The sequence below is a fragment of the Medicago sativa genome, chromosome 2 (assembly GCF_051527215.1).
Source record: "Medicago sativa cultivar Bolivia chromosome 2, Bolivia_mono, whole genome shotgun sequence".
In the NCBI taxonomy this organism is placed as follows: Eukaryota; Viridiplantae; Streptophyta; class Magnoliopsida; order Fabales; family Fabaceae; genus Medicago; species Medicago sativa.
The window spans coordinates 54,078,088-54,149,553 of record NC_140750.1 but is presented as its reverse complement, the minus strand read 5'-3'; the positions used below and the strand labels follow the sequence as shown (position 1 = coordinate 54,149,553).

At 33.7% G+C, this 71,466-nt stretch overlaps 7 protein-coding genes, 1 long non-coding RNA gene and 1 pseudogene across 10 annotated transcripts in view; 5 read left to right on the top strand and 4 right to left on the bottom strand.

Moving 5' to 3' along the window:
- Positions 1–1,345, bottom strand: part of LOC146948934 (ATP-dependent zinc metalloprotease) — a 7,748-nt gene extending 6,403 nt beyond the window's left edge. For both annotated transcript variants that reach the window (XM_085745076.1, XM_085745075.1), the window contains exon 1: positions 902–1,345. In XM_085745076.1, the coding sequence (XP_085601202.1) occupies positions 902–1,328 (427 nt within the window). In that variant the 5' untranslated portion in view covers positions 1,329–1,345. The remainder of the gene's footprint in view (positions 1–901) is intronic.
- Positions 1,346–4,193: 2,848 nt separating this feature from the next.
- On the top strand, positions 4,194–8,301 carry LOC146948933 (phosphoglycerate kinase 3, cytosolic-like). Its single transcript, XM_085745074.1, has 6 exons — positions 4,194–4,662; positions 5,898–5,975; positions 6,085–6,345; positions 6,899–7,216; positions 7,326–7,484; positions 7,882–8,301. The coding sequence occupies exons 1-6, from the start codon at positions 4,249–4,251 to the stop codon at positions 8,089–8,091; spliced, it is 1,440 nt and encodes a 479-aa protein (XP_085601200.1). The 5' UTR covers positions 4,194–4,248; the 3' UTR covers positions 8,092–8,301.
- A 9,775-nt stretch (positions 8,302–18,076) lies between these two features.
- LOC146948931 (phosphoglycerate kinase, cytosolic-like) lies at positions 18,077–21,839 on the top strand. The gene is made up of 7 exons (XM_085745072.1): positions 18,077–18,121; positions 18,203–18,424; positions 19,345–19,422; positions 19,535–19,795; positions 20,051–20,368; positions 20,836–20,994; positions 21,456–21,839. Exons 2-7 carry the CDS (start codon positions 18,230–18,232, stop codon positions 21,648–21,650), a joined length of 1,206 nt encoding a protein of 401 aa, XP_085601198.1. The 5' UTR covers positions 18,077–18,121; positions 18,203–18,229; the 3' UTR covers positions 21,651–21,839.
- On the bottom strand, positions 20,925–21,357 carry LOC146948932 (uncharacterized). Its single transcript, XR_015027082.1, has 2 exons — positions 21,229–21,357; positions 20,925–21,145 (listed from the first exon to the last, which is right to left on the bottom strand). It is a non-coding gene; the product is annotated as an uncharacterized LOC146948932 (long non-coding RNA).
- Positions 21,840–23,406: 1,567 nt separating the features above from the next.
- On the top strand, positions 23,407–26,362 carry LOC146948930 (phosphoglycerate kinase, cytosolic). The gene is made up of 6 exons (XM_085745073.1): positions 23,407–23,637; positions 24,131–24,208; positions 24,321–24,581; positions 24,845–25,162; positions 25,430–25,588; positions 25,892–26,362. The coding sequence occupies exons 1-6, from the start codon at positions 23,443–23,445 to the stop codon at positions 26,084–26,086; spliced, it is 1,206 nt and encodes a 401-aa protein (XP_085601199.1). The 5' UTR covers positions 23,407–23,442; the 3' UTR covers positions 26,087–26,362.
- Positions 26,363–32,422: 6,060 nt separating this feature from the next.
- Positions 32,423–34,352, bottom strand: LOC146948929 (uncharacterized). The gene is made up of 2 exons (XM_085748454.1): positions 33,233–34,352; positions 32,423–32,912 (listed from the first exon to the last, which is right to left on the bottom strand). Exons 1-2 carry the CDS (start codon positions 34,350–34,352, stop codon positions 32,878–32,880), a joined length of 1,155 nt encoding a protein of 384 aa, XP_085604580.1. The 3' UTR covers positions 32,423–32,877.
- Positions 34,353–34,936: 584 nt separating this feature from the next.
- On the top strand, positions 34,937–36,732 carry LOC146948928 (glutathione S-transferase T2-like; annotated as a pseudogene).
- A 5,794-nt stretch (positions 36,733–42,526) lies between these two features.
- Positions 42,527–46,201, top strand: LOC146948927 (uncharacterized). Of its 2 annotated transcripts, XM_085741479.1 has the most exons (8): positions 42,527–42,637; positions 43,459–43,613; positions 44,233–44,501; positions 44,800–44,883; positions 45,155–45,238; positions 45,385–45,477; positions 45,630–45,797; positions 45,876–46,201. In XM_085741479.1, the coding sequence occupies exons 2-8, from the start codon at positions 43,472–43,474 to the stop codon at positions 46,017–46,019; spliced, it is 984 nt and encodes a 327-aa protein (XP_085597605.1). In that variant the 5' UTR covers positions 42,527–42,637; positions 43,459–43,471; the 3' UTR covers positions 46,020–46,201. The 2 variants fall into 2 exon arrangements, with proteins under 2 accessions (XP_085597605.1, XP_085597606.1); XM_085741480.1 differs by lacking the exon at positions 45,155–45,238.
- Positions 46,202–61,877: 15,676 nt separating this feature from the next.
- LOC146948926 (F-box only protein 8-like) lies at positions 61,878–63,360 on the bottom strand. The gene has a single exon (XM_085745070.1). The coding sequence runs from the start codon at positions 63,304–63,306 to the stop codon at positions 62,116–62,118; it is 1,191 nt and encodes a 396-aa protein (XP_085601196.1). The 5' UTR covers positions 63,307–63,360; the 3' UTR covers positions 61,878–62,115.
- Between the last annotated feature and the right edge of the window lie 8,106 nt (positions 63,361–71,466).

Genomic DNA, 71,466 nt, shown 5'->3' with positions numbered 1-71,466 from the left:
ATCAAATAGTGGCCATAGTGGCACAATAGCTCTATAAAGTAGTCGAATTTTAACAAACCACTATTGTTGTGTGAAAAGTAATTTAGAGCAAATTGCTGTCAAATACTAGCGCTGTAGTTTAGCAAAATTTGAACAAACTACTATTTTCTGCGATCCGTGATAGAAAACACTAGTGTCTCTAATTTTATTTTATTTTTGGAAACCCGGTCTCGAGTCTAAGGACCGACTTATCCGAAGACCAATCTTATTGTTTACTAGCTGGGCCCAATTGAAGCCTAAGCCAAGCCCTCTATGGACAGAACCAACACAAGAATTGCTACCACCAGGAGGATTTGAATTTGAGGCCTAGGGTGTGTTTGTCAAGACATATTTTTGAGCTTATAGCTTATGTCTTATAAGCTCATTTGAGCAAAAAAGACCTGTTCGATAACGGTCACATTCTCACGAGCTTATAGCTTATTTTTACTAGCTTATAGCGTTCTTTTATAAGCTAATTCAAGTAGCTTATGGCTTAAAACTCATAGCTTATCATTATTTATCTCAATCTTACCCATGTTATCTTAATTGAAAAAAAAAATTAAATATTAATTAAATATATCTTTATGTCATTTCATATTTATAAGCTAGTTAAACCACTAATTTTACTAAACACTGCAAATTCAATCAGTTATAAGCTAGCTTATGAGTTATCCGTTGTAAGTTCATCTGATATAAGTTAACTTATCAGTTATCTGCTATTTTTCACCAAACGAGCACACTCCAATGTCACAAGCCTACACAACCAGGCCAACCCCTAGATTACTAGTGTCTATTCAAAACAACTCACATGATAAAAAAAAAAAAAAATTGAACAAACTCTACTTTCTGCTATGAAGATAAACAAGAAAAATTGAAAACTCACCAATATTTCTGCATTTACCAAAATTAGGCAAAAAGCCCCTATCCTTAAGAAACTTATAAGCATTCGCAACAAGTTTCATATTATCCGCATTCATACACGTATCAAGAACTTCCCAATCCCTCTGCGGACCAAACATCTCCAACTCACGGAATCGAGACCGAGTCAACTCGGCCACCGGAGAAACTCCGTCCGTAAACGGTTCTGCAGTCACGCGTTGTTCGGTTTCGAGGGATTTTAGGAAACTGAGAGCTCCGGCGAGGTCTTTGCGTTTTACTGCTTCTTCGTAATCGCGCCATTCTTTGAAGGCGGTGAGTGGTCGGAGACGGAGAGGTTTGCGTGTCACCGGAGGGAAAGTGCGGGAAAATTGAGGGGAGGTGAGAAAATGAGGGAAAATTTGGAGGTGAGAGGGAGAGGAGGACATGGTCATCGAAAGACATTAAAAACGAAGAATAATAAAAATTTAAATTGATTTAATATGATGTTTTTATGATCTATTTTGTTTTCAAAACAGAGAAGATGAAAAATGATTTTGACCAAAATATTAGTTTTTTTTAATATATTGACCAAAATATTTGTTGATTTTTTTTGTCCTAAACTGCATAGACAAAAGTTTTATTTGCCTTATGGACGAAAATAAGTGATAAACTCTTCTTAAAATTTAACTACACATGTTGCATGTTTAAAGTTGAATTTGAATTCAGAACATTGATTAAGTTAGAAGATATTTGTGTCGTCTTATTTAAGCGTTTTTAAGTTGTTGTTTTTTATGTAAAGAACAAAATATTCGTTGTTTTGGTAAAGTAATTCTAAAGCACTTGAATGATCTCACATTCTATTGAATGTGAATACAAAATATTTGCATGTAATGTAAGTCACTCCAACATTTCAATAATTTATTGTCTGATTGGCACATTATCGGTTAGTTCCACCACTTATTTGATAGACTCTCTTCTATTGATACTTCTGTTGGTAAATGGGGAAGCTTAAAATTCTCTAGGATAGGGCTTCCTAGAATTCCTGACACATCGGTTGAGAATCTTTTAGTTCCTCATCAGATTGTTTGTTACTCATTCCCATTGTAGTTATTATCCCGTGTTTTCAGATTCTCATTTTGACGGTGCAATTCATACACAAGGCTTGATTTGCGCTGATAGCCTCATTATAGGGACTCCGATATTGCAGGGTAACATTATCATTAGTGAAGGTAACAATACAATTATGAAAACAAGTTAAATAACTTAATAAACGTAAATTAAATAGAAAAGTAGGTACACAAAGAACAAAATCAACTGGGAAGGAAATGATGATTTGGATAGGGCATATCCCTTGTGATCGGATTTGGAAACCATTGAAATAAGTTATAAAAAATAGACGCAGAGAGACAAGAGAAAAGCCCTTTTATTACTAGTAGCATGATCAAACACACCAAAATCAAGAACCTAAGGATTAAGAAAAGACTATTGAGAAAATCTTTGTAGCTTATTTGAGAGCCCTGATGAGGAGGTGTGGTCTACAAAGTGTTTGAAGGATCAACCTAAGTCATATTTGCTGGTCATGAAGGTGTATCATACAACTTACAAGATCGATAATAATGTGCCTAAGTCCATTACAATGTTCACATTAGTTGAATGCCCCTCCTAGATAACAATTCTAATTATTTCAAGGAAGTGCAAGGACAACAATATCACCTGTTATAGGGGGTAACGTACGGCTTAGTTGAATATTTTGTTGTCGTCTGAATAACGATAACTAGAGTAACATCCATATCTAGAACAATAACAAACCCCAAAAATTTAATCACGAGGGGCATAATAGTCCTAAGGTCAACCAACCATAAAGGGGAAAAAACATGAAGAATATGTTGCGTTGATCACACTCCTTTTGTTGTTCAACCGGATCATTTGCACTGAAAAGCGTGTGGCTCTAATACCATATTGAAAAAGAAAGTAAAAGAGTATGAAAGATATATATGTTGAAATCATTTGTAAGACAAATATCAGTAATTTTTTTTATATATATATAATAGATCAATTCGAACCGAACTGGTTCTTAAACTGGTAAACTGTTTCGTTTTAAAAAAAACAGAACATGACCATCTCCAAATCATCTGATATGAGAAAGCTAAGATTCAAAATTGAAAATGTAGAATTGGAGAAATCAAACACATATCAATTGAAACTACAAGGATACAAATATGAAGAAGATGAAGTCTGGGTCTGCATTGGGAGCTTGTGGTTAGAGAAATTGAAACTGCAAATATTCAATCCTTTCACAATGGTGATTCATCTATTGTTGTTCTTCACAATTGGATGTCATTCAATAGAATTTCAAATATTGAGATTGGCATCGTTACGACGGAAGAGGCGATGGTGGAAACTCGATGTGGTTGTAGAAGATGAAAACAATGACGATCGAAGGAACAAAATACGTTTTTTGAATGATGAAGCAATTCAGTGGAGATTGTGATCGAGAACGAGACTAGTTTTGGTTCAATAGCAGAACTAGTTTTTGAATGATGAAGCAATTCGGTGAAGCAAAACTGGTTAAATTTGGGTTCCAGTTCAGTTTTGATTTTTTCAAAAAAGTTCGGTTCATAATTTTTACACAACAGTTCAGTTCATAACCTTGACATAACAATAGTTCAGTTCAGTTTGGTTTAACAGTTCAGTTTAGTTTTTGGTTTTTTTTCCCACCCCTCCCTAAGATTGATATTTTACTTCTTCATTCAAAATCTCTAATTACTTATCTCATAGTTAAAATCAATTAAGCTACCAAAGGTAAATAACATGTAATCCGATATAAGAAAGTACATGTAACAAAAAGATACTCCATCCGTTTCAAAATGAGTGTCGTTTTAGGTTGTTACACATATATTAAGAAATGCAATAATGTTGTCTATAGTTGACACTTTTACTAAAATAGCCCCGTTCACTATTGGTGCATTTCTCATCATTATAAATTAGGTACTTTGGAAGTAATGCGCATAGTAATAATTAAGAGGTACTATTGGAAAAAAGTAATTAATAGTGCATTGGAAACTGAAAATGACATTTATTTTGAAACAAATCTTTTTGGCTAAAACGATATTCATTTTGAATCGGAGGGAGTAAATAACATGAGATGGATGTGAAATGGAACATATATATGAGGAAAAAAAGCAAGGAAGATCTAGAACCTCATCTCAACGATAAGAGACATCCAAAATCCCCAAACCACACCCAATCGTTCTTCCTTTGCTCCTCACGTCCACATCTTTCTTCTATATTCCCCCCCACCTTCATTTCATTCATTCAGTTCACTCTCACTCAAAAAAAATCTCACACAAACACACACACTCTCTCTCTACAATGGCTTCAGCTACAGCCCCCACAACCATCTCACTCCTCCCCACCACTAAATCCTCTTCCCCATCCACCACCCCATCCCCCTCCCGCATCCAACTCTCCTCATTCCTCGGCGCCCGCCCACTCCGCCGACTTGGGTTCGCTGCAGCTGACCCTTTGTTGGCAGTGCAGGTGGCGTCGAAGGTGAGGACAGTAAGCGGGAGAGGAGTAAGAGGAGTGGTGTCGATGGCGAAGAAAAGTGTGGGAGATTTAAGTGGTGCCGAATTGAAGGGAAAGAAGGTTTTTGTTAGAGCTGACTTGAATGTTCCTCTTGATGATAATCAGAATATTACTGATGATACTAGGATCCGTGCTGCTATTCCAACTATTAAATATCTAATTCAAAATGGTGCTAAAGTCATTCTTTCTAGCCATTTGGTATATATATCTCATTTCTCTCATATTTAATGATCTTTTATTCATATTTTAGTTATATAATGTGGAGAATTTGTATGATGTATGTATGAGTAAGAAAATTGAGTTTAATTTGTATGCACTGACGGTATTTGATTCAAGTGTCCTCCTTGGATGTCTTTGTAAAACTATTTTACACTGTTTGTTTACAAATTAAATTTAAGAAAATTAATGTTTCATATTTTGAACCATCTATGATTTGTTATGTTTGTGCATTTTTGTGTTAATATTACTTATTTTACTCTATAAGGTGAGTTGTTTGCTTTAGAGGTGTTGAATATGAGTAACTCGCGTATGGATCAAAATCCCTTCAATTTTTGATTCGTATGCGAGATACTCAGATTCAACATCTCTTCTTTTATCTTCCCTATATGTTAATGGAAATCAGAATGTTAGTTGAAATTGAAATGTAGTAAAAATTAGATATTTTAAGGTTGTTGAATAAAAATTGTTTTGAATTTGAGTTACGGACTGAAAATTTGAAGAAAAGTAGAATAGGTGAGTTTAGTAGATCTTAACATATCTCTCTTGAATTGAGAAAAAGATGTTGCATAAGATTATGGACGTGATGCGGTATGGAGAAAGAACATACAAAAATAAGATAGAGATAGAACTCAAATTCTTACTCAAAGTATTTGGGTTTTAATTTGAACTGGAAGTAAGTAAAGATGCACCTTAGAGGGTAAAGTTTGAAGTTATCATGATTGATGATTGAAAAGTTATAGTAGTTAATACATGTAAATGCATTTTATTGTAATGTTAAGGGTTGAATTTTAAATTAAGAGATTCCATGTTTCATTATCTAAATGCTTGCTTTGGAGGAGAAAAATCTTTATAACAATGCATGTTGGATGGATTTTTTTTTTATCATTGTCTATAATTATAACTGGTAGATTTTGCTTTTACAGTTACATGATTATGAAGTTTTTTTTCCTTTTGTCATATTTTTTACTGGTGAAGTTAAGACTTCGAGTCTTAAATTTGAAATGCATTTATTTGAATTCTGTATTTTAAAGAAAAAATATTCTTCTCACACTCTGTAATTATATTTTCACTTTTTATTTCTGCTCTGTAATCCATGCCTACTCTTGATGTAAATATTAATGTAATTTGTCATTGCTAAATCTGATTAAATTTGCATAAACGCCGTGGTTTGAACTTGTAAGTTGTATCGTTCTGACTTTTGATGAAATTTCCAGGGAAGGCCAAAGGGTGTCACTCCCAAATACAGCTTGGCACCTCTTGTTCCCAGGCTCTCTGAACTCATTGGAATTGAGGTATGTTTATATAGTTTAATGATTATTGAGGAATGGGTTGAAACATGTTGGATGTTTGAAGAGTAATTAAAATATTGTTGCCCTTTTCTTGCGTTTGGATTATTGACAGGTTATTAAGGCCGAAGACAGTATTGGTCCAGAAGTAGAGAAGTTGGTGGCTTCCCTTCCAGACGGAGGAGTTCTACTTCTCGAAAATGTGAGGTTTTACAAGGAGGAAGAAAAGAATGATCCTGAACATGCAAAAAAGCTCGCCGCACTTGCAGATTTGTATGTGAATGATGCATTCGGTACTGCTCACAGGGCCCATGCATCAACAGAGGGAGTCACTAAATATTTGAAGCCATCTGTTGCCGGTTTTCTTTTGCAAAAGGTTGGTTTATCTCTCCTCTTCTACTAAATAACATCAATGGCTAATCCAAAATTTATGCAAACTATCTAAAATAAGGTTTCTGAACTTCATAACCGCTACTTTCTGTTTTTACTGCTTATCTTATAATAAGTTTGATTACTTGACATGAAGTAAAATTTCATGTCAAATGTGAATCATTCTCCGGGGAAAACTTAGGTCCCATTTACTTTCCGTGTTTCATGTTTTTATCTCTACTTCATCTAATAAACACAAGATAAATATTAGATTCAATATTTTCCTCACTATTTTCTTTTACAATTTATGAAAACATATCAAACATTTTCAGAAGTTTTGAAAATACCAAAACGTGTTTTCATTTGTCTTTGAAAATGCATTCTTTCCAACTTGTCTTCCGTCTTCAGCCTATCACAATTATTTTCCTCAATTAATTAATTATCATGTGAAAATGATAATTGAAAATGTTTTCAGAAGGTAAACAAGGTCTTAGTGTTCAAACTTTTAATTCAATGTATATCTAATAATTACACATCACATGCATATTTTCATGTTTTAGGAACTTGACTACCTTGTTGGGGCAGTATCAAGCCCAAAAAGGCCATTTGCTGCAATTGTGGGTGGTTCCAAGGTCTCATCTAAAATTGGAGTGATTGAGTCACTTCTAGAAAAAGTTGACATCCTTCTTCTCGGTGGAGGAATGATCTTCACATTTTACAAGGCACAAGGTCTTGCAGTTGGTTCATCCCTTGTAGAGGAAGATAAGTTGGATCTTGCTACAACACTAATTGCTAAAGCCAAGGCAAAGGGTGTGTCACTCTTGCTGCCAAGTGATGTGGTGATTGCAGACAAATTCGCCCCTGATGCAAACAGCCAGGTTTGTTTCTAAGCTACTTTAGATTAGCAACGGACATTATGACTATGCATTTTTACTCGTTCAGAATTGTTTGCTGCGAGAATCTAAATTCTGCATTTACCCTTTTCAGACTGTGCCAGCATCTGCTATCCCTGATGGTTGGATGGGATTGGACATTGGTCCTGATTCTATTAAAACATTCAATGAAGCATTGGATACCACCCAAACCATCATATGGAATGGACCAATGGGAGTGTTTGAGTTTGACAAGTTTGCTGTTGGAACAGAGGTATGCAACTATCCAAGAACCATCACATATAGAGTTTGGTTCATATTATATATTTAAAGCATGTTTGCAGTCAAAATATCTCCGCTCCATAGTGATGCATACTCTTATAAATATGTGGTTTGAGTTGCGTAGCATTGACACTTTTGATTGAAGACACGTCCGGACGTCCGGTGTCAGACTGTCCGATGTTTGTGTTTGTGTCACCGCTTGATCGAGTAGGAGTTGGTGTTCCTAAAAGGGACGTACATCTTGCGAATTGTATGCTTATGTGTTTACATAACAAAAGTATTGTTTTGAAATTGGGATGATTCAAATGTCAATCTACCGGTACTACATATTCTATTTTTCTACTTTACACGGCCGGTTACATAATTTACATTTTCTACCCTTTTTTCAGTCTATTGCAAAGAAGTTGGCCGACCTAAGTGGAAAGGGGGTGACAACTATTATTGGAGGAGGAGATTCTGTTGCAGCTGTGGAGAAAGTAGGAGTTGCCGATGTCATGAGCCACATATCCACCGGTGGTGGTGCAAGTTTGGAGCTATTGGAAGGCAAAGAGCTTCCAGGTGTCCTCGCCCTTGATGAAGCCACACCAGTCGCCGTGTAAGACAATTTTCAGCTTGTAATTTTTTCCCACCCTCGGTTTCAGTGTTCTCACAACCTTGTATAAGAGCTTATGTTGTAGTACCCTCCCGAGTTTGCTAGTGTAAATTTTATCATGCTTGACTTATTCTCTTCACACATAAATTGCTTGTAACTGTAAACCTAGGCTGAAAGCCATAAATTCAAATAAATCTTCCATTAGTTGCTGCCATAAGTTTGTTTTTTACATTTATCTTTAGGCTCTGTTTGAATTGACTTATTTGAACTTATTTTATTGGCGTAAGTATTTGTGAGACTGTTTGAGAGAATTTATGAAAACAACTTATGACATCACCATAAGCTGTTTTCAGCTTATTTCCATAAATTCTCCATGTTAGTTTATAAAAACAACTTATAACTTATATGAAAATTATTTGATTTGATTTTATCTTGTTATAGAAATAGCCTATACACAAACATTTATATGAGAAACACTTACGATATAAATTATAAGCACTTAACTAAGTTGTTTATCCAAATATACATTAATCATCTCTTTATATTTGATTATAAATCAAGTTTTAAATTTACTGTGACATTGCATGCTTTGAGCTTGTGGAGAGGTGGGACAGATTGTTTTAAATGACAGGTCACAATTGATTTAATGAGTTCATGTGAATCTTGAACTCTCTAGTCTCTACCACTACTTGTTGGTTGAGGAGTAGCCTTACAATGACAATTGAGAAATCACATTATGTGGAGAAGAAGGCATTGAATGATTGATAAGGAAATGGATCCCACAGGGCTCTAGAAAACCTCAGCTGCATAATCTTTGGTTGGCAAACTAAGCTCTATAGCCCTCTCAATGATCCTATGCCACATGATGATTAGCATTCCTTCTTTTTCCTTATCACAAGAATGGATTTTACGTGATCACGTCACATGATATTTTTATTCTTATTTGTCTTTTGAAATCAGAGGATTTAATTTTTTTTTTATTTTTAAAACTTGATATCCGGCCAAACACCGACTAATCCAAAGGGACCATCTCCACCGTCTACTTGTGGGGGCATAGTTCTGTATGAACTTTGTTAATTGTCACTACAAGCTAGTCAGGTATCTCTATATTTGCACAAATCAATTTCTTAGCAGATTTATATAGTTATTGATATGGGTAGTGCCAGAGAGATGCATTAGACGTATCTACTCAGATGAAATTATGAATGTGAATACTCTTTTTAGAGGGTTTATGAGAAATCTAAAATGAATACATCATAAAAGCCTCAATTGTGGGGTAAAATTATATAATTACGTAGTTTCACAAATTCACACTAAAGCTTTTTTTTCTTTCTTTGGAAGAGTTACAATCTTATGCCGAAAAGTTTGTGTTATGCCATCTATCAAGTTTATGTTTGTTTCCCCGGTTAAATTGACATCACAACGCGTGTTAGATCAAACTTTATTGTTGACGGATCGGGAAGTGCGGGTGAAACCAATTTGCTCAAACTTTGTTCAGATAGTCATGAAAAATTCTTTCATCCAAAACCTTTCTGGAAAAATGAAGACTCTTTTGGCCAGCTTCCTTTCAAACTCAACGAGGATATCAACTCAACAAAGGTTACTCATCTAAAAATGAGTCCGTCAGATTTTACATTTGGCTAGAGAAGAATGCAACCAACTACTCAAACAAGTTCTAGCTTGTGATGGAGATCCTTCTTTGATTTATTATGACCAGTGACATGTTCAAATTATATCTTTTTTCCTAGTTGATCCTGGAGGAGCTACTACTCTGCATTTTATTATGCATTAGTTATATAGTTTTTTTTTTTTTTTTGAAGGATTTATATAGTTTTTCTTGACTAGGCTCTGTTTGGTAAGCTCAAAAAAGAGCTTTTAGCTTTTAGCTTTTAGCTTATAAGCTCGTCTGACAAAAAATAGCTCTGTTTGGTAACGCTTTTTACAACGAGCTTATAGCTTATTTCAGGAGCTTATAAGCTATTTTTCAAAAGCTACTTCAAGTAGCGTTTGAGCTTATAGCTTATAGCTTTTCATGTTTTATTCCATTTATACCCTTACCACTTTAACTAAAACCCATGTTTACCCTTTGTAATAAATAGCTATTTTAAAAAAAGGCTTAAATATTGCATTGGTCCCTGCAAATATGTCCCGGTTGAGTTTTGGTCCTTGTAAAATAAAAATTCAGAAATCAGTCCCAGCAAAATTTTCTGTCTTTTAAAAATACCCCTGGGCCCACTGAAGCTGCATGGTGGCACTCCGATGCTGACGTGGCACATGTTGACTGTGCATAATTGGCCACGTGGCATCTGACGTGGCATATAAATTAATTTAAAAATGTAAAAAATCTGAAAAATTAATTTAAAATCCGAAAAAAAATCTGAAAAATTATAAAAAAATTTCGAAATATCTAAAATAAATTAAAAAATCTTAAAAAATATCCGGAAAAAATCTGAAAATTATAAAAAATTTCCGAAAAATCTGAAAATAAATTTAAAAATCATAAAAAATTTCAGAAAAAATCTGAAAATTATAAAAAATTTCCGAAAAATCTGAAAATAAAAATTTTCGAATATTAAATTTTAAAAAAATATTTAAAAAATTCTGAAAATTGTTTTTAAAATAAATATTTTTTTTGAATATTATATATTCTGAAATTTCTGAATTTTTTTTTTTTAAATTAGAATCCACCAGTGTTGTTTTGATTTTTTTGTATCACCCAATTGGGTTGGCATACACTTTGTGTGGATTAACTGGGTTAGGTTTATGTCCCCCCAATTTTTTTTTGTATTTATTTTTTCCTTTTTTTTAATAATATATATATATATATATATATATGAGCACCTAACATAGACTGGAATCTGCAAGACACTACAACTCTATTGGACTGTCTTCTATTCCTTTTTTATGTCGTTGGACTCTTGGCTTATCAAAAAAAAAAAAATTAGAATTTTCATAAAAGAACAAGAAATTAGATTTTATTTTAAAATTTAAAAAAATAGGAAATTTATCTTCAGATTTTTCTTTCAAAATTTAAAACTATTAATTTATTTTTTAAAAAAATTTAAAATAAATTTTTCAAAATCTGGAAAAAAATTCAGGATTACAAAAATCGAAAAATAAAATATATTTTCCAAATATTAAAAAAAAAGTTTCATTTGTTTTTTTAAATTAAAAATATTTTTCGTTTTGAAATATATTTTTTATGATTTTTAAATTTATTTTCAGATTTTTTCGGAATTTTTTTTATAATTTTCAGATTTTTTCAGAAATTTTTTATGATTTTTAAATTTATTTTTAGATTTATCGAATTTTTTTTATAATTTTCAGATTTTTTACGTAAATTTTTTATGATTTTTAAATTTATTTTCAGATTTTTTAAATTTAAATAAATAATTTTTTTAATTTACGAAAATTAATTTTTGAAAAAATAAAAAATAAATATTTTAATTTTGAATTTGTTTTTATAATTTTCAAACAAAAATTCTAATTTTTTTTAATTTGTAAAAAATAAATTTTTCTATTTTAAATTTTTCGAATTTTTTTTTAGATTTTTCAAATTTTTTTTTATAATTTTCGGATTTTAAATTAATTTTTCATATTTTTTACATTTTTTAATTAATTTATATGCCACGTCAGATGCCACGTGGCAATTATGCACAATCAGCATGTGCCACGTCAGCATCGGAGTGCCACCATGCAGCTTCAGTGGGCCCTGGGACTTTTTTAAAAGACAGAAAATTTTGCAGGGACTGATTTCTGAATTTTTATTTTACAAGGACCAAAACTCAACCGGGCCATATTTGCAGGGACCAATGTAATATTTAAGCCTTAAAAAAAACATGTTATGTACTTATGTTTAATTAAATTTCAGATTTCATTGGCTGATAATAATTTTTTTTTAAAAAAAGGCTGATAATAAAATTACATGCTCACGTTATGTTTTGGTTACAAAATATAGACTTGCTTTTACATAACATTTCCCTTAAAAAAAGGGTTAATTATGTTTCTAGTCCCTATAAAATAGCGACCTTGTAAGTTTAGTCCTTACTTAATTTTAATAGCATTTTTAGTCCCTATAAAAAAAAAATTTACTTATAATTTTAGTCCCTGCTAAAACAAAGTTTGATTAATTATCTTTAAACTCTTAAATTTTTGAACAATTTTTTTGAGACAAGATTAGAACACTATGAAAGGTTCGTTTACTAAAATTTAGAATTTTCAGACATGAAATGAATTAAATATGAATTTTTTAAAACGACAAAAGTTAAAGATAAAAAGTAATAAAATCTGGATATAGAAATCAAATTTTGCGATAATTTTTTGCGGAGGAACTTTTAGTAATGTTCTAAACATGTCTGCAAAAAATTGTTCAAAAATTTAAGAGTTTAAGCATAAATTAAACAAATTTGAATTGAATGGGGACTAATACTCAGGGCAAAAAAACAAAATTAGGGACTAAAAATGCTATTAAAATTAAGTAAGGACTAAACTTACAAGGTCGTTATTTTATAGGGACTAGAAACATAATTAACCCTAAAAAAAATGTTACTTTTTAGTTAAAAAAATTACGCTACGTTTTAAAAAAAAAATTGTTGTCGCAATTAACTTTTTTTTAAGAGGGTCACAAGTAACTTTTGTAATTTTGTTTAATTTTTTTTTTGGAAAGGTTTTGCTTAATTTTTTTTATATAAAGTATAAAAACTAAAATAAAATAAACAGTTATTAAATTTAAAATATTTAAATTATCAAATATCTTAAATATTAATTTATAGTAGTATAAATTTGATATGAATTAATAATGTCCTTTTATGTAATTTTACATTTATCAGCTAGTTCAACCGCTATTTTTACCAAACACTTTAATTAGCTTATCAGCTATAAGCTATCAGCTAAAAGCTATCAGCTAGCTTATAAGCTATCCAATATTTTTACCAAACAGAGCCTAAATTACTAATTTTATTTCTTTGATATAAGGGGAGCCCCTAATATTTTTTTTGGTCCTTATTTCATCTCACTATGCGTAAATTGAATCACAAGGATATGCTTAATCAAAACACTTGCCTTTCCCATTATTGGTTTGGAACTGTTCACTGTTAATTGGATTTTCTCAGAGTTTACAATTATTTTTGTGGTAAAAATAATTTTAATAGGGGATGGCCCAATGAAATTGCTAGGAATGGTAGTTGTTCATAGGTTAATTAAAAATTAGTAAAGGTCCTATAGTAGGTTTGCTCTTTGACATAATCAAATCAGTAACACAATCAAATCCTTAAAACAGAATCAAATCAGTTCCAAATCGGACCAAAACCAACACAAGCTCAAACATACATAACACGTAACATCAAAGTCGTACATCAAAACCGTACATCAAACGGTCGTACAAAAACCGCAAGTTTGCAAGCCAAAGCCGAATAAGGTAGAAAAGGGGAAAAAAATTTCTAGATCTAGGTTGTTTGATTTTGTTTTTGTGAATTTTTTTAATTTTTGCATTTCAAGAATACGTGGTTGTCAAGACGAGTAAATATTTACTAAAGGAGCGATTTTTTTAACAAAAAAATGCAAAAATAATTAGCCCTTAGTATGCTTTGTATTTTAGAATTTGTTTCTCTTTTTCATGTTGGACTGTCCCTGTTTTTTTTTAAGAAGTTGTTCTTATTTGTATTTTCGAATTGTTATTTTTGTTTGGACTTCTTATTTTTTTTGTCAATTGTGTTTTGTTTATATAAGGCTTTAGATTTCTGCGAACTAATCTCTTTATATTTAGAGATATATTTTGACTTAGAGTATGTTTTCTGGGGTTGACAATGTCTTGTGTAAACAATTTTTACTTTTTTTTTTACTTCGTTTTGTCTGCAACTCTAACTCAAACCAGAGTATCGTTAGTGTGGACTGGCTTTTTGTTTGTTTCACGCATTTAATCTGCTCTTTGTAATCAAACTAAAGTGTTGTATGCAGGGTGTTCCCAGCCGTGCGTTGCACAGAATATATTAAAGGTTCATTTTCAAAATGAATGTCAGAGTTATATAGAGCTTTGCATGACAAATAAATAATTTACAAGACACAATTACATCCTTACGCTAAGGGAGAATTTTCTATCAAAAGTGTTGCCTAAAATTAAAAGGACTCTTAAGCCGATCTTTAACTCTATAATACATAAAGTTGGGTAATGGACCCACCACTAACATCATCCTAAAGTCTTTCTTCCTACCAACTACGTGAGTGTATGTTACACGTAAATGCGACCCGTCTTGATGCTGAGTTAAACCCCCAAGGCAAAATACTTCGCTCATTCGTGAAGGTGAAGTCATCATCTTTCACTGTGTATCTCGGCTTCCTTCGAAATCATCATAGTCTAATGGTGTATAGCTCACACACCCACTGAAAGGGTCACCAATTCGAAAATAACAGATATACAATAGCGGAGCAAGATGCATAAACAGAGTAAACATTATACGTGAATTAGAGATCTCATTCTAAGTCACGTACGTAAACAAGTATGAAAATAGTGCTTTTAATAAAACTCATTAAGACTCGATTCCTAATGCAATATTTATATGTCGATGCATATGATTTCAGAATTAATACCGCTCTGCAGAGGGTTGTGGCAACGTCACTGGGGAGATGAGTATCTCACTCATCTATTAGACTCGATGGTCCACATTGGGATAAGGTGGTTCCATTCTGGAATACACACCCCGTGCCACCTCTCTGATGTGCACCTCGTGACTCCTCTCTCGTGGCCACATAACTATGAAATGCATGAGCATACAATTCTCCATATATGCATAAACATTTCTAATCATATGCAATTTCTCAAATATATCATCAACATATGTAACTCATTATTCTCAAGAATACGACTTTGCATATGTAAACATTTACTCGTCTTGACAACCACGTATTCTTGAACACGTAAGCATATACGAAGCAATTATAAAGATAAACATCACGTCGGTTTTGTGGAAAAGTATATAAAAATATGAGTCATTTTTATCTGTCTACAGCTGTGTGGAATTGGTCTGTTCACGTTGTTTTCGACCTTAAATAAAAATTAATCAGTCAAGGCTCCAAACTAACGTGTTGTGTGCAGGATATTCCAGCCGTGCATTGCACGGGTTCGTACACTAGTTTAGCACAAAACCTTTTCTTCATCCATGATTTACTTATACTTGATTGCCACTAGTGAGAGATTACAGACCAAGTTATACATTATTTGGCTTAGATTTAGTTTTGACCTTCTAAGTTTTAATTCCTCGATTTTGCTCATTGTGGCTTAAATTTCAATAGCTCGATTTTAGCCTCTCAAGTTTTTCTTTTGCATTTTTTAGCTTTGGCTGACATTTTGACTGAAAAATGCTGATGTTTTTATTAATGACAAATATTTGTATGTTCGTTGTTATGTTAGTTTTCATTTTTGTTAGGACTTGAACCATTGATTTTTAACTCTTCAACTTCTTTAATCTCTCAGCTAAATGTTTCATCATAAGTCACAACTTAATTCAAACTTTTTTGAAACGTTCAGTATTAGTAATTAATTGTTATATTAGTTTCTTTTCATTCATTTTAGCTTGAACTCGGAACTTCTTACTCCTCTAACTCTTAACTTCTTACTCTCTAACTCTTAACTCAAACTAGTTAATTTACCGAATACAAACTTACATTTGACTTCAATCACACAAATTTAAATAAGTAAATTTCTTGTTGAGCGAGTCGAATAAATAATAAATTGTATTGTAAGTGTCAAAAATTTGCTTTGAATACAATGGGTTGTTGTCATGGTATTTGAAGAACTAATATTTTATGAAGTTTTTTTCACTCCTCTCAAAACCAAAGTGTGTTTATTTGAAAACCTTTGCATCAGGTGGCACACCGGCATGATACATGACATGAGATGGGCCATATCGAAGGGGAAGTAGGCCCCCCTAAAACAAAATAATGTCCATGCCAAGTTGCGTAGAATTAAAGCAGCCAATCATATTACATTAACAATTTCAAACTAAAAGAAGAATAAAATAAATGAAAGAGCAAGATGCTGAATGGAATATTCCTTGGAATTTCTCTAATACTATGTCCTTTTCATTTACGGAATTTCCTTTGTGAAAGTTGAAGACTTATTAATTACACTTGTTTTCTTCACAATTCAACGAATGTTCTATTCCTTCAAAAAAAAAAAAAAACGAATGTTCTAGACCAACAGTTACTATTTTTTACACATATTTTGACAATCATATTGAACAAAATAACTAGATACACATGCTATTTTTGAATGAAAAAAATAGTCTATAATTTTTTTTTTGACAAAAAGTAGATAAGTTAGTTTAATAGGAAAATAGGTATGAAAAATATCGTAATAGGAAAAGATGGGAAATATTATTTTTAGATGTCTCCTTCTCAAACCCTAGCCGTCACCCATTTCTTCTTCTTCTTGTCAGAGGGGTGATTTAGGGTCAATTTTGACCTAAAAATCACCCCTCCAAGTTGTTTTTCCTTTTATCCTAATTGAATAAGTGATTTCACATATTTTCTGTTTTCTTTCGTTTGTTTTTGTGATTTCGTCGTCTCTGGACGACTCTGTTTGTTTTGATTTCCCGTCTTTGTGCGGTGTGTTTTTGATTTCCCGTCTTAGTGCGGTGTTTATTTGATTCAGGTTGAGAGATTAGCTTTGAGGAAGTGCAGATCCGATCAATGACAATGACTTTGGCGTCATCAACGTTGCAGATCCGGAGACATGAGTATTCCGGAGATTTGAATATAGTCATATTAGTCATATTTGTAGGCATAAATACTTTGCCGTTTTATGCTATTAACATGGATGTTGTGAGTTTGTTCACATATTCATCCTCTTTGTTTTTAGCGAAATTGATTTTGTGTTGTATCGATGTACTCTATCAATTTGAATGAATGAATATCGTTTACTTTTGTCAAAAAAAAAATTATTTTTAGATGGTAAGAAACTCACTTTTGAGGTGAATAAATAAAAGATGTTTCCCTGACAAAAAATAAAAAATAAAAGATGTTTCATTGTACCAAAAAAATAAAACAAAAGATTTTTTTTTTCTTTCTATTCATCTAAGAGATGTTGCTGGAAAAATAAGGAATTAGAATTTTAATGTCATTAACTATTCATAGAAGAGATGTTGCTAAAAAATAAGGAATTATATTTTTCAAGTCATCAAGCTTCAATAACAAAAAAAATTAAGCGTTTGAATATTATCTTTCTATTAAAAATATTCTAAGTGTTAGTGTGTATTCTGTCTATTTCTAAAACTAAATAGAAAGTTTAATTGCTATAATTTTATGAGTATATATTGATTCTTTCAGACCTAATATCCTCAACTTGAGTGGTTGTTCGTGAAAGACAAACAACTATTCTTTTAAATTCGACGATCTAGTAAGAGTGTAGCGAATACCTAAGATTTTTAGGTTAGGAAAGTGTGTATTGGGACAAATGTTATGAACTATTGATTATATTGGATTGCATATGATAGAGTTTTAGAATTCAAAACCCTAAATGGAACAATTGTTTCTTTGAACAACTGATCACAAATAGACATATAATCCATTTTGAATGGTCATGAGCTATTTTGCGGCTTTGATTTAATGATTTGTTTCCCAATTTAATTTCAACTTTATAGTATAGTATTTTATCAACAAACTAACATTGAATAATATCAATTATGGTTTTGAGAATGGTGAATTTTAACAATTTTTTTCATTTTACTCTATTTCCTTTGTCTTTTTTTTTTGAAAGACTATTTCCTTTGTCTTTGTAAACTAGAGAAGATATATTTTAACAATTTAGTTCAATACTTGCACCCTTGAGGTTCCACCATATGGTCCATAGATTCCATTCGACTGCGCCCACCGTGTCACCCAAGAAAAAGCGTTTCCTCTCGAACAAGAAAAAACCCAAAAACCCCTCTCACACGTACGCTTCACACGAGTCTCATTTCTCTCTCTATAAATCTTCGAGAACGTTCGTTTCTTCTTTCACTCTCGGTGTTCGAACTTCGATCTCTTCCATCCATCTATCCATCGTAAGTTCCGCCACCAATCTCTTCAATCTTCACTCCCTTCCCCTTCTTCTCTTCTGATCCATCTTTTCTCTCTTTTTGCAGGTTATCGTTTGATTCAGATTCGTGAAAATGGCGACAAAAAGAAGCGTTGGAACATTGAAAGAAGCTGAATTGAAGGGAAAGAGGGTTTTCGTTAGGGTTGATCTAAATGTTCCTTTGGATGATAATTTGAATATCACTGATGATACCAGAATCCGTGCTGCTGTTCCTACTATCAAGTACTTGACTGGTTATGGTGCTAAAGTCATCCTTTCTAGTCATCTGGTATACGATCTATCTATTTGCATCAGTGAATGTGTTTTTTGTTTTTGAGTGTTTTTGATTTTTGATCATGACTCGTGTTAACTTGCTGCAACGATCCACTGAGATTTTAATGTTTATGGTTTTTGTTTTGATTTAACTTAATTCTGTATGTATTTGAATGAGATCTATGAAACATATCAATTTAAAGGTTTATTAGTGGGATTGCCATTTTAGTTTTGTTTTTTTACTTATTTAATATTTGAAGGTTTAGGTGTCCTAATGAAGAGATAAAAAACTAAGGGCCAGTTTGGAATGACTTTGTTTTTGACCTTATGAAAATTAGCTTATGCAAATAAATAAGCTTTTATGTTGTTAATTCATAAGTTCTTACTAACAAAAATACCTTGACATGCTTATAAATAATATATAAAAGTTTATTTATTTGCATAAGCTAAAAAAGCCAATCCAAACAATCCCGAAGGGTGATATTTATTAGTGACTAGTGAGTGGTTGTAGTAACTTGAAGTTTGTTAAATACGAGTATTGCAAGTGGTAGAGTTAACTTGCTGCTACGATCCACTGATATTTGGCATTTGTTGTCCAAAAAGATTAATAATAGTAACCGTGAAAGCAATGTCATGTATGAATTTGTGGATTTTAAGTGATTGATTTTGATCCTGGTTGTGGTGAAATGTTTTTTTTTTTTTTTTTTTTTTGTTTGTTTTACTTTGCTGTGATTTATTAATATAGTATTTGAATGAGATTCGTAAAATACATCAATCTGAAGATATATTATATGGTTATGGGGTTGCCATTTTAGTTTTGTATGTTTTGATTTTCTGATGAAGAGTTTGAGAAACTACGAGTGTTAGAGAAGTGTGATATAGTGACTATTTAGTGATGGTAGTAACTTGAAGTTTTTTCTTGAATCCTGTTTTCAGGGACGTCCAAAGGGTGTAACACCTAAGTACAGTTTGAAGCCTCTTGTGCCAAGGTTGTCTGAACTTCTTGGAACTCAGGTGTGTGTACTAAACTTTTCTGTTCTAGTTTGGCATTACATTCAATCATTCTTATTTGATTGATTCCTTTATGCAATACGTTAATAATCCTGTTGATTATTCCTGGTTATAGGTTAAGATTGCTGATGACTGTATTGGTGAGGAAGTTGAGAAGTTGGTTGCACAAATTCCAGAAGGTGGTGTTTTGCTTCTAGAGAATGTGAGGTTCCACAAGGAAGAAGAGAAAAATGATCCTGAATTCGCAAAGAAGTTGGCTTCCCTTGCTGATCTTTACGTGAATGATGCTTTTGGCACTGCCCATAGAGCTCATGCTTCTACAGAAGGTGTCGCTAAATACTTGAAGCCCTCCGTTGCAGGATTCCTTATGCAGAAGGTATGTAGGGAGTAATTGCAATTTTGTTATATAATTGGTAGTCTTGTTAAATAGCGACTATAGCGGTGTTATAGTTTAGCGGAATTAAAAAAATACTGCTAATGTTCTGGGATATGATATTTCGTACAAAATAATGTCTAATAGCGGCTATGGCAATGTTGTGGCACATAATTTGAATAGACCGCGATCTGCGAATGACGACACTGATATATTTGTTGATTAATGTAGTTGATTGATCTGTTGTAATTGTTCCAGGAGCTTGACTATCTCGTTGGAGCCGTGTCGAACCCCAAGAAACCATTTGCTGCTATTGTTGGTGGTTCAAAGGTGTCTTCCAAGATCGGAGTTATTGAATCGTTGTTGGAGAAAGTTGACATTCTCTTGCTTGGTGGAGGTATGATTTTTACCTTTTACAAGGCTCAGGGTTATGCCGTTGGGTCCTCTCTTGTGGAGGAAGACAAGCTCGATCTTGCAACTACACTTATGGAAAAAGCCAAGGCGAAAGGAGTTTCCCTTTTGCTTCCAACTGATGTGGTCATCGCTGACAAGTTTGCTGCAGATGCTAATGACAAGGTATTATGTTTTTCGTGTGAGTTGGGTTTAGCTTTACAACACTTCCCTTTCATTGTGAGAACTCTCTTGAAACAAAAGTTCAATTGAGGACGGGGGTACAATAATGTGTTTGCAAACCATGTAAAACATATGGGTTGGGAATTTTATGGATGCTCTGCTATGTTGTCAAATTGCGGCTATTGTGGAATGTGTAGTTATCACTATTGTTCCATCCCATGATATGTTATGTAGTACAAAGTGTTGTCCAACAGTGGCTGTTGCAGCACTATAGTCTTATAGTGTTTCAGGGTAGCTGAATTTGATTAAACCTCAATTTTCCACGATCCGCGATTAACAACATTGATGATCTTACAATTTTTCTATTTAGGAAATCCTACTTGCAATGTACCCTAGCTGTACAATCATATTTTCATAGCAGTGTTTAGAATGTTGATACATATACTTAAGCTTTGTTTGTTTGTGCTCAGATTGTGCCAGCATCAAGCATCCCCGACGGATGGATGGGATTGGATATTGGACCTGATTCCATCAAAACCTTCAATGAAGCATTGGACAAGAGTCAGACCATCATATGGAATGGACCAATGGGTGTTTTTGAGTTTGATAAGTTTGCAGCAGGAACAGAGGTATGTATGAGTGATTTGGATTTTTGGACAGTGTTCCTAATAAATAGATCATTCATCATTTCTGGATACTGACTTGCTGAACTGGGTAATATATGAATTGGTCCTTTGACCATTTAAATAATCCTGCAGAAACCATGTTTTTTGGAAACAACTGAAAAGTTGAAAAACCCATAATGAATTGGTGAACCCATGAATTGGTCCTTTGATTTTCTTTTTATTTACACATGCAAACACACATGCGCCGCACCCACCCCCAGCTCCCACCCATACATATATGTAGGGAGTGACTTTGGTAAGAACATCCGGTTATTATGAGATAACTAAGACGAGACTTTAAAGATAAAACCTTGGAACTATTTTTTTTTAATTGATTGGTTCAATTGACATGTACTGCTGTTTAAGTAATTTTTTATTGTTTTGATGTTATAATTGATGATTATTCTCTTTTATTTTCTGCGCAGGCCATTGCCAAGAAATTGGCAGAGGTAAGTGGCAAGGGAGTAACAACCATCATTGGAGGTGGCGACTCTGTAGCTGCTGTTGAGAAGGTTGGACTAGCAGACAAGATGAGTCACATCTCAACTGGTGGAGGTGCCAGCTTAGAGCTTCTTGAGGGGAAGCCACTCCCCGGAGTCCTTGCTCTTGATGATGCTTAAACACTTTGTATTTTGTGCTTTATAATGGTTGGGTTTCAACCAATGTTGGATTGAGGTTACACTAGAGCTGCTCTTGTAGAGGCTTAATATAGGATAGGTTCCAAAATAAAAAAGGTTTTTGCGGCACTCATGATGCTTGATCAATTTTTTCCTAAACAATGTTCATGTTGAAAGGAGTTTGCTTATTTAGTTGCTTTTGCTTTAGTTTTAGTTAATGTGGTATCGTATGCATTTTGATTTAATGTGATCGTAAAGGGTTTTGGTTTGAGAATGGCTATGAATTTTTCAGCTGCAAATTTTCAAAACTGCAACCAAACTGATTCTTTTGCAACCATTTGGCATTGAAGTTCTAAAATCAATGACAGCCAGTTTTTGAGTTGATACAGTTATCAACAACATCAGCGTCTGAGAAAATAGTTACTACTTTTTGCTAACCTGCAATCTTCATCTAGTTCCCAGCGCTTCTGCAATAGCTTCAATAGGATCGGTTTCTGTGCATTTTTGATGAAAACATGGAAATTAAGAAAGTTCCTGTGAGATAGTTAATATTTTCATGGATATTGTCATGTGATGCCCCACAATACTTATTCCTAGGTTAAAACGTAGAAGAATTGAACTTATGTGGGATGTATTGTATGTCACTAAATTTTGTGTTTGGCAAACCACATACTTAAGTTTATATCTTATAAGCTCATTTGAATATATTCACTCTACGTGTCTGTTTGTCCCACTCATTTTATCATCCATACTATGAGTTGGAGATTCTTGATAATGAAAAAGATTGTCATGTGGTAGGAATTGCAGATACTCCTATGCTTTGATATTGAGGTTGCATTTGGCAGTTGCAAACCTTGATCCCTTTCGTTCAACTTAAAAGCATATAATGAATACAGCTTCAAATGTATTCCTATTGATTATAGTCATTGAGATTGGACAGAGGCGAAATTAGAGAATTTTTTACAAGGGGTAAAATATAAAGATTTTTTTTACGCAAAGAAAATTGTCTTTTTAAAATATTATATTAACTTTAAAAGTTAAATATGTTTAATCTTGTAAAACTAGGTTTGGATAAGTCAAATATATTCATAATTGAATTCTACTAATTAGACTAACAATTTCTTTTTCAACCTAGACACATATGCTGTTTGCATTAAACCATCGTCTGTTATGTTTGACTATTGATAATTTTTATTGCTAAAAATGTTCTTTTTATAGTTGTTGTAGAGACCAAAATGTCAAAATAAAACAAATAAGTTTATTAATCAATTAATACTTTTTTAACCTTCTAATTTATGCTAATTTTTTGTAAATAAGTTTTGTTAGAGATAGTTAAAAATATATTATTGGGTAGCTAGTTATTTTTTTTTTTGGTGGTGGCTGGAGTTTGAACCCCGAACCTTTGCATATATTAATTATGCATTGTTCATACCAACTGAGCTAAGCTCACGATGACATTGGGTAGCTAGTTATAATAATATACTTAGTAATTCAATCGAAATAAAACTTTTAGGATAGCCAAAGCTACCCATCATATCAAATGGATTCGCCCTTGTTCAAAATTATATCAAAAGGATTCACATGTGACCTGTCTGATTGGACATGGTCAAAATGCGACTTACATAATTTATCTAGGGTTAAACGTGTTTTTGGTTACTATAAATATATCAATTTTTTGTTTGTGTCCTTTTAAGAATTTTCTTCAACTTTTAGCCGGAGTTTTCCATCTTCCCTCTTAGTCTATCAAGTAAAATTTTTTAACAAAACATTTTACCGCTGATTCATATTCGTGAAAATGGCGACAAAAAGAAGCGTGGGAACATTGAAGGAAGCTGAATTGAAAGGAAAGAGGGTTTTCGTTAGGGTTGATCTAAATGTTCCTTTGGATGATAACTTGAATATCACTGATGATACTAGAATCCGTGCTGCTGTTCCTACTATCAAATACTTGACTGGTTATGGTGCTAAAGTCATCCTTTCCAGTCATCTGGTATAACATCTGTCTTTATCCTATCCGTTTCACCTGTTTTTTGTTTTTGAGTGTTTCCGATTTTGATCATGATTCGTGTTAACTTGCTGCAACGATCAACTGAGATTTTAACTACGAGATAATGATATTTATGGTTTTTGTTTTGATTTAATTTAATTCTGTATTTGAGTGAGATCTATAAAACATATAAATTTAAAGGCTTATTAGTTTAATTGTTATGTGGTTGCTATTTTAGTTTAGTTATTTTTTTTACTTATTTGATTTTTTGAAGGTTTAGATGTACTAATGAAGAGATAAAGAAACTAAGAGCCCGTTTGGATTGACTTATTTTTGACATTATGAAAATTAGCTTATGAATAATATATAAAAGCTTATTTATTTGCATAACCTGTCTTGCATAATCTCAAAAAGCCAATCCAAACCCCTAAGTGTGTTATTAGTGACTATTGAGTGATGGTAGTAACTTGAAGTTTTTTCTTGAATCTGTTTTCAGGGACGTCCAAAGGGTGTAACACCTAAGTACAGTTTGAAGCCTCTTGTACCAAGGTTGTCTGAACTTCTTGGAACTCAGGCGTGTCTACTAAACTTTTCTGTTATAGTTTGACATTACGTTCAATCATTCTTATTTGCTTGTTTCCTTTGTGTAATAAGTTAATAATCCTGTTGATTATTCTTGGTTATAGGTTAAGATTGCTGATGACTGTATTGGTGAGGAAGTTGAGAAGTTGGTTGCACAAATTCCGGAAGGTGGTGTTTTGCTTCTAGAGAATGTGAGGTTCCACAAGGAAGAAGAGAAGAATGAGCCTGAATTTGCAAAGAAGTTGGCTTCCCTTGCTGATCTTTACGTGAATGATGCTTTTGGCACTGCCCATAGAGCTCATGCTTCTACAGAAGGTGTCGCTAAATACTTGAAGCCCTCTGTTGCAGGGTTCCTTATGCAGAAGGTATGTAGGGAGTAATTGTGATTTCGTTATATAATTGGCAGCATTGTTAAATAGCGACTATAGCAGTGTTATAGTTTAGCGGAATTAAATAAATATTGCTAATTGTTCTGGGATATGATATTTCGTACAAAATAATGTCTAATAACGGCTATAGCAATGTTGTGGTACGTAATTTGAACAGACCGCGATTTGCGAATGACGACATTGATATATTTGTTGATTAATGTAGTTGATTGATCTGTTGTAATGTTCAATTGTTCCAGGAGCTTGACTATCTAGTTGGAGCCGTGTCGAACCCCAAGAAACCATTTGCTGCTATTGTTGGTGGCTCAAAGGTGTCTTCCAAGATCGGAGTTATTGAATCCTTGTTGGAGAAAGTTGACATTCTCTTGCTTGGTGGAGGTATGATTTATACCTTTTACAAGGCTCAGGGTTATGCCATTGGGTCCTCTCTTGTGGAGGAAGACAAGCTTGATCTTGCAACTTCACTTATGGAAAAAGCCAAGGCGAAAGGAGTTTCCCTTTTGCTTCCAACTGATGTGGTCATCGCTGATAAGTTTGCTGCCGATGCTAACAACAAGGTATTATGCTTTTCGTGTGAGTTGGGTTTAGCATTACAACAGTTCCCTTTCCTTTTTGAGGACTCTCTTCGTCCGAAAGTTCAAATGAGGATGGGGATACAATACGATCATGTGTTTGCAACCATGTCAAATACACGATTTGGGACTTTCATGTATGCTCTGCAATGTTGTCATATTGCCCTTAAATCGCTATAGTGGAATGTGAAGTAATCACTATTGTTTAGAATGTTGATATATATACTTAAAGCTTTGTTTATTTGTGCTCAGATTGTGCCATCATCAAGTATCCCTGACGGATGGATGGGATTGGATATTGGACCTGATTCCATCAAAACCTTCAATGAAGCATTGGACAAGAGTCAGACCATCATATGGAATGGACCAATGGGCGTTTTTGAGTTCGACAAGTTTGCAGCGGGAACAGAGGTATGTATGATTGATTTTGAAAGTGTTCCTCTTCGTTCGTTAGCATTTTCCATTAATAAATCATTCACCATTATTGAATGTTATGCAAAATTGCTTCATCGTGGCAGTACATTGCATGTCTTTAGAGTTGGATGTAGTTTTGCTGAACTGGGGAATATATGAATTGACCAGTTAAATAAACCTGCAGAAACTGTGTTTTCCAAATCAAGTGTAAAGCTAAAAAACCCATGTAGACTGGTTTTTAGATTCTTTTTTGAAGTTGAACAATCACACTCTTCTGTTTTCAATTTATTTTCTGTGCAGGCCATAGCTAAGAAATTGGCAGAGGTAAGTGGCAAGGGAGTAACAACCATCATTGGTGGTGGCGACTCTGTAGCAGCAGTCGAGAAGGTTGGACTAGCAGACAAGATGAGTCACATCTCAACTGGTGGAGGTGCCAGCTTAGAGCTTCTTGAGGGGAAGCCACTCCCCGGAGTCCTTGCTCTTGATGATGCTTAAACACTTTGTATTTTGTGCTTTATAATGGTTGGGTTTCAACCAATGTTGGATTGAGGTTACACCAGAGCTGCTCTTGTAGAGGCTTAATATATAGGATAGGTTCCAAAATAAAAAAGGTTTTTGCGGCACTCATGATGCTTGATCAATTTTTTCCTGAACAATTTCATTTTGAAAGGAGTTTGCTTATTTAGTTGCCATCCTACTGCTTCTAATTTTAGTTGGTGTGGTTTTGTATGCATTTTGATTTAATGTGATTCTAAAGGGTTGGTTTAAGAATGGCTATGAATTTTTAAGCTGCAAATTTTCAATACAGCAACCAAACTGGTTCTTTTGCAATCATTTGACATTGAGATTGCTTCCAAGTTTGCCAATATTTCGGGGAACAAGTTTGGTACAAATCAACATGATTGGGTTTGCATACCATCCTACGTCCAAAAACTATAGTTTTTTTATTTTTTATTTTTACAAGTGAAACACAATTGCATTAAGAAACTAGCAATTACAGCAGAATAGTTAGACTGAGTTGTACCAAGTCCCGACCCCCAACCAAGTTCTACAACCAGCCAGTATTGACAATTTAACTAAGCTACGAGCTACAGCATTTAATTCACGTTTAACAAACACAACATTTGAGCTTTGCATTTGAAGTTCCAAAAATACATCTCTGCAGTCCTGAATGATATGATCAATGGCTTATTGGCAGCCACATGAGTTTTTCAGTTGGTACAGTTAGCAACAGCCTCAGCATCACGGAAAATAGTTACTTACTTGCCAACCTGAAGTCTCCATCTAGTTCCCAGCGCTTCTGCAATAGCTTCAATAGGATCAGTTTCTGTGCATTCTCTCTTCTTCAATAAGTTCATAACAAAGTTAATGCTCTCCATTTCTCTCTTTAACTATCTGTTATAACTGTAATGTGATGCCCCTCGGTACTTATTCATTGCTACGTTAAAATGTCGACTTATGTGGGATGTATTGTATGTGACTAAAATTTGTGAATGGCAAAGTAGGTCACGGTGCACATATTGGGTGTTTGGCAAACCACATATTTAAGTATGTGAAAATTAGACTTATGGGGCATGAATGCATGATAGTTCTTTTGAACACTTTTGAACTACGATGGTGAGTGAAGACAATGTGAAAATTCTTGGAGTAGTTTATCTAGTGACTACTCTTTATGGTGGAGTATGACAACTCTTGTGAACTATGATTATTGGTGACGATAATGAAACATATGTATTATTTTCAATCAAGGTGAAGATTATTGGAGTTGGTTTAAAATATAGATGCTGAAGAAGTTCCACATTTCTTAGAATTTAGAAGGAATAGGGAGACCGACGCTATATATAAACTCTAGTTCTTAGTTACAAGATGCACCATTCTAAAAGATTTTAAGCTTGTATATGAGTTTTTTTATTTTTTATTTTTTTATTTCTCTTATACTCGTCTTAAAATGTTGTGAAATGTAGTTAGATATTTTTTTGTACGGTGGGGCTGTACTGAGGGCGGTGGGTATTTGAGAGTAGTCTATGTGTTGTACAAATTTGCATATAATGTTACTCTCTGGTTATCATTGATAAATTGCTTTTAGCGTATCAAAGTTAAGTATTTGGGTTTTGTCATATCCATAGGGACTCGTGCAATATTGCTTCATGTTAAGCTAATTGCCTGACTCCCATTCTCTTGCTCTATTACATGTAAAATTTGTTGGAAATACAGTTAAAGTACAAGAAAACTAATATGGACAATGCTTAATGCTATTTACAATAACTGAAGGTTTTTTCTTGAGATTTCTTGCAAAATAATTTAAGAAGTGTCATGAATTATACATATTAACGCTTATTTGACACTTAGCAGTAATTAGACAACGATTGTGGTTTTTCTCCTCTCTAGAGTTTCTACTTATATACTTTTGTTGTGATTATGTTCCTTTATTTTCTATATGCCGGTTTTCCCAACAGAACATGATGACACTCCCCTGTGTTGCCAATAGGAAAGACTCCTATCAACTTTATAAAGATTTGAAAAATGTGAGATCGTCATATTCTCCAACATTCTAGGATCCACTTCTACTACTCCCTGGTTTTAAGCATTTCAATCATCCTACTCCTCAACAAGAATATATTGGTATTGCTGATAGATTTTCCTCTGAAAAAATCAAAGGCTACTTGAATTCGAGGCAACTCTCCCATGGTCTAGGCCTTCAAGCCTTGCAAGCAGCAACTTCTTCCTTTGGATAAATATTACCAAATTTGGTTCTATTCCACTCATGACCTTTTGTTTTGAACCCTGCGATCAGCCAATTCTGATTACCATTATTTACCCAAGAATCGCAATATGCCGAAGAAAAGACTATGCAAATTTTATTTAACATGAAATGAAAAGGCCTATGAATAATGCTCCCTTGAATCAGACTAAGACGGAGAAGAACAGGCCGGTGATTAGATTTGAGGCTAGGCAATGCTGGGATAGTAGCAGCTTGCAAGTGGCAATGCTGGGATGTTTGTATATAAGTATTATAATAATTTTTGCTTAGTATTTATTTATGTGATAAACTATTGAATTTCAATATTTTGTTGATACAAATGCAAACATACATGCGGGTGTACACACATATATAGGGATTGATGTAGGTAAGAACATTTGGTTATTATGAGATAACATGAAGAGAACAACTCAGACAAGACTAGGAAGTTAAAATCTTGGAACTTTTACGTGACCAGTTCAATTGGCATGTACTGACTGTTATTTAAGCTTATATATTTGATTTGATGTCTTTTTGCACTAGTGATTGATGATTATTCTTTTATTTTATGTGTGTACGACATAGGCAAGAAATTGGCAGATGTAAGTGACAAGATGAGCCACTTCTCTACCGGTGGAGGCGCCAACTTAAAGCTTCTCGAGGGGAAGCCAATCCCTGGAGTCCTTGCTCTTGATGGTAGGGTTTTAACCAATGTTTGATTGAGATTACAATAGAACTGCTCTTGTAGAATCTTAGTAATAGGAAAGATTCAAAAATAAAAAAGGTTTTTGCGGCAACCATGGTGCTTGATCAAATTCTTCATGAACAATGTTCTTTTGAAAGGAGTTTGCTTATTTAGTTATTTTTCTTATTTTAGTTAGTTTGGTGTTTGTATTTTAATTTTGATATGATCCTGAAGGAGTTGTTTGAAGAAAGTATGACCAATAATTTTTCAACACAGCAACTTCTTTTTCAACCATTTTGGATTAGAGATTCCTGCTAGCATGGACAGTATATCTGGAGGCACAATTAGGAAGAAAAAATTAGCAACTTGATTGGATTTGCATAATCCTTCATCCAAGCACTGTAGCTTTAAGTTCATAGAAAAGTATGATTGGTTCAACTATGATTGCTGCAGTGTATGCATTGTCTGCTGCCTTAACATACTAGGGGTGCGTTTGGACAAACTTTTGAAAATAACACTGTCATAAGTCATAACACAAAAGGAGTCAGGATAATCGGTCGTCGCGCTCTCTGTTATATTTATCTTGGACTTCAATGTGAATCAAACACACACTATCACTCAATTTACTTATTCTTAATGTTGAGTAACCAAGAACATTGAAGAAAAGAGAAAACTAGAGAAGAAAATCAGAGTGAAATGAGAACTTTTTCATTGAATAAGAGTTTGTTACAATGATCTCTTATATAGGTTGTTATTGTAGGCACATACTATGCTACTGTGTATCAACCCTATTACATTGTACCCTATCATCCCTATAAACTAGGAAGTTAGTTATTTCTGGTAACCAACTCTGAACTAGTGCCAGCTCATGTAACTTGCAGTGCAAGTAACTAAGGTGTAGTGTTAGCCTGTGGCACAAGTAATTGAGAGGCATTGTGTTCCTGCTGCTCATCATTCAATAATGATTCTTCTATCCTTTTTGTACTGTGTTTCAACATCCTCCCACAAGCTTGACCATGATAAATATTTATCATTCCAAGCTTGGATATAAATTGGTTGAACTTTGGAGGTGCTAAAGGCTTTGTTAGAAAATCTGCCAATTGCTCATGTGTTGATATAGGAAGAAGTCTGAGGATTCCCTTTTGAATCTTTTCTCTAACAAGGTGACAGTCTATTTCCAAATGCTTTGTCCTTTCATGGAAAACTGGATTGGATGCAATGTGAATTGCACTTTGACTGTCACAATACATGACTGGTTGCTTGCTGCTGTTGACTTTCAAGTCCTTTAAAAGGTAGAGCAGCCACTGAAGCTCACATGTAGCAGTGGAAAGAGCTCTGTACTCAGCTTCAGAGGAAGATCTGGAAATGGTTACTTGCTTTTTAGCTCTCCAAGAGATGAGTGAGGAACCTAAAAAGAAGCAGAATCCAGTTGTTGATCTTCTGGAATCCACACACCCTGCCCAGTCTGCATCAACATAGCCCAGTAGTTGCTTCTCTGAACTTCTAGGGAAGAAAAGACCAAGACCAGGATTGTTCTTAAGGTATCTTAATACTCTACAAGCAGCTTTGTAATGTGTGATTGTTGGGGAATTCAGAAACTGGCTCAGCTGCTGTGTAGCTAAAGAGATGTCAGGTCTAGTAGTGTTCAGGTATAACAGTCTGCCAATGAGCCTCCTGTAGCAAGACACATCTTCAAAAGGTGCACTTGTGTCTTGATGCAACTTGATGGAAGTATCTAAAGGTGTTGATGCAGGCTTGGAACCTAAAAGACCAGAAGAATCAAGTAAATCCAAGCAATATTTCCTTTGAGAGACTGAAATGCCTGCTTTAGAGTGAGCAACTTCCAATCCTAAGAAATATTTGAGGATCCCCAAATCCTTAATCTTGAATTTAGCATCTAGAATGGACTTGATTCTTTGAAATTCAATCAGAGAAGTACCAGCCAATATGATGTCATCAACATAAACTAAAATTGCTGTAAAATTAGTGTTATGTTGAAGAGTGAATAAGGAGTAATCAGATGTGGACTGAGAGTAACCTTCATGAAGCAACAAAGCAGTCAATTTTTCATACCATTTTCTGCTTGCTTGTTTCAAACCATAAAGACTTTTCTGCAGTTTGCAGACTTTGCCAGGCAAGCTAGAAACCCCTTCTGGTATACTCATGAATACATCCTCTTGCAAATCACCATGAAGAAATGCATTGTTAACATCTAATTGGTGTAAATGCCAGTTTTGAATAGAGGCAATAGCAAGAAGGGTTCTAACTGTAGTGAGATTAGCAACAGGAGAAAAAGTATCAAAAAAATCCAGTCCCTCAATTTGATTGTAACCCTTAGCTACCAATCTGGCTTTGTACCTTTCAATAGAGCCATCTGCCTTATGTTTCACTCTATATACCCATTTACTGCCAATTGGCTTCACATTGGGTGGTAAATCCACAATGGACCAGGTACCATTAGCAGTCAATGCCTTTAATTCATCATTCATAGCCTTTAACCAATGTTCAGACTGACATGCCTCCTTATAGGTTTTAGGCTCAGTACTTTGAGTAATAGAAATGGAAAAGACTCTATGTGATGAAGAAAGATGATCAAAAGAGTGAAAATCAGTAATGGGATAAGAAATACCTGAGTTGACTGATTTTGATGATGAAATGGAAGAGTTATTGCAGATGTAATCTTTCAAATAGCTGGGGGCAGACTTGACTCTGGTAGACTTATGTATAACAGGTGATGAAGGAAGAGGAGGGTTAGTGATGGAAGTGGAAGATGGTGGTTCATTGGTGGAATTTGAATTTGAATTGAAAGGGTCTGACACAGTTTCAGAAGGAGGAGTTTCAATAACAGGAGCAATATCATAATCTTGTGCTAGATGTGTATGATATTCCCATGAGACATTTGAAGGATTATTTTTATAAGGAAAAATACTTTCATGGTGAGTGACATTTCTAGAAACAAAAATTTCTTTGGAGTGAGTGTCAAGAAGAATGACTCCTTTCATACCACTTTTATAACCAAGAAAAATACACTTTCTTGCTCTAGAAGCAAGTTTGACTCTGTTTGCCTGAAGAGTTGATGCATAAGCTAAAGAGCCAAAAACTTTCAATTGATGCAAATCAGCATTTTGATTGTGTAATAGAAAATAAGGTGTTTGATTGTTTAAAATGGGGCTAGGCACCCTATTCATAATGAAGACTGCATGAACTGCAGCATATGACCAAAAAGATTTAGGTAAGTGGGATTGAAAAAGAAGTGCTCTAGTGATGTTTAAAATGTGTTGATGTTTTCTTTCCACCCTTGCATTTTGTTGGGGTGTTTCAACACAGCTAGTTTGATGCAAAATACCTTTAGAGGCATAAAACTGAGACATATTAAATTCAGGGCCATTATCACTTCTAACAATTTTAACATGACAGTCATGTTGATTTTCAATTAAGGTGATGAAATCTATGACATGTTGTCTAGTTTCACCTTTAGATTTCATTAAGGTTATCCAAGTGAATCTACTAAAATCATCAACAACAGTTAGAAAATAGGAATGATTATGAACAGAAGAAATTGAAATAGGACCCCAAATGTCAAAATGCATCAATTCAAAAGGCTTTTCAGCTTTATTACAACTTTCAGGAAATGGTAATTTCCTGTGTTTAGCAAAGTGACACACATCACAAGTTGCTTTAGAATCTACATAGACAAAAGGAAACTGAGACTGTAAGGACTTCATTCTAGAAAAAGAAAGGTGACCTAGTCTAAAATGCCAAAGGGCACTATCTGGTAAAGGAGCAAAGTTGGGAACAATCTTGCTTGCTGAACAAGTCAGCTTATTTGAAAGATTCAAGTAGTATAACTCCTCCCTTTTATCACCAGAACCAATCATCTTCTTGGTTTTCTTGTCCTGAATAAAACACTGGAAACCATTAAAACTCACAATACAATTTAAGAAATTTGTTAATTTGGACACAGAAATGAGATTAAAGTGAAATTCAGGGACATAGAGAACATCATGAATGATAAAATCATCAGAAAATTTAATGGTTCCAGATTGATTTGCCATAGTTAAATGACCATTAGGTAGTTTTATGTTAGTAGGAATGATTTCATTGTAAGAATGAAACCATTTTAGATTTCCACAAATGTGATCACTAGCTCCTGAATCAATGATCCAAGAACTTAGAGTAAAATTGTGACAAGTTAAAGAAGAACAGAAACTAGTACCTTGCCTGTCAGTTGGTGAATGACCAAGAGACATAGAAGAAGAAACCTGATTAGAAGCATGTGCAGTTTTTGAAGCTTGGTTAAGAGATGAATTCTGAAGTAAAGATATTAACTTCTCATATTGCTCATGTGTAATAGCTGGAGCAGTAGTTTTGCTATCACCACATGATGAAGACTTCTCATCATTAGTAACATCCTCCTTTGCAATATGATTAGCAGATGAAGAACCAAAAGTCTTTTGAAGGTGAGGTGGAACTCCATGTTTCTGCCAACAAGTTTCCACAGTGTGATTCTTTCTACCACAGAAAGTACACACACGTACACCATGTTTAGAATTGGTTCCTTGAGATTGTGATTTTCCAGAAGAGTCTCCCTTGTACTTTCTGGAATCAGCATAGTTAATCAACACTGAATCTTCACTAGGTGAAGCAAAATTTCCTTGTCTTTCATGTTGCAAAACCATGGAAAAGATTTTGTTCATGGAAGGTAATGGATCCATTAACAAAATTTGAGACTTAACCATAGCAAAGTTCTCATTCAAACCAGTGAGAAATCTAATTGCATAAAGCAGATTATGATTTTGTCTAGCATTGCGCATGAATTCACAAGAACAACGTACTCTGCACACACAATTTGGTACAGGCATATATATCTCAAGCTCCTCCCACAAAATCTTCAACTCAGAGTAAAAAGCAGTTACAGACTTGGATTCTTGTTGCAAAGCATAGATTTCTTGCATAAGTTCAGAAATTCTTACCAAATCTCCTTGAGAGAATCGTTCTTTCAGATCGTTCCAAACATCACATGCATTTTCCATGAAAATTATGGATTGTGCAATTGAAGGAGATACAGAATTTACAATCCAGGAATGCACTAAGTTGTTGCAACGATTCCAAGGTCGAAACAGAGGATCAAAATCATCAGTGATAGGTTCAATTGTACCGTCAACGAATTCAAACTTCATTTTGCCTCCTAACGCTCTTCGCATTGATCGAGCCCAGGAATGATAGTTTGAACCGTCCAAAACCGGAGAAACAGTGACAGATGAAGGTCCATCACTAGGATGAACGAAGAAAGGACTAGATTGATCAGTGAGAACATCGTTGTTACGAGGCGCCATTGATACCATGTTGAGTAACCAAGAACATTGAAGAAAAGAGAAAACTAGAGAAGAAAATCAGAGTGAAATGAGAACTTTTTCATTGAATAAGAGTTTGTTACAATGATCTCTTATATAGGTTGTTATTGTAGGCACATACTATGCTACTGTGTATCAACCCTATTACATTGTACCCTATCATCCCTATAAACTAGGAAGTTAGTTATTTCTGGTAACCAACTCTGAACTAGTGCCAGCTCATGTAACTTGCAGTGCAAGTAACTAAGGTGTAGTGTTAGCCTGTGGCACAAGTAATTGAGAGGCATTGTGTTCCTGCTGCTCATCATTCAATAATGATTCTTCTATCCTTTTTGTACTGTGTTTCAACACTTAATACATTTCATAAAATAGGCAGCCTTTGTATGCATAATACTAGCAAATACGGCGTGTGTTGTCTTGTCCCAATCTTTTCATCTTCTATGATATATTGCCCGTTAAAGTTTGAAATTAGATAATTGCAGTTACATTGTGGTAAATTGCGGACAAATGCATTTATAATTGCGGTCGTGATATGGTCACAACAAGGATACTTAAATCATGAAAATTACTGTCACAACTACATACTTCCAGAAACCTTGACCTGCTATCATAGCCAATTACGACCACTTACAATGGGTTATTGAATCCCATATTCAATATGTTTAAACCATTGGAGTGCCGTTGTTGAATATCACTTGGAGGAAAGAGATGGTGAATTGATTCAATAAGTTGAATTGCTGTGCTGAAGGACACGTGGCGACGCGTGAATAGACCAAAATGGCGGGTGCATGTCACGCACCGACAGGGGAGGTGAGCTGCTGGGAAAACGGTGGGAGAAAGAGAAAGTGATAAAAACAATGACACGTGGCTTGCTACGATTGGCTGCTTGGATTTTTATCTTCTTAATAATTTGGACTCAATTATTTCATTGCAAATAATTTTTTTTTTTACCAAAATTCGTGATTTTTTTTTCTCTATAAATAGAGACTTGAATCATTTCATTTGGACACAGAAAAAAAATCAAGTTTTTCACTCTCTTAATCTCATTATTAGTCTTTCTTTTAAAGTTTTAGTCTTTGATTAGTGAAATGGATCCCAATAACAATCAATTCAACACCCAAAATTCTTCTGATTACCCATTTAGCTACCAAAATCCCAACAATTATCAACACCCAAATCAATTTCTCAACCAACATCCTCAAAACCCAAATCAATTTCCCAACCAATATCCTCAAAACCCAAATCAATTTCTCAACCAAAATCCTCAAAACATGCCTAATTTTGGTTTTGCCTCAAATTTCAATCACCCATCCTCTGTTCCAAACAACTTTCATCCATATTCTAGATCTATGATGGGATATCCATCTCAAACACCCCCATTTAATGGTTATATGCCGATGATGAATGAAAATTTTCAGAGTCTTGGTGAATATCCTGAATTTTCATCACAAATAAATCGTGGTGGAATGACAAGAGACAATGAAGTCACTCCAGAGGATACAACTCCTAAGAGCAAGAAAAATCCCCAACCATCATGGAACACTGAACAAAATTTGGTGTTAATTAGTGGGTGGATAAAATATGGAACATCCAGTGTTGTCGGGAGAAACCAGACAAGTGAAGCATATTGGGGTAAAATTACTGAGTATTGTAATGATCATTGCTCATTCGATTCTCCACGCGAAACCGTTTTAATTATATGAGCAAATTAATAAATAAATGGGTTGGTGCTTATGATACCGCTAAGCGTCAGCAAGCAAGCGGTTGGTCGGAAGATGATGTTTTGGCAAAAGCCCAGGAAATATATGCATGTGGGAAGAATGGTAAATTTACTTTAAAGGAAGAATGGCGCGCTCTCCGTGATCAACCACGTTATGACAGTCAAGTAGGAGGCAGTCAAGTGGGAGGAAATGTTGGCTCAGGTAGTAGTGGATCTAAGAGATCTCACGAGGACTCTGTAGGATCTAGTGCTCGTCCAATGGGAAGGGAGGCAGCTAAAAAAAAAAGGAAAAAAGAAAAGCAAGGACGCTGGCTTGGAGGAGGTGGAAAAGGAGTGGGTTCAATTCAAAGAAATGAAGGTGCAAGAGATGGAACACTTTAAAGAGTACACCGAAAAAATGGAAAAGTACACCGTAGTGCAACAAGAGAAAAACAAATTGAAGAAAATGGACATGTACATAAAGTTAAGTTCCAAAGAGCATCTCGATGACAGGAAAAAAGATATGTTGGAAAACTTGAAGCGTGAGCTGTTTGGAAATTAATTTCACTAATATTTGTTTGTATTCGGTCAAAATTGTCAGTGTTGTCTAGCCCCCAGTGTTTACTTCAATAATTGTCAGTGTTGTCTAGTCCCCAGTGTTTACTTTAATAATTGTCAGTGTTATCTAGTCCCCGTGACTTATTTCACAAACTATTTGCTTTAATAATTATGCATACTATTTACCCCGTGACTTATTTCACAAACTTTAATTTCCACCACACACTATCTCCACATACTATTCTATACGTGACTTATTTCATAATTATGCATACTATTTTCACATACTATTCTATACGTGACTTTAATTTCCACCACACACTATCTCCACTAGTTGTCAGTGTTGCTTCACCATCCGTGACTTTAATAATTATATCATCCGTGACTTTAATAATTATATCATCCGTGACTTTAATAATTCACATACTATTTTGCCATTAATAATTATCTCCACTATCTCCACTATTTGTCAGTGTTGCTTTAAATAATTCACTCCAATATCACAAATCTCCCCGTGCTACTTTAATAATTCACTCCAATATCACAAATCTATTTGTCAGTGTTACATCCACTATTTGTCAGTGTTACATCCACTTTAATAATTCACTCCCCGTGCTTTAACAAACACTTTAATAATTCACTCCCCGTGCTTTAACTATTTGCTTATATATAGGGACTTGAATAGCATTCATATATACTTCCAAATCTATTTGCCACTTGAATATTGTTTAAACTATTTCCTTTCTCAAATTGCATTCATATCTATTTCCAATATCTACTTCCAAACACTATCGATGGATCCTTTTGGTTTTGATATGGAAGCCTACTTCCAAAAACGTGATGCTGAAGACACTTATATGGTCAACCGATTTATTCAGCGTCGAAAAAAACTAGAGGAAGGTAGTGGATCAGGTAGTGGATCTGGTAGAAGAAAATATTTAAATAGAGATCATGCAGTAGCTAACCAAAGACCCATTGACGACTACTTTGTCAATGAGCCTACATATGACGATGCAATGTTTCGTCGTCGGTTTCGGATGCAAAAACATGTTTTCCTTCGAATCGTTGGAGACCTTTCAAGTAGTGATAACTACTTCACCCAGCGAGTTGATGCCACCAACAAAGAAGGTATATCACCCTTAGCAAATTATTTAATTTAATTTAAATCGATAATTATAATTTTATGTAATTATAAAAACAAAAATTAAATAAGAATAAGAAATAAAAAGTGGTGGGGTAGGGTGTTGAATGTTTACCATTGGAGTGGTAAAAATTGAATGGGTGTTGAATTAAGAGAGAAAAAAATGATGTGGAGTGTTGGGAATTGAAAAAGTGGGTGTTGAAGGTTATTGAAAATTTTTTCCCATTGTACATGGTTAAAGGAAACTTCTTTCCACATGTTGCAGCTGTTGTCAGTAGAGAAAAGAAAGAGCAGACCAAGTGCAATGGGATAGTTGAAAGCCAAGTTCAACATGTTGAACCATTGGAAGAGGGTGTTGAAAATGAGAGAAAAATGATGTGGAAGAGAGAGGAGTTGAATGAGTTCAACATTGTTGAACTTGGAGAGAGAAATGTTTTGTGGATAAAGTGGGTGACATATGTAATCTTCTGATTGGCTGCCTGAATTTTTATCATCTTGATAATTTGAACTCAATTATTTCATTGCAAATTAATATTTTCATTGCAAATTAATTTTTTTTACCAAAATTTTTGATTTATTTTTGTCTATAAATAGAGACTTGGTTCATTTGATTTGGACACAGAAAAAAAAAATCAAATTTTTCACTATCTTAATCTTGTTATTATCTTTCTATTAGCTTTTCTTTTGAAGTTTTAATCTTTTTTTAGTGAAAATAAATTATTTAAATAAATTTTGTTTTTCGAAAAAAACTAAAAAAAATAAATTGTTAAGTGTTTATTATTTTAATTTAATTATAATCGATAATTGTAATTTTATGTAATAAAAAACAAAAATATAAAATTACTCCATCCGTCCCTATGTAACCACACATTTGATTTTATATTTGTCCCTAAATGTAAACTCCTTTTCAAATTACTAGATGAATTTATTATTTTTTTTCCTAAACATGCCCCTAATTAATACTACTAACTTGTCTTGAAATATGTAAAGTCATATTTAATACACATACAAACAAAGGACAATTTGGTAATATTAACACACAAAATAGACACATTAATTACACTAACAACTTTTCTTAAGAAATGTGAAAAATGCAAAGGGGGTTTACATATAGGGACAGAGGGAGTAAATAAGAATATGAAATAAAAAGTGGTGGGGTAGAGTGTTTTATAAAAACCATTGGAGAGGCTAAAAGTTGAATGAGTGTTGAATAAGAGAGATAAAATGATGTGGAGTGTTGAGAATTGAAAAAGTGGGTGTTGAGTGTTGTTGAATGGTTTTCACCATTGTAAATGATCTTATACTTAGAGCGTTTTTATTAGTGGTGCGGGAGTGTTGCAAGTCTTCCTATATTGGATCGTCGTCCCCCTCATCCACCGCTTCTATTGTTTCCATACATGACCATTATTTGTTATATATTGTCCCATCATTTTGAACCGCATGATCTATTAAATTTAACGGTTGAGATTTGGTGTTTGTTTTCTGACTTACAACTAGTGTCAACGGATCCTGCCTATACACACACATATTTGAAAGAGAGAAATTGAGATGTTAAGAAAATATAGAAACAATAAAAACTTGCGACATCATATTTTTCTTGCAGAAGCCACATAAAATGTAAAAAAAAAAAAAGCCACATAAAATTTATTAGAAGCTTATAACATAAGTAACAATAAATGTAAATATTGAAATCAATGAAAATAAAAGAGGGTGTAGAGAGAAACTATAGATTTGGAAAAAATTTAAGGCGGAAGAAAGAGGAATGGAAAGAAAGTTGATTGAAGTAGCAGAGAAAGATGGACAGAGAAGCCACACAAAAGTAGTAAACAAACCTTCACATTTCTTTCAAACTCAAAGTAGTATAAAAAACAACACAGTGAATATATTAGATGGCTCAACATAAACTTTCGTTTAGCACTTCTACTCAAACCAACATAATCTCAACCGTTAGCTTTTATAATATCTCTTGCCATTTCAGCATTAGCACTACCACAATGCCGAGTTTATGTATGCTCCATTTCCCTAATGCCCCATTTAGTCCATTTAGACTATGGATGTGAGACATGTGACAAACAAAGATCCAAGGGTTGAGATTTATAATAAAAAATAAATATTTTTTAATAAAAAAAAGGAACAAAGCAATATACGCTCCCTCTGTTCCTTCCACCCTCTCCTCTTATGACCGTCAACCCCACCGCCGTCGATCGCCGATCTCTCCTTATTTTTTCATCGTCTCTCCTCTCATCGTGGTTTCGCGCAGCGGCGTATACCGCAGTTTCAATTTTTGTCTCCCCATTTCCTTCAATATGTCTGATTTGGCTGAAACTGAAACATATTGATGCATTGTCCTGAAAGTTTGAAAACTCCACCACTGAATTTCTGGCTAATTCCTCTCCGGTACCAACGTTTGTGGAAAAGTTACGGAAGTTTTATATGCAGGTTCCAAAGGGTATTGCACTAATGCGAAAATGGCACGATGATCCAAACATGCGACTACAATTTAAGCTTTGTGACATGCAACTTTATTTCGGTGAACGACTCTTTATTCCAGAAGCTTGTCAACTGCAAACAGAATTGTTGAAGGAATTCCATTCTTCACCTCTAGGTGGCTATTCTGGAATCAAAGCAACTTTAGCTCGTTTGGCAGCTTCCTTTTATTGGCCGACAATGTATAAAATGGAGAAGACGTACATTGAAAATTTCCAAATCTGCCAACAACACAAGGCATCCACATTCCACACAAGTGCCTGCGGGGTTATTACTACCTTTGCCTATTCCAGATCAGGTGTGGGAAGATATTTCGATGGATTTCATTACACATTTGCCGAATTCACAAGGGAAAACAACCATTTGGGTCATAGTGGACAGACTTACCATGTTTGGACATTTTATTGCTCTTCTTCCACAGTACACAACATCGTCTCTAGTTGTCATATTTTCTTGTGAAATTTACCGTCTGCATGGCATTCCCAAGACGATTGTGATAGACCAGGATTCATTGTTCCTTAGCCAATTTTGAAAGGCTTTCTTCAAACTGCAAGGAACTACACTAGCTTACTCTAGTGCTTACCATCCCCAAACTGATGGGCAAACAGAGGTCTTAAATCGTTGTCTTGAGGCTTATCTTCGTTGTTTTGTGAGTGAGGAGCCCCATCGTTGAGCATCTTTCCTACATCTTGCAGAATTTTGGTATAATACATCACACCATTCCTCCATTAATATGAGCCCGTTTGAAGCCTTGTATGGTCGTACACCTCCGACTATTCCGTCATATCTACAAGGTGGTACCAAAATTGCAGCTTTGGACGAGCATTTATCTAAAAGGAAATTGTTACTCAACAAGTTGAAGGCAACACCTAACTCAGTCCGACACCGGATGAAGCAGGTAGCAGATAAGCATCGGAGAGAGGTTAATTTTGAAATTGGAGATTGGGTTCATCTTCGGCTACAGCCATACCGTCAAATTTCGATGAAGAAAAGACATTCTCAGAAGTTGGCTCGTCGTTACTACGGACCATTCCAAGTGTTGAGGCGCATCGGACCGGTGGCCTACGAACTAGATTTACCACCAACTGCCAAAATACACCGAGTATTTCACGTTTCCCTTCTCCGACCTTGTCGTGGAAAACCAGAGGTTCAGGTGTTGCCTCTGCCGGAAAGAATTCTTGGAAATCAACCTGTGTTAGAACCACGGTGTGTGCTGGGACAAAGGGTAGTCACAGGAAGACAAAGTTCTCAAGATCAAGTGTTGGTCCAATGGGAAAACTCTAATGAAAGTAAAGCCACTTGGGAGGAGTTTGCAGACTTTTCCAAACAATTTCCTAACATAGACCTTGTGGACAAGGTCAGTCTGGAAGGAGTAGGAACTGATAAGGATATTAACAGCAGTCCAAAAGACACAAGGCCTAAAAGGAATATTAGCAAGCCTAAATGGATGAAAGACTTCAAAATCAATTAAATATCTCTTGCCATTTCAGCATTAGGACTACCATAATGCCATTATATATCATTTCCTAGTTTTATGCTTCTGTTCTTTAATTCCAAAAGGCTGTTTAGCCACAATCTGTTTTTGTAACTGAATTCCCTTTATATTGGGACTGAATTCAATGAAAAAGGAGAGAAAAATTATGCAGTTTATTTTTTGCTTTTGATTCATAGTATAGAACCTTTGGAGACTTGAACCCTTCTCGAATTGGGATTCTAAATTCACAGCAGAAATCATAACAGTTTGGCTGCTATCACAGGTGAAAGAGGGAAAAGGGAACTCAGGTACCTCACTTGTAAGCCATCAGATTGACTAACGTTAACAGTTGAGATTTGGTGTAAGTCAATTCACTTACACCTGGTGTCAACAGATCCTATCTCATATATATATACTCTTATCTATTTATTACATGTGTTATTTGTATTGAAAATTTACGTAATTTTGAAAAGATAAAAAGTAAGCACAAAAGAGGCAAAATATATATATTTTATATATATATATATATATATATATATAGTATAGATATTGAAGAGCGTCAAATGATTTAACTTTCTTTTTATTTTATTTTTTGGTACAATGGTTTGAATTTATTTAATGTTCCTGATATGGGTTTGACTTTCTTTATTGTTATGGTAAATGATAAATTAGAAATTCATTGACTAAAATTCCAAATAAAAAAAATTAAAAATTAAATACAAAAAATAATTATACATCTCTTTCTTATCATATGATATGCACAAACCCTTTTGGCAAAACCATATGCGTATTTTTAAAATAAAAAGAAGATATTACATTTTCTTTCTCTATACAATTTTTCATTGTTTATTCACCTTTTCAATTTGTCACAGTCACGAACAAACCCATTGGGTGCTGCCATCACTACTGTAAGTATATTGTTCTGTCTCTAGCTTCAAATATTTGTAAATTAGTTTATTTCTTTCTTTCATTCTATGGGATTCGTAAATTACTTAAATTATTTTGGTTTAGATGAATGTTTGTTACAAAAATATTAAATTCACTGAACAAACACCATTATCAAAATCCATCTAAATTCACGCAGCACAACTTTGATAAAGCTACTCGTTTAATGCAAAATTTACGGGAGTCTTTTATGATCAATTATTATTTTTTATATATGTTTAGATCCATCAATCTACTCGTTTGATAAAAAAATTGAGAACTATAGCACATAACTGTAGAGTTTTTGATTTTTTATAAGTATTGAAAAGTTAGATCCTATCTACTATAAAGTCAAGAATTAAAAAATCTTGTATTACATGTAAAATATGAGAAGTGTTACACTCTTAATAGTTAGATTTTAATTGAAGAATTAATAGTTATAAGATAGGATGTAATTGTTGAATCAAAATTTTACCACCAGAATAAACAAGTTTAAACAAAATTAAGATTTATCAAATTTAGTTTTTTGAAGATGTAAAAATATGTTTTTTGATACATGTAAAGTATAACGAATATCATTAACTATCTGTGTTTTTTCAAGAAATTTTTTTTTTTACAAAAAATCTATTAGTGATTTTGGATCAAAGAATTGCAAAGACACAATATTCAAATGATTAATAAAAAATAATTTTTTCACATCGAAGATCCACCAAAAATATCAGGGTCATATCATGAAAACTCAACAATATAATGCAATTTTCTAGACTAGATTCATGGATTATAATAATTTGATTTATTTTTGAAGAAGGAGTGGATTCATGGATGCTGGTAGTGCTTCTATTGCTCCTCCTAACAAAAGACACACTAATCGGCTTTCTATAAGGGATATTGCATCAATGCCATTACGTATCCCTTCAATCAATCAAGGAGGACAACATGACAATACAAGGAGCATGTCAGGTACTCGATAAACATGTTAATAGAAAAAGCATATTGGTTGACAATTATGTTATCTTTTTTTTTTATCTGTTCTCATATTTAGATGTCATGTAAGTCAATAATTTGACAACATGGAGAGAAAATCTTACGTGGACCAGGACCAAGAATTTTGGTTTGGTCACACACACAAGAATTTGTCTTCTCTTTCTTCTCTTCTCTCTTCTCCATTTTCTCTCTCTTCTCTCTTATCTCTTCTCTCTCTTCTCTCTTCTCTCTTTGTGTGTGACCAAACCAAAATTCTTGGTCCTGTTCCACACAAGTGTTTCTCCAACATGGAATTGAAGTTTTAGAAAAAAAAGATAATTATTTGTGAAAAGATATGCAAAAATGAGTATTTGTGTATAAATGCATACATGTTCCCCGTATGTGACGTGAGTAAGTTTATATGTACTTCCTCCGTCCTAAAGTATAAGAAAAATAAATCATCAAAAGTTGATGTATTTAGTACAAATTTTAAAACAAATTCATCAATTATTGTTGATCAATTTTTTACTTGTATTTTGAAATAGATGGAGTATTTATTTTAATTGTTATTTTTGTTGAGTTAAGTTTGTTTGACTGATTCACTATCATTTTGTAGCACCCAATATAAATGGAAGTTCATTAAAGAGTGAACATCATGGCACTATTGGAAATAAAAATGATGTTAGGGTTATTCGTCCTCAACCTATACGCCCACAACACCATAACTATCGTCATCCAACAATTGCAATGCATCTAGTTCCATCTAATCCTTTAGTTGGTGCTACAATCCACGAACAAATAGGTCTTTGGATTTCTAATGGAGTCATGATCAACACAACTCTAGAGCGTCAAAGTTTTGATCCCTTTCGCTATGTCCGAGAAAATGTAATATTTCTTTCTTACTAGAAAATTATAAATATATACAAATTAGAAATAGCTAACATATATTCTATTAATTTTATATTCACAAAGTTTAGTGACTCTAAATACTGTTTTATCTTCTTTAAAATTTTATGTGAATGTACTTTGATCTCGTTACTTTTTAAAAAGAATAATTAAAATAAAATCAAGTTACTTTTTAAAAAGAATAATTAAAATAAAATCAGTGTATTTGCATAAACTTATTGATTTTTTTACCAGGATATATTTGCTTCCTAATTAATTAATTCTCATTTATATGAAGGATGTTTCTTTGATCGAGGAAGCTGAAAATCTGATTGACCAACATCGAGACATGCACTTCGACATTAATGAGGTGCCATGTGAGGTACTTTTTCAAACCCTCGCTTTTTAGTGACTAAATCCAACGTATGTCCTACCACTTTATGTCTGTTTCATTTCCAAAATGTATTACAGATCACATTGATTTAACTTAATAAATAAGTGAGTGTTAAAGTATTAGAGAGAGTATTTAAAAGCAATTGTTACTAACACATCTCAAAGACACACACATATAGACACACACATTAAAATTGTAGTTTTCCTATCAATGTAGATATGCATGGTGTATTTATCAACTGAACTTCATTTGTATGTAGGATGTTTCATTGATTGAGGAAGTGGAAAATCTGACTGTCCAACATGAAGAAATGAACTTGGACATAATCGACATGACATATGATGTAAGAACATATATATATATATATATATATATATATATATATATATATATATATATATATATATATATATATATATATATTGAAATTGTTCCCATCAATGTAGACATGTATGATGAACTTATTAATTGAACTTCATTTCTATGTAGTTTACTTCTTTGGTTGAGCAAATGGAAAATATGCTTTACGAAGATGAAGAGGAAGATATGAGTTTGGACTTGATCAGTGACCAGTCTCTTGAGGTAACAACACACACACACACACATATATATATATAACAATTGTATTTGTCCTATCAATGTAGACACATATGATGCATGGCAGCATATGGTAGTGAAATTTATAGAGTATATGAAAAATAAAAAATAATTACACTTGGAATTATTGATTACAGGAAGCTCTTGCATATCTTGAAAGTATTTGTATTGCAAACACTAGCTTATCAAAGGAAACAGTTGTGAGTCAGTTGAAGACAAAAGTTTATTCACCAAGTTCAATTGCTACTAATTTGGAGGAGTCATCTTTTAACGATCAAGAAACCGATTCTTGCGTAATATGTCAGGTGTGACCTTTTAACGATCAAACTTATCGATGCATTTTTGGTGAGGTACTAATTAATTTTTCCTTATTAATTGGATAGGAGGAGTTCAAGAATGGCGAAAAAATTGGAATTATTCAATGTGTTCATGAATATCATTATGACTGTATAGCAGAATGGTTGCTTTTGAAGAATAGCTGCCCCATGTGCAAATTGGAAGCTTTGACATTAGAAAAGGATGCATAGGAATCGATGAATTTTTCATGCATGCATATCCTTTAATTTCTTGGATAATTATATTTTGGACATAATTCATATTTTTATATTGTTATGTACTTGTTGGGCACCAGAACTTAGTATCTATGAACTTGTGTATGCTTTGTTATGTTGGATATATTTACTTCAAGATATTATCTCGGTACTTTTATTAATTTATTATTTTGATATGCATGAGTTGAATTAAATTGAAATTGAAGCTCTCATAGTTTTCTTTGTGTTTTACGTGGTTGCATGTTATATTTAAGCAGAATTGAATGTTCCATTGTGTTTGAGTACAATAATTTATCATGTTATATTCATGGATGTGACACTCATGACACAATATAATGTATTGTGAATTTATGGTTTAAATGTGTTTCTAGTTTTGTAAAGTATCCATTATAGTATTATCTAGTACATGTATGATTAGATTATGTCTCACTTGGTTCTTATAATCTTTATGCTTAATTATACTATTGTTTTTTTTCTTCCATTTTCCACTTTAAATTTTGTTACTAATTTTAAAACCATACAATTTTCTTATAACCCCTGAACTTTCTTTAAAGTATCCTTCTTACAAAACTCTATATGATTTTTGAAAGATTTTTGTCCTTCTTGAACGACAAGAGACTAAAACTCGACTAAAACCTACATAAACTAGCCACTTAATTTATAAAATGACCTAAAAATGGACTAAAAACTCTATATGATTTTTGTTTGTCCTCAAGCAAAGTTACCTGTAAACTAAAATTCATAGAAAAATAACACACCTCAGTGTTTTTGTTCTAGTAAGTATTTTTATATTACCTTGTGCCTTGATCAATTTTAAATTGGTACAAAGAGACAATATATATATATATATATAGGGATTTGCTAGAACACTCCCACTAGTTTTTATGCGGGAGTGTTTTAGCAAGCTACACCTTAAGGTGTATTTAACTACTTTTTAGTTATAACTTGCTAAAACACACCTAAAAAATAAGTGGGTGTATCCTAGCAAATGCCTATAGGAGTTGCTAACATACACCCACTTATTTTTTAGAATGTGTGTTTTAGCAACATTCACCTTAAGGTGTATTTAACAACTTTTTAGTTATATCTTTGCTAAAACACACCTTAATAAAAACAAGTGGGTGTATCATAGCAAACCCCATATATATATATATATATATATATATATATATATATATATATATATATATGGGCATATCAAGTGAGAATAGGTAACTTATGTGAGAATGATAAAAATAAATATCAACCTTTAGATTAAAATGAATGGTTTGGATTAAAAGGCTCCAATTTAATAATACGGTGCCCCTCCCCCTTTTTATCTTTTTCGCTAATATCCAAAAACCCTTTCTCCTTTACGATCTCGCTGAAATCTAATCTCCACAGCTGGTGTTCCCTGTTTCGAAGATTTATGGCTGGAACTTGAATCAATGGGTGCACAGTTTATTAACATAATTAATTAAAACAATATTTCTTGTGTTTTATGATTTATACGATGTATATTATTGGTTGCACTGTTTACACATCATGATAAATAAGCTTATTGGTTGCACTGTTTACACATCATGATAAATAAGCTCCATAAGATGCAAAGAATAATCCATGGACCAATTGAAGTGGAAAGAAGAAGAAGACTAAGAAAGGGACATGCACTAATCCCTCTTAATATAAGAAAATCATATGTTGTGGAAAAAACAATAATAACCTATCCTTGCTGACTGCCACGTCTAAATATTAGGGGTAAAACAACCTCTTAATATAAGAAAATCATATGGTGTGGAAAAAACAATAATAACCTATCCTTGCTGACTGCCACGTCTAAATATTAGGGGTAAAACAAGTCTTAATAATGTTTTTTCTAAAGAGATTACATCATGTAAGTATTATGATGTCATGTAACTACAAACTTTATCTCACCAACACACATTGCTTTAAATGCTTAATAATGTTTTGATACACGGGACAACTTTTCATTTAGAAAAAATTGTTATTGATAAAACATTTATACTATTTAGAATATCACCTCGCTTCAATTCTACAATGACATTGAACCGTCATCAACTAAAATGCACCGGATAAGTGGGTATTGTCTAAAATTTTGTAAATAACTAAAATGCATGCGAGAAGTGGACAATGACAAAAATTCAAAAGTAACTCAAATGCATGGGTTAAGTTGTCACTCACTAAACTAAGTTTGATACACGTGACAAGTTGTTATTAATAAAAAAATTGTTCTTGCAAAAACGTTTATACTATTTAGAATATCACATCACTTTAACTCTATAATTATATTGAACCATCATCAACTAAAATGCACGGGATAAATGGACAATATCTATAATATCATAAATAAATAAAATGCATGAGAGAAGAGAGCATTTACTAAAATTTCAAAATTAACTCAAATGCATGAGATAAGTTGTCACTAACTAAACTAACTTTGATATACAAAACAAACTATAATCTATAACAAATAAATCCTGCTAAAATATTTTTACTGTTTAGAATATCACCTCACTTTAATTCTATAATTATATAGAACCATTATCGACTAAAATACATGGGATAAGTGACCATGGACTAAAATTTCAGATATAACCAAAATACATAGGAGAAATTGACATTGATTAAATACTATAACCATACATGATACAAGTTGTCATTAATAAAATGCACGAGAGAAGTTGAAATTGATTAAATTAAACTATCATGCACTTGACAAATTTTCATTAATAAATTTTCAGAATTAACTCAAATAAATGGGAGAAGTTGTCATTGGCTAAACTAACTTGGATACACGGGAAAAGTTATCATTTCTAAAAAAAACTGGTCTTAATAAAACGTTTATACTATTTAGAATATCACATCGATTCAATTCTAGAATGATATTGAACCCTTATAAACTAAAATGCACGGGATAAGCGAGCATTTACTAAAATCTCAGAAATAGATCAAACTATATAGTTTAAGCCACTCAAAATTATCCCAAACTACTCTATACATTTTTTAAAATTTTGTTTTCTTAATAAACACTTTATATATACATTTTCTTTTAATTACAAAATTTAGTATAATTAACTTTTAAATGGTCTAAATTTATAATGCTCACAAATACATAATGTCGAGTTCAAACTACACAAAATCATCCACGACCAACTAGCATCCGTGCGGATGCACGGGTATGTTACTAGTTAGGTTGAAATTAGCTTGAAATTGAAATAAAAAAGAAGAAAGGGAGGGCAAACAAGAAGATTAAGAAAGGGAGATGAACAAATAAGAAGAAATCATGGGTGAGAGAGATGTTGTGGAACCAGGAGAAGATGGTGGGAACGAAACATGGGGAAGAAGAAAAGTCAGAACGTGAGGGAAGGGATGCACGTGGGTTTGGTTATTTTGCAGATGTGTCACTTAAGTCATCTTCTAATCTCAGTCATTCATTTTGATCCAAAGGTTGATATTTATTCTTATCATTCTCACATAAGTTATCCATTCTGACTTGATATGCCCCCTATATGTGTGTGTGTGTGTGTGTGTGTGTGTGTGTGTGTGTGTGTTTGTTTTTCTGAAGAGACCTGATTTTGAATTTTTGAGGTCTTTTTCCTTCATTTTTTTTTTCTTTTATGAGAGACTTATTTTGATTTTTGTCTCTTGATTTTCTTGTACCCCACCTTAAACTTGGAATGTTGCTAATTTCAAAAGCAACCCTCAATTTAATTTCAGACATACGAGAAACATTTCAATTATTTTATCTAACTTCATAGAGGGTTGTTAGCCTGTATTTTATCTTGTGTATAATTGACAGATAAAAGAAGGTTCAAAGCTGCAAAAATCTCTAAGTCCATGTTGGAAGTTGCTGAGTTTGACAGTTACTGAGAGTATTCGACAGAAGCCATAATTCAACAGGCAGTTAATTTAGTAAGGAAGTTGATTTCAAGTGTCGAGACACGTGGAAGGCATGCAGTTTCTCGTCGAAGAAATGTAGTTCTTAGCAGTTTAGCTTTGCAGTAATTTTCTTTATGTATATAGTTTTTCCTAAGGAAAAGAGGTCGCAAATCAATTATAGAATTCTAGCACTCGAAGTAGCGTCTAGAGAAAAGAGTCGCATAATGTATGTAATGTGATTTGTTGAACTGCATTTACTTTTATGCAATGCAATTTACTTTTCTTTAAGTTTTTGCGTTTAAACTTTTAAGTCTTTTACTTGCATTTTCTTCACTGATATCTGTCGAAAGACAGTTATCTTCATACAAAAAAACAGTTTTCTTCATCTTTTTCATAAAGCAACTGTAACACCCACATTAAACGTATCTAGAAAGTTTAGCGTGTGCATTGGTTTAGTACTGGATACATTAAAATTTACAACAATAACACTTCGATGGATATCTTATACAACAATATGCGTTCGTACATTAGTAATACAACTCAACTTTTCTAATACATAATAAATGTGTCCTTGCATATCAATATCAACCTGCAACGGGTACGAACGTACACTTGCTGAAACATCCATTCGGCTACTAGCTTACCAACCAACCTGTTTATCTGAAACAAATAAGGATTGGGATGAGACATAATGTCTCAGTGAGTTCTACCTAATCCTAGGCTATAGGTAACCACGGGGAAAACCTACGGTCACCACGTGTCTACAATACAACCTGCCGGTTGATTATACGTGTGTGGGGACTTGCATACTTAGACGGTCGTGCAAGCTAGGGCCGTCATAGTCTCGTCTTAACTTGTTATAGGCTTCACTTCTTATACGTGTCATGGCGGTCAGGGGGAATCTAAAACCGCACTGCCAAGAATACGCTCTACGTATCGAGGCCTAAGCATAACATAATCATGACCCGATTCTAAACCGGACGATTAGGGGAAACCTAAGATCGTCATCAGCATAACTTTCTTTACTTGCTTCTACTTGCATCTGTACGTTGTGTCTAACAACATATCATGTCTAGACTTACTCAGGGATTCCTGAAATCTTACTAGTTCTCGACAATCTACGTCAAGGCTCTATTGCATAACTTAAACATGTCTATAATTATGCATAGTCAACTTCATTCATTCATTAGGTTAGCGTTGAACAAACAATCAATATCTGAGTTCAGTTTACGGATCAATTCCGGGTGGAGTAACCCCAAAAATTAATCCCTTACTACCGGTGAAAAACCTAGCTAAGGCACAATGGACTCCCTCAGTGGCGTGCGGGTCCCTTAAGGCTTATCCCGTTCCCCTTGGAGAACCTCTTGTATCCAACCTTGGAAGGAATAAAAAAGACACGACACCTACTCTTGCTTAATGGTCTTGACCATATAAAATTTCTGTCTTAACTTTACTTGCTTAAACTTTCTTTGTGAATAGATAGATAATCGCTTCACATCTTTAATAAAGTTTTGGTATATACATGCATGAAGATTACATCTATACATGCTATCTCTTTTACCTCAGATCCTTAAACGATCCTACTAGAGGTAAACTATAAGCTTGCTTAATCTACTATGTGAATAGGTATCTAATCAATTCACGTCTTGCCATGCTTGCATGATCATTCTAGTTCCTATGCGAAGAGAATACTCTAAATCACTTCGCGTCTAATCAAGCATATTGCTCATGTGTAGCATTCTATTTCTTTACAAGCTATTCTAGTTCTTGACAAGCTATGTCAAGGCTCTACTTTCATTCCCCTTCTTAGTTCATCACTACCCGAACATATTGCATAACATATCACTCTTGCGTATCATTTATCAACAAGCATTGTTAACAATTTTCCATGCCTTTCCCTTGTTTAAAACCTTGTTTGGAATTGTACTTTAGGCACTTGGAATTGAGAGGTTCATAGTTTAATAAGATACTGCAAGATCGAGCCTCGGATAGCCCATGCTGGCCACAAAACGAATTGACAACACATGTTGTGCAATCAATTTCGCCTGGCAAAATATCTCCTCGCCAGGCGAGCTGTTTTCTCGCCATGGCAAGCTAAATGGCGAGCTACTCTAGAGAGAACTGATCCCCAGCTCGCCTGGTGAACTGTAGCAGTCCAGAATTCTGCAGAAAACGTATTTTTACATCAAACCCTCAAATCCAAGCATCCTATGGTACCTTACACTCCCAGAATACATAAAAACAGATATAAATGGAACCCATGGCATCATTAACAACAATTGATCATAAATGGTACAAAAGGGGGTTCTATAACCCTAATTCCTAACTTAGCATAATTCATGTTTTCTCATAAGAATTTCACATCCCAAAGGAAGGAAAAACTATCTAAGAACTCACCTTAAATAATCATCAAGTTAAAACTACTTCAAGCCTTGATTCCAAGGATGCAATCCAAACCCTAGAGCATCTAACTCCTTTCAAAGAGTATCCAATCTTGATGAAACTTCATGCATAATCCTTCAATTGAACCACTACCAATCCAAACCCTAGTTTCTTGCTTACCTATTTTGAGGATAGAGAGAGATTCCAATCTTGAATCAAGCCTCAATCTTCCTTGCACAAGCTCATACTACAATGATTTCACATAACCATGATTTTACCATGAAGAAAGGATGAATCCATGAGGAGAGGGATGGAGGGCGATATGCTAGAGAGAGGGAGGAGAAAACTCTTTCTCTCAACCCTAGAGAGAGAAAGATTATGAGAAATGAGATATTTTTGGGTTCAAATCACATAAATATCCCTTTGCGTGCAATTACCATTATACCCTTGCCTTAAACATGTTTAATACGACACTGATACTTAACTCGTATTTAGCTGACATCACGTAATAAACATTTCTTATCAAACTTACTTTTCATAAACTTTCGTCCTCTGGCACGCTTGACTAATAATATTCCGATACTGACAAGCGGGATATTACAGCAACCTATGAATATGAAGAACATTCATACATTTTCTAGAAGAATATTGCACAACATGTCATAGGATTTATGGTTTGATCATGCTTGTAATAATCAAAACTAATCCTATTGTTTACCAAAAACACCAGAAAACCAATTGGCACGCTCAGTGGGACCCTGTTTGTTCAATTTTGGGTAGTAACTTCCATATTTTTCAAATTTTTCTAAGTGTTCTTGTGAAAATATTTTTGGAAAACTATAACTGCCTTTAGTAAACTTTTTATGGAAAAAATATTTGTATGTGTATTCATTTAAGAAGTGGTAAGGCCTTGAAAGAAATGGCTCGACCCACCAATAGTGGTAATTTTGCATCATCACAATCATCACAGTCTTCTTCACAAGCATAATCCACATAAGCATCTGCCCCTACAGTGGGTGCCAATGTGCCAACCGCCATGGGAGCAACCATGGCAATGCCAGTTTCGACAGAAATGGGAGTGATCGCTCCTGCAACTGTTTCGACAACTGCTGCTGCAATGAAACAACCAGAAATGGGAACTTTTGTGCCACCATTCACTACCAATATTCATGTGTCTACTACAATTCCTATGTCTCCTCATCCTCAAGTTAGGGCTAGACTAGATGATAGGTTTATAGCCATACAAAACTTTATTATGGCCATGACCACAAGGGAACAAACTTATGGTATGCCAACATCATTGATTGAAAGTTTGCATAACAATGCATATACATTTGCAGATCATGCATGTAAAATCCCAACTTTCAATTTTTAGTTAATTCAATGATATTTAGTAGGTGAAGTTTTGATTAATATTATTATTGATGTTGCTTGTGCTTGAGTATTGTTTTGTTGTTGAGAAAATGGAGTATTGATGATGATTGAGAAGTATTATGAGAATTTAAATAAAATGAATGGAGGAGTCAAAATAAAATAACGTAGAATCGGGGGTGTAGATTATAAGTTTTAAACAAGTGGGGGAGGGGAGGAGTAAAGGAATAGTGACTAGAAGCTTCTTCACATTCTTTCTTGACAATCCACTTGACTACACCTGGTGGTTTGCGCAACCTGCTAAAAGTCGTTGTTTGTTTGCCTTCTTAGGCTGTTTTCCTTTTCTTGTTTCTGTTGCTCTCTTTTCTTTCATGCTCTTTTTCCTTCGTAACAAAAAAAACAAACTATTTTTTTTTTAGAAAAGATATATTTTTATTACTATAAATAAACGCCAAATAGGTGGTGGTGTTAAATTGTAAGATTTGTAATATCATTTTTTGTATATGGGTCTTCCTATTGGAGGAAATGCTTGTCGTTTATCTTTTTGGCATTGATAGCATCCTTAAAAACTTGTCTATGGTTGCTTGACTTGTTCTAGTCAAACTTGTCTTATCTTTTCAAGGCTCCTACTCACATAATTCACTAATTGAAATCCTTTTTAAATATTTTTTGTCGGGCGAGAGTGAGGAAATTAGGAAAATTCATTGGATGAACTGGGAAAGGGTTTGTTTTGCAAAGAAGTTTGTAGGTTTGGAGGATTAGGAAGTTTAATTTGGTGTTGTTAGATAAATGGTGTTGGAGGTTTTATATTGATCAAGACAAATTATGATATAAATTGTTGGTTTCTAAATATGGGGTTAAGGGTTATTGTGTTATGGAGAGGGTATGAGAAGGAGAGATAGGATGGTTTAAGGATGTTTTAGTTCGTAGAGCGGATAATGGTGAGAACACTTTCTTTTGGACCAATCCTTGGCAGAAAACAAGTGAAAGGCCTGCAATGACTTCGCTAATGGCGAAATGTCTCTGGAAGTTCCTGAGAATTTCGCTATTAGCGAAACTAATATGATGATGTCACCTGAATTTTGCTATTAGCTAAATAAATTCGCCATTAGCGAACTTCATTAGATCAGAAATGCAAAATTTTCATTTTGAACACTTAGACCTTAAACCTAAGCATGCATATGAACCCTAGTCGCCCAAGATGAATAAAAATCAAGGGAAGAAAATGTATGGCACTTTAAACATGATTCTTACCACTCTTCTAGCTTCACTGCATCTTTAATCATAACCCCTTTGGATCTTACGTATACTTCCTTTGACACACTTAAGAGAGAACATATTCATCATATTCTTCCCACGTCTTTCATCAACTATCAGGGTTTTGTTACCTTGCATTTGATGCTTCAAACTTCCTACTCCTCTCGTAGTGATTCTTATTTCAGTATCCAAGACCTTGTGGACTTAATTAAAATTCTTACCGGCCAAACTTCGGCTGCGCTACTCTGATTCCTCATTCAACTTTAGCCGTAAACGTTAACCCATTGAAACGAATGAAGCTTCGTATTCTTTTTACTACATGGTTACCAATCCCATGAATCATCCTTACGAATTCCCATGGTAGGCTCATCATGCACTCGTACATGCCTTCCTTAAATATCCAACATTGCATCGTCATATTCTCGCACACTATGCTTTGCTTAATCATACGAATGCTTGCTCATTGATTTCCCCTCTTAAGGAAAACTTCATAATACTAGCACATGGGTCATTGGTGTTGATGATTCCTCATCACATATTGAATCTGGGCCCAAGACGTTATTATAGAACCACGGAACGAGTTGACAACACAACTGTGCCATCAAGCGTGGCTCCAAGTGAGTTCAGCACGCTCTGCGCGAGTCGTGCCGGACTGGGACCTGCAGAATCTCTATTTAGTTAAAGAACGCCAACTCCAATCACCCCTATGCATGTATTTATTTTCAAACTTTGCTAATATTAAAACCCATCATTGAAACGAGCCTTAGCAGGTTAATCAAGCAAAACTTAGATTCGAGGAACAACTATAATTTCACGAAATCTGGGAATCCTGTAACCTCACATAACCTTTCCACCTCTTCACTTTTTGTCTCAAGTCTTCACATCCACTACATCCACTTCATATGCCGGAACCTCAAAACTCTTAATCCAAGCTCCTTCTTAACTCTTAACACATTAACTTATAATGTTACCTTGAACTGAATCGATCCCGTTAATGGTTGTATATGCCTTTTCCTTTGGAAATCTTAGGATGTAATGTGCATTCGATACTTGATGTTATAAAAGGTTTTCATCACGTAAAAGATTGTGAAGACAACCCCCAATAGCCACTGCGGACCCTAGAGACGAACTGACAACTTTTGAGAAAACTGAAATTTCGCCCCCTAGGTTAGCTATTAGCGAATTTCTTCAATTCAATGTTTCTAGAAAACATTTCTTAGAAAAAATCTTGTTTCGAAAGTAACCCAATGCACATTGGTCATCCCTAACATCATAAAAATAATTCATAACATTTGCATGACAAGAATTAACATCAATCGACACAATTCACGGTACATAGGAAATTAACGCCTTAGTCATTCTAATGCTTAACATAAAACCTTAACTTCTTCCACTGCGAATAGCTTATCTCGTTACTCTGTCGCTTCACGTAACATTCCAAACGTCAGAACCATACACATACTACTATCCCTGAGAGCTTACTGATTTAATCAACACTACCCAACGCTACTGAAGCATTCCATCTTACTCTTAATAACATTACTTTGTGCTCCGGAGGAATCAAACTTCGACTGTCTAGCTCACTGGCCACCTTCTGGCACGACTAGACTCTTACCTTCACTTGCTCCAAGTCCATACTTCACAGTTCATCTCCATCACATACTTCGTTCCTCCTGGGTCCTATTCAGCTCTCAGACATCCTTCCTAACCGTCGAGTGCTAAATTGAGTCGATCAGGCTCAAATAACAACGACAGTGAGAACATTTACCTGGAACCCAATGGTCCCACTACCTTAGTTGAAACTTAATGACCCATGGCACGATCTGAATCGACCTGCTCTGATACCAAATGTAACGCCCACACTAAACGTATCTAGAAAGTTTAGTATTATCTTTAGTACTGGATACATTAAAATTTACAACTTGAATACATTCGAATGAATATATTATACAACAATACGCATTTGTACATCAACAATACAACACTACTCGTCTATACATAGTAAAAACATCCTTAAAAGTCCATGACATCCTGCAGTGGGTACGATCGGGCACTTGCTGATTATCCATTCGGCTGCAAGCTTGTTATATCCTGCCATATCAATCTGCTGATCTGAAACAAATAAGGATTGGGATGAGACATACTGTCTTAGTGAGTTCTACCTATTCCTAGGCTATAGGTAACCTCGGGGGAAACCTATGGTCACCACGTGTCTACAATACAACCTGACGGTTGATTATACGTGTGTGGATCATGCTTGCCTAGACGGCCGTACATACTAGATCCATCTTAGGTTCTTCTTATTTGTCATATAGGTCTTGCTTACATCATACGTGTCATGGCGGTAAAAGGGAACCTAAGTCCGCTATGCCAAGATTCGCTAAACGCATCGAGGCCTAAACATAACATATTCATGACACGATCCTAAACCGGACGATTAGGGAAACCTAAGATCCTCATCGGTATAACTTTATAACTTGCTCTAATGCATAACCTGCACATGTGATTATTAATAAATTACTCTTAATTAAAGATACATTTAACATTAATTTTCATATATCGAGACAAATTGATAACAACGAAAGGCTAAAACGAAAGGCTAATTCAATGATAACATTAATAAATTACTCTTAAATAAAATAGTGAATTTAATTCAATGATAACAACGAAAGGCTAAAACGATGATTTACATCTACCTATATTGCTCATAAATTACGGTGTTTGTTCATAACGAAAATATTTTTTTTGTTAGAAAAATAATAAATCAGAGATACCGTCTACTTTCGTAATCCGTTATCGATTTCAAACGCGTAATTGCCTACAAGTTTTTTTGTTGTTGAAAGAACCACAAGTTTAAAATTCCCTTTTCAAATTCAGCAAATCCTTCATCTATTAGAAAAGTTTTTTCGCTACCTACTAATTAAAAATCTAAATTATTTTAAGGCAAATATCGTTTTCGCTCTTTCGACGCGTAAACAATATTTCTATGTTTCTAAAGCTTTAATTTGAAAAAACAACATATTCAAGACATAAAATATATTCTCGTTACAATTAAACAGACATGTAATTTATACGAGTTCCGTCGGTATGACGGTCCTTTCGTTTTGGACTCAATTAAACTACTCAAACATGGTGAAATAGAATTTTAAACATATTTTTGATGAACTCGTATCAAGAAGCAGTAAAGGAAATAAAACCTGGAAAATGTTGGAAACTTTTATATAGAAAAACAACCGTGTCGGAACAAAATTGGTTTGTATAATTCTTCTAGAGTTTTTGATGATAACAAAGTATTGAAGAACAATTGAATATGTTAATATATGTTCAAGTGTGCATGACCATAGATTAAAATTAAACAAGGTCTGAACTTGTATAAGAACATAAGAATCACAAGAGAAACTAAAAGACTATGTAGATGATATGAAGAAAGATCAACTAGAAGTCAACGTCTTGGATAAGAAGAAAGGGACTCATAAGCTGAATATGTGCATCACTCTGAAGACCGCGAGACTTTGAAGAAGAGAAGACCCAGAGGAACCCAAAATCCACGTCAAATTTGTCCTCTTCTATAGCTATCTCTATCAAGTCTGTGATAGTACAAATAAAGAACTTCAAGGACAAAGAGAACGAATAGATGATTCATATTTCAGCAAAGGAATTTCGAATGTCTAAATCAATAACATTATCAATATCAGGCAATGACCCAACATCTTTAATTTGAAACTTCTCAATGACTCTTAATGTGTTGACACTCTTCTCCAATGTCTCTCAAATCCTTGCGTATATAAGGAGCTAAAGACTTGAAGAACTATAACAAGACCCTGCTAATTTAACCGTGCCCTTACACTATCAAATCAAAAAGCGCATATAACACTCAATCAAGAATTTCTTATCAAATTTGTATCTTAGAAATTCTAAGTATTTGAGTATGTTCTGTTTTGTATTGTTTACACCTCTGATTGTATACCAAGTGTAAGAACAAATATTTTATTTGTAAACTCATAGAATTCTCATTCAGTTGTGATTGATGCTTGTGTCTCTTCTCTCTCTCTTTGGTTGATATCAGAGTACGGTCTCTACTCGGCTACTAAACCATGTATCTAACAAAAAACAATAACATCAAGCATGCATATCTTATTTGGTGTACCTTAATTATTGGTGTAAGTGGTCAACATTCATAATCCACAACCATACATATCAAAATCAAACATACGATAAAACTTTATGCCATAAATCATACAAGATATCATCATCTATCAAAAGAAAAGATATGCATACAAAAATCAGTTGTTAAATGAGGTTTTGTATGCAAAATTGTGCTTGCTCTTACAACTACATGATTAGGATATAGCACCATCATACCAATAAGAAATTTTGCACGAAGCCTCACGAAGCCATAGCCAAAATATTTGCCGTGCGATTGAAAACATTGATGCTCTGACAATTTTTATATTAACGAAATCTTACTTGCGCCGAAAGCTTCACGATTGGAAATTTCTTTGATACCAAAAAAAACAAGTGCTCCCACTTACCAAACATGATGTCAGCAACAATAAATGCAACAGTGTTTTAACAGTCGGGACACTTTCGTGATTCAATTTCTCGGGATATACAACATTTTCCTACTTGCAATGATGAATAGAGAGTGTTTAGAATGTTGATATTTTATATACTTAAACTTCTGTTCATTTGATGAATTTCAAGAGACACAGTTGGGATCAAATCAAGAACTTAATTGAATTTGCATGATCCTAAGCTTTTTTTAGTTCCTAGCAAAGTAAATATAAAAAAGTTCAATTAATTAGGAAACATTCCACCACACCATATAACCAATTTTCATTGAACAACTGAGAATATAAAATACCAACTACTAAGCGATCCTTCTGTTACTCTACAAAGGAAAATGTGTATATCGTTTTCTTCCATTTGCTTTCATTCTATTTCTATGTACCACCACCATCACTATTCTCATTCATTGGGTCTGCTGCATTCATGTACTTAGAATTCAGAAATTTGGTTCACTTTATATCCTAACTTCTTTTCTTCAGGAAAGTTGACACACTAACTATACTATCACTTTTTTTACTCACTTGCTTTCAGATCAATATTTTTAAAACTAGCTAAAGCAGGGCTGTCACAAATTTTTTATTGTTGAATGATTTGACCAAACTAGCTAGGACATAAATGTAATTCATGAACCGGTTGAAGAGCTGATAAAAGACCGAGAGCTTTGCCGATATCCACCTCAGAAATTGGAGGATAACATTCGGTTTAAGCAAGAATGAACTGACCTTGATCATCCCGGATACAAATCCCAATAAACAACCTTTTTCAAATTGATTGAAAAAGAGGCACTGATATTACACTTTTACTTACCGGCAGCCAGTTTTTTCAACTTCAATTTTGTCCCTGCACCTGAAACTCTAGCCGAGCATCAGCTGGGAATGCATCGGCTGCAATAACCTATCCCATATGTGACAGCAAACGCAGTAGCAGATCGTGTTGCAGGGTGACAGCAGCAGCTTTGCTGAAGCGTGCAAGATTTCAATCATCTAATCAAACCATTGCTTGATCAATTGGTTGATAACTCATATCCAAAATGTTCCACAATTTACTGTTACGTTGTCTCCAAAGGCTCCAAATCAAACAACAAAAAACAGTGCAATCTTCATCAAAGGTATCACACATAACAGAGTTACATGGACAGTTTACTGCAAAATCATGCAACTGAGATCTGGTAGGCAAACATCTACGACATATCTATCAAATCAGATTTTTGACTTTTGACTGTGACCCTAACTTTCAAACGAGATTCCATCGACCATGAACTCTAAGATGCATTGGATCAATTAGTTTATCAATACAGTGTAGGTAAGCACTTCTAACTGTATATTCTCCAATGACCAAATACGCTTATTACTTATTAGTACAGTGTCGATATTCACTTCTAAATGAAAACAGCAATTCCTTTATTTTTTAATTTTTTTAATAACATTGGTGTATGTATATAGTTACATAGGGTTTTAGTTTTATGGAATGGAGATGCAAGTTGTTGGTTTGTTATTTCTGGTGTAGTGAAATATTCTTAAGGTTGTAAGTAGCAACCTATATATGATCTTAAGGTTGTACAACTTCTAATCTGATAAAATCGTAGCACTCTAACAAACTATAGAATAACTAAAACTCTTCAAACTAGACATAATATATGATTTGTGTGATCAAATATCATTGAAGAAAACTAAATTTGTCTCCTATTTATTCACTGAACATGTCAATTTTGATTTTCAATATAAAACTCTAATCCATGACACACATGACTCATATCCTTTAATTCATGCAATTACATCATTGAGTTTCGTACTATCTAAAAACAAGTTGTACACTGTAAATCTTAAACTTGATTAATAGCACAATATCGAGGTGCATTGGCTGAACTCTGATCACAAGTATATCGTGTGTTCTGTGTTCGCTTTTCTTTCTTATCTTTTTATCATTGAACCAGGTTGATGTTCTAACACTATTAAATTCTCTTTAATTTAAGATTAAGCAAAAAAAGGTCATAAACCCATTGTAGAATACTTAAGAATTAAAGAACAAAGGGAAAGAATCAGACGGAGAGCGAGAGAGATTACGATAGGGATTTCCAGTAAGGATCTTGATGGTTTCTCTTAACAAATATTATATACCTTCTCATTCAACATAATATTTCTTATTTTAAAATGAGTCGTTTGATTTTCAATATTTGTACAAGATGTTTCGAGTATGAGATTACTTAGCAAAACGTAATCTACTTGGGACTCTTGTTTGATGGAATCTTCAGTACTTAGTTTACATTTTGCATCTTTTCAGTATTTGCATGATAACTCTAAAATTCCAAAAGCATGATCCAGTAATAAATAAATAATTACAGCACAAAACTAGTGCGAAGAAAGCACAAACAAGATGTACTGAAGTTCAACTAATATACTATCATTAGAAAGCACAAACAAGATGTACTGAAGCTCAACAGAAAATAGAAAATACATGCATAATAATATAATTAAAATAGAAACCAACATAATGAAAAGATTTATCTTACACTAGAGAGAACTTAAACCTTCAAACTTGATAATAAAATGATAAATCGAAGAAGCCATGCTCAAAAATCTTGAGACCTAAAACGTTAAGCTTAGGCAACATATACCTAATGCTTTATTCCTCTGATCGGAATGATATTTCTGTTGTAAATTACTGTTTGAGAACGATATTTTTCAGCATTAACCCCAATGTTCTGAATTACTCCAGTAGTTAAATCAAGACAAGCAAGTTCACCATCATCTTTTCTCAAAAAGATATCACCCTTCTTCCCTGCTCCGATAGGATGGTCAATGCCGGACATGGGTCCAACATCGAAAAGCTTAATCCATGATTCATTGACACCGGGTTCTCCCAAAACTGATATTGATATGTGGAAAGAAGGACTGGTCTTCACATAAGTTACAATCATAGCAACAAAACCATTTAACATTGTCAAGTGTCTTTTGAACCCTTTTAAATCGTGTGAATCAAAGGGAAATAGAGTGGTAACAGGCACCTCATTTGACAGGTTAAAAGACACCACAAATGTTTCAATTGGTTGACGATATGTTTTTCCCCACCAATGGCAAACCCCATTTAAGTACACCATAGAACCTTCCGAAGTCAAATAACGTTGTGGCATATCAACATAAAGTTTCTTCCAACGGTTACTTCGTAGACTATATATATCCCAATAGGGGCCGGGTGGTGCAACACTATCACAATCATCTCCAATATAAATAACATACTGAAGGACCTTATAATCATCTCTAACATGATCATAACCAAATCCATGAATATTAAAATGAGTTTCTAATTGATACATCCGAGCCTTATTTTGGGGAATAATTTTTATTTCCTCAGTAGCTGGATTCCATAAAGCAGTAGTAAACCTACGGTCATTATCATAGATGCAAAGAGTTCCATTAATACCGGAACTTAAAATACTTACAGCCTGATAATAGCCATGGTTTTGGTCAAAAGGATGTGGCAACTTCATTTGAACTTTGTTCTCAGATCCCTCACCAGAAAGCAAATACAACTTTGATTGATTCTCAGTACTATCAAAATAGTTTAGAAGGAGACATGCTTCATGATACAGTGAGTGATGTTTGGAAACAATATGTTTGTAAAACATGTTAATGAAATAGGGGTTTTCAAATAAAGTAGACCAAGATTTTCCTAAACAAGTAAACCGAGCGACAGATTTCAAAGGTAGTTTTGAGAAAACAGAGAAGACGATATCATCAAGAACATGGTTACTAACCTTTTGGTTTGTTGGAGCCATAGTTTTCTTTTTTTTGAGGGGTGGAGTCATAGTTTTCTCAAAAGCAAATGGAAGGAAAGTGAAGGCTGTGATGTGAGAGACAGATTACTTTAGAAATATCAGATGCAAGGATTGATGCGGTTAAGGAGTCGTATTTATATCCGTATGTTACTGCGTTTTAATCTAGTTACCTACAAAATGCTATCCTAATCTTTTCAATAAACAACAAAATTTACTTGGCGTGTTCGCGGTGCACTTTGATTTGGTTTTTAGGTGAAAAATCACCCGTTGGTGTGATAAAAAAAAGCACGCGGTTTAGTTTGATTGGTTTACTTTTAAAATAAAATTTGAACTAAACTAATATGAGTTGGTTTGATCAGTTGGTGCGGTTTATTTTTTGAGACAATACAATTTTTTTATTTCATCATTAAAATCGAGTTAAAAAAACTAAAACACTATATTTTCCACAATGTTTCCGACAATTTTTTTAATTTCATCCCACATTCCAATTTCATTTTCACCAAACAACATAGACCAAATTAAAAACGTGGACAAAAATTAATTCTATTATGTAAGAAATGTAAAAGACTAAGATTTCATCATTATCTAAAAGTTCAAGTAACACATAAATACATTTTTGAAATAAAAAGCAAAGAAGAAAATTAACAAGAGAAAAAATATGTCATTTTATAAAAGTTTTCATTGAGTTTCTACGAGTATTGGTCTATGTGACATTGATTTAATTAGTGTTTTTCTTATGTTGCGGTTTGATTTGGTTAGATTCGGATACATTTGAGTATAAAAGTGATCTGAATAAATCTAAAACAAACCAAACCATGCACTAGAGTACAAACAAAACCAAACCAATGCGGTTTGGATTGGATCGGTTGGTGTGGTTTTTTTAGACAATAATTTTTTTTTGTTTCCAACATTAAAATCAAATTAAAAAGCTAAAACACAACATCTTTTCAGCAATGTTTTAAATTTCATCCAACAATGTTCCCAACTACGTGGACCAAATTTAAACACGGACAAAAATTAAAGTAATCCTATTTTGTAAGAAATACAAAAGATTAAATCTTTTATCATTCTCTAAGAGTTCAATTCCTCCGTTTCAAAATAAGTGTCGCTTTAGCCAATTGTACACAGATTAAGGAATAAAATGAAATAATCATTAGACATAACACTTTTACTAAACTGCCCTTGTTTTATATGAAAAAGACAAACTTAAAGTTGCATTGAAAATTGTGTGAGAAAAAAGTTAAAGTATTTATTGAGAGTAAAGTTGGAAGAAAAAAATTAAAGTTGTATTGGAAATGTAAAGTGACATTCATTTTGAAACAATTTTTTTTGCTAAAGCAACACTTATTTTGAAATGGAGAGAGTAATACATAAATACATTTTTGAAAGAAAAAGCAAAGAAGAAAAATTAACAATAAAAAAATATGTCATTTTATTAAAGTTTCCATTGAGTATCTATGAGGATTGGGTCAAATGATATATATTTAATTAGTGTATTACGATTTGGTTTGGTTTGGTTTGGTTGGTAAAATCAAAACTACAAACCGAACCAAACCATGCAGTTAAGTAAAAAATTGATTCGAATACATCCGAACCAAATGTGGTTTTTTTGCGGTTTCGGTTTGGATTGGTTCGGTTTGCGGCTTTTTCTATTGGATTGGTTCGATTTTGAACACCCCTAATTTGTTGGCATTTTGACCTTATATCAATTAACTTGGGTGTTGTGAGTTTGTTTGCATATTCATTCTTTACGTTTTTACTTGTACTGATCATGTTATTGTATCTGATATATTTTATCGATTTGAATGAATAAATATAGTTTTGTTTTTATTAAAAAAAAATGACAGTTGACTTTCCTTTAAAAAAATGACGGTTGATTTTAGTAAAAATGATATGACCGTTGATTGGGAGAGAAGGGAGCAATCAGCAATTAATTGTGATAATGGTGACTGAATGTCTCCATGTAGTTGTTGTACCTGCATTTGATTATAATTAAAGAAAATTAAATCGAAACTGAAAAAAATTGAATGTCGATGTGGTGATTGCACCAGCATTTAATTGACTATAGGTGTACTCAAATGCAATTTAGAATGCCTAATTTACTTTTACTGAGTCTAGCTGCATTTGATTATAATTAAAGAAAATTAAATCGAAACTGAAAAAAATTGAATGTCAATGTGGTGATTGCACCAGCATTTAATTGACTATAGGTGTACTCAAATGCAATATTTACTTTTACCGAGTCTAGTTCGAAACTGTTGGTTGATAGGCCTTGGATACATATGTAGTGTACTCTCTTCGTCCCCTATTTTTTTGGTGTAAACTGGGTATCCTCCGCGCGTAACTATGAAGACTAATCCCTCGAGTATTTTGGGACTAAAATGGGCGGCAGACCCTCCCTAAGAGTTTTAACGCTGCTGCATGCCCAAGGCTGGATTCGAACCCAGGACCTTGGTTAAGCTAGAAGAGACCCGTTCCATCTCATCTAACCTCTCTTGGGTACTCTCTTCGTCCCATATAGAAAATGACTATCTTTAATAATATATATTAGAAAAAATTATCAAAATTTGATATTTTAAAAATATTCATTGAGACGAATCTAACAACATCTTATTCCCTCCGTTTTAAAATGAGTATCGTTTTAGCCAAAAAAATTGTTTAAAAATATATGTCACTCTCAGTTTTCAATGCAATAATAATTTTTTCTTTTCAATTGTACTCTTCAATTAATACTATATACACTACATCAAAAGTATTATTTTTTCTTTAATAAAAAAAACCAATAGTAGATTAGAATAATTTGGTAAAATAATATTTCTCTTTCTTTTAATTAATGTATTTCTTAATATGTATGTAAAAACCTTAAACAATATTCATTTTGAAACAGAGAGAGGATATGCTATATTTTTTATTTATACATTAGTAAAAAAATAGGGTCAAAACATGTTATATGAACAACATACATCTTTAAATTAGATCATTTAAAATGGGACGGAGGACTATTACATATCCATTAAGTATCAAATTATTATTATTTTTTATTCTTAAAAAATATATATATATATATATATATATATAATTTTTTTATCAGATATCTTAAAATACTTTACAAAAAACTATTTAAATAAAATGGAGGACAATAAAAGGGAGATAATATTGTGAGAATTCCGTAGACTTGTATATCATTATATTAAATTTTTAGATTAGTGGATTTTAAAAGACTATGCAAGATTTCAATGACTTTTAAGATTTTAAAAGATTCTCAATATTTGTAATTTGGATTTCAATGGATTTATATACTAAGATTTTATTTGATTTTAAGAGACTACCAAGATTTTAAAGGATTTATATCAAGATATTAATTGTGTTTTTCGTGAATGATTATAGGATGTTTTTATTTTTTTCAACACCGTGTGTTACACTATTACATTCATTTTAAACTTTTACTACCTCCGTCCCCTAATTATAAGACCCTTTTGAAAAAATAACGGGAATTAAGATAGTGGATATTTGTATTAAATATGTTTGTAATTACTATTGGTTTTACAATTTTATCCTTTAAGAGAGAGGGTTGGTTTATGTTTTCAACATGTTATTTATTGCTTATTGAAGAAAAAGATGTATAATAAATAGGGGCATGTATGTAAAAAAATAATTAATGTAGTTGGAAATAGAAAAGGGGTCTTATAAAAAGGGACAAAAAAAATTCTCAAAAGGGTCTTATAATTAGGGACGGAGAAGCTAGTAACAGATTTTGAAGCCTGTTAATACACAAAGAATGGTTCTATACAGAGTCTTCTTCGTTAATACACCAATAAAAGTACTGTTAATGCCTGTTGTTAATGCTTATAGTACTGATTCATCAAAAATAGTGCACTCATAGTACTGTTAATGCATGCCTGTTAATGCTTACTCCTTGTTCAATTAAAAAAAATTGTTTAAAGTAGAAGTAATTAATTGAACAAGGAGTTAAAATCTTATGAGAATGAAATTATAAAAGCCTCTACCCCAGAACAAAGTTAGAAATTAAAGGACCTTACTCTATGCACATAAGAACTAATGAGAAAATGGAATTTTGTTGGACAACACGGAAAGGAAAATTGTGAGAGTCTTTCAAAGTCTCACAAATTTTTTGTGAGATTGTTGAATGAGTATTGTGTTCACATTTTTAACTAAAAAGTCTCATAAAATCTATTTCATAAAAGAATCCATCAAAATCTTAGATTTTTGAATACCAACGGACATTTTATAAGTTGTGAGAAATCATAAATGAATACCAACAAATTTCGTTGCATTGTAAAAAAAGTCTTGATTGTCTTAATTGAATACCACAAGATTATTTATATTTTATAAAAGTCTTGATTGAATACCACAATTTTTTTTTTATAATTAAAAAATTATTTAAAATCTCTTGAAATTTCAATCCAATACACCCCCTAAATTAATCCACATTAAACAAAGTTTTTAATGTAATTTTCTTAATGATGTTTTTATTGATGTCCTAATGTCATACCCTAATTTTTGACCTAAAATTTACTCGACATTATTTTTTTTAAATGTAGCATGTTATGCTAATTTATTTTACATGACCAATTGATTTTTTATGCATAAGTTTTTTTTATGTTCCGTTTTCTTAGTCAACTACAATTTTCATTAATGGCTTTAAATGGTTATCATAAACATGGTTCCTTTGACATGCTTTTGAACTATTGCCGTGCCTCTCAAATAGTATTTGCCTTTGTTTCAATCAAAATTGTTGCTTTTATAGGCATTAATAGCTAACGGAAATACTCTTAAATGAGTTTTTGGCTGATTAGTTTTCAACGCTCATCACTCCTTTTTTGCCCTATAAATAGAGGCTTTGGCAAACACTTGAAAGACACAAAAAATTCTCTTGATTTGTCAAAGAACTTTTCTCTCTTCTCTCTCCTTTAGTTTGTGTTGACGAGCTATTTTTTTCTTCTCCCTCTTTTTCTGTCCCTTCGGTTTTAAAGAGTGTTATTAAGGCCATAATCCCTTCGGTTTATAACCTCCTTTTGAAATTAAGAATGGTCTTAAGAACATAGACCATGTTCGGTCTACTTTATTATTTATTACTTCTTATATATCAAAAAATGCAAAAAATATTAGGTTAGAAAAGGGTTTTCGTGGTGATCCAACGTCACTACGGAAATTCCTCGCGCTTTTAACGTTAATTTTATTTTTATGTTTTAATTAATATTCAAAAAGAACAAAAACATTCAAATATAACAAAAAATTCACAAAAAAAATCATTTTCATAATAAACCTTGATTTTCAATCAAGTGATTCCCGTCTTAATTTTTTTTTCTTAATCAAATTTCAATCAATTTAATCATATTTTTCCTAAAAGAAAAATCAATTTAATCATATTTTGAGTAATTTTCTTTTAATATCAAAAAGTACAAACAAATTCTTTTTGCCACTTGACTTTTTATTTTAAAACTTTTTTAAAACTAATAAAAAACACAAAACCAATCAAACTATAATTTTTACCCCGAACTACGAGGTTTTGATCCCTCACGGGCCTTTAGAATTACCTTTAACCCATCTTGGCCTTTTAGGGCGTAGTGCAGTAGCTAACCAAGAGCATTCTTAAATTTAGTCGATACACGATACTACACTCAAACAAGACTTTCTTGGGAATGTTATTGGAACAGGAGCATTCATGTAAGCCGATAACGTCCGGAAGGGGTTAATGACTTTGGGAACTTGGTAGAACCCGTGATACAGGTACAAATGAAACCATAGTCCTTACCAAATGGCGTGTTTACCCTTGACTCCAACATTATGAACTTAACCTCACCATGTTTTCACTGTTTGTGTAGCATAATCATGCATACATGCATACATTCATAAGAAACTTTTTTCCTCATTAATATCGAAGGACTTAGATAGGTTTTTGTAAACAGCAGAGGTGTGGACCTTCTAAAGAGGAACACCGAGAAATACATCTTCAAAAGTCTTAACTAGACCTTAGCTTTTGTTGGGGTCTTTTTCTTGGACTTTGCTTTTGCTCGTAAAGAAATTGTTTGTAATATTTCAAATTATCAATTGAAACAATGTTCCTTATGATGTTTATAATTACGTTGACAAGTCCTTCGGTAAAATAAAAATAGTCCATTTTTTGCATAAGCATCTTGCATCATTTTTGCACTCATAGTTTCAAGTCCGAGTCTCATACCTTGTTTTTCTCAATAAAGGGTCAAATCCGTATCAAAGTGTGACGGCGTCCTCGTCCGAAACCGACTCGCATTTACAACACTCGGGAAAACACTAAAAATAAAATGGACAAGATCGAGCAAGTTGTCCACGAGGATCATACATCTTTGCAGGCGGTTTCGCAGGATCATACACAGTTCCAGCAAGGGCTCGAACTCCAACATCAACAGCAGCCTCGACAATAGGCTTCCTAACAGCCCGCCCCGCATAATCATGTTCAGAGGGTGCCATAGCTTGATCCAATCCCTACAAGGTATGTGGAGCTTCTTCCCACCTTGCTTGAGGAAAAACTGGTCCAGACTAAGACGCCTCATCTGGTGCCTAACAAGTTGCCGGTTTGGTATCGATCTGACCTTTCTTGTCCATCAAGGAGCACCCGGCCATGATATCGAGCGATGTTACGCACTGAAAGCCGAAGTCCACAAGCTGGTTCAAGCCAAAAAAGATTTGAACCCAAATGTGCAAGTCAATCCGCTACCGGATCATAATACCTAGTGTTTGGGACACATGGAATGGCTAGCCGCAATTGGGTCGTTGTTGATGTTTTCTTCTGCTACTCAATTGTTCAAAAAAATATGTTTGTTTGCTGTTTTATGCTTTTTTAAAAAAATCTTTTCGTCCCGCCCGAGACGAAAGTAAGCTTGTGTAGGGCTTTTTGCTTCATGTATTTTCCACCATTAATAAAAAAAGTCATTTTGATCATGACTTTGTTTTTTTTTTTTTTATCGAAAAATGGTAATATGAAAAACCCAAAAAATAATCACTTCCAAAATATCTGCATTTTACACATTTTCTAAAATAAATCATAAATCATATGTGCAGATTAAACGTCAATAAACCCGCTGAAAACATTAACCTTATGCTATCTCCTGACTTTAAGTTCCTTGTGTCCGAAGCTGTAAAAGAGGAGAATGAAGAGACTTCCGACAAGATCTTTTGCATACTGGGGCATCTTAGCCGTCGATGCTGCAAACAGATACCAAAGAATATTGTCTAAAAGATGACATTCAATTACAAAGACTGGCATGAGATATTACCGTTGTCTTACATGGGTATCGTGCTTCAATACACATTTCAAAAGGGGCAATCCCCCTCCTTCCCTCAGTATACAACATGAAGGTCGTGCCTCTCGTGGAGGTCGAAGTCCCATCAATAGGAGTTTTTCTTAAATCCAAGCTTGATTGAACTTAAATGCATGACGGCCTTGTACAACTATATCAAAAGAGGTTGAAACAAGCTTCCAACAAGAAGGTTCGTCTCCATGAATTTCAAGAATGAGACTTTGTGCTCAAAAAGGTACTACCCTTCCAACCAGACTCCAGGGGCAACTGGACGCCTAACTATGAAGGCCCATGTGCAATGACTATTACGACTGTGGATGGTGACAAACTCGCACGTCCCATGAATGCCAGTGCAGTCAAGAAATACTTTGTAAAAAATAAAATCTCGATAAGTCGCACACCTGAAAAGGCGGCTTAGGCAAAAATGAGCATTTCGATGGACTGAAAACCCGAAAGGGCGGTCCAAGCAAAACTTAGAGACATGAACAAAAATGACTATCCTTATAGGTTGAACACCCAAAAAGGCGATCTATACAAAAGTTAAGGATCATGACAAGGTAACTGCATCAATCAGACATAATCCACTTGGGGCATCCAGCTATCAAAAAACCTTCGATTTGAAGCGCCTACAACTCAAAGACTCAGAACAGTGGAATTCAAAGTTGTTAGGGAGAATAACGGTTATTGTGTTCTATGTACCCTTCCCATATGTTTACCATTTTCCAAAAAAAATCAAAGATCCGTGGAGCCTTGCTATTGGCAGGCAACCACTCAATTAATCAAATTTGAGTCTGTGTCCATTTATTTGGAATTCTCATTCATTCTGCTTACAAAATTTTTCTATTTCTGATGGCAATACTTGAAGCAAAATTTTTTAAACTACCAAACT

Bases quoted from the DNA above. Each gene is read 5' to 3' on its own strand.
- LOC146948933 (XM_085745074.1), top strand. From the start codon at position 4,249: ATGGCTTCAGCTACAGCCCCCACAACCATCTCACTCCTCCCCACCACT. The intron at 4,663-5,897 runs GTATATATATCT...TGAAATTTCCAG, and splicing joins TCATTCTTTCTAGCCATTTG to GGAAGGCCAAAGGGTGTCAC. The intron at 5,976-6,084 runs GTATGTTTATAT...GATTATTGACAG, and splicing joins CTGAACTCATTGGAATTGAG to GTTATTAAGGCCGAAGACAG.
- LOC146948931 (XM_085745072.1), top strand. From the start codon at position 18,230: ATGGCGACAAAAAGAAGCGTTGGAACATTGAAAGAAGCTGAATTGAAG. The intron at 20,369-20,835 runs GTATTATGTTTT...GTTTGTGCTCAG, and splicing joins CTGCAGATGCTAATGACAAG to ATTGTGCCAGCATCAAGCAT. The intron at 20,995-21,455 runs GTATGTATGAGT...TTTTCTGCGCAG, and splicing joins AGTTTGCAGCAGGAACAGAG to GCCATTGCCAAGAAATTGGC.
- LOC146948930 (XM_085745073.1), top strand. From the start codon at position 23,443: ATGGCGACAAAAAGAAGCGTGGGAACATTGAAGGAAGCTGAATTGAAA. The intron at 23,638-24,130 runs GTATAACATCTG...ATCTGTTTTCAG, and splicing joins TCATCCTTTCCAGTCATCTG to GGACGTCCAAAGGGTGTAAC. The intron at 25,163-25,429 runs GTATTATGCTTT...ATTTGTGCTCAG, and splicing joins CTGCCGATGCTAACAACAAG to ATTGTGCCATCATCAAGTAT.
- LOC146948929 (XM_085748454.1), bottom strand. From the start codon at position 34,352: ATGGCGCCTCGTAACAACGATGTTCTCACTGATCAATCTAGTCCTTTC. The intron at 32,913-33,232 runs GTACTAGTTTCT...TGTTTTATTCAG, and splicing joins TTCACCAACTGACAGGCAAG to GACAAGAAAACCAAGAAGAT.
- LOC146948927 (XM_085741479.1), top strand. From the start codon at position 43,472: ATGGATGCTGGTAGTGCTTCTATTGCTCCTCCTAACAAAAGACACACT. The intron at 44,502-44,799 runs GTAATATTTCTT...ATTTATATGAAG, and splicing joins TTCGCTATGTCCGAGAAAAT to GATGTTTCTTTGATCGAGGA. The intron at 45,239-45,384 runs GTAAGAACATAT...ATTTCTATGTAG, and splicing joins TAATCGACATGACATATGAT to TTTACTTCTTTGGTTGAGCA.
- LOC146948926 (XM_085745070.1), bottom strand. From the start codon at position 63,306: ATGACTCCACCCCTCAAAAAAAAGAAAACTATGGCTCCAACAAACCAA.